This window comes from Bidens hawaiensis, unplaced genomic scaffold (assembly GCF_021521415.1).
Source record: "Bidens hawaiensis isolate Kalapana, Puna unplaced genomic scaffold, B.hawaiensis_p1.1 tig00006534_1, whole genome shotgun sequence".
NCBI classification, from domain to species: domain Eukaryota; kingdom Viridiplantae; phylum Streptophyta; class Magnoliopsida; order Asterales; family Asteraceae; genus Bidens; species Bidens hawaiensis.
The window spans coordinates 314,873-386,058 of NW_027491439.1; the positions used below are offsets into that span (position 1 = coordinate 314,873).

At 37.2% G+C, this 71,186-nt stretch overlaps 5 protein-coding genes and 2 non-coding genes across 11 annotated transcripts; 2 read left to right on the forward strand and 5 right to left on the reverse strand.

Annotated features, from left to right (window-relative positions):
• The first annotated feature begins 18,667 nt into the window (after window positions 1-18,667).
• On the forward strand, window positions 18,668-22,080 carry LOC143632835 (U-box domain-containing protein 14-like). Its single transcript, XM_077101254.1, has 4 exons — window positions 18,668-19,100; window positions 19,744-19,860; window positions 19,932-20,345; window positions 20,866-22,080. Exons 1-4 carry the CDS (start codon window positions 18,837-18,839, stop codon window positions 21,934-21,936), a joined length of 1,866 nt encoding a protein of 621 aa, XP_076957369.1. The 5' UTR covers window positions 18,668-18,836; the 3' UTR covers window positions 21,937-22,080.
• A 246-nt stretch (window positions 22,081-22,326) lies between these two features.
• Window positions 22,327-22,399, reverse strand: TRNAK-UUU (transfer RNA lysine (anticodon UUU)). The gene has a single exon. It is a non-coding gene; the product is annotated as a tRNA-Lys (tRNA).
• A 1,567-nt stretch (window positions 22,400-23,966) lies between these two features.
• TRNAK-UUU (transfer RNA lysine (anticodon UUU)) lies at window positions 23,967-24,039 on the reverse strand. Its single transcript has one exon. It is a non-coding gene; the product is annotated as a tRNA-Lys (tRNA).
• Window positions 24,040-27,220: 3,181 nt separating this feature from the next.
• LOC143632749 (putative ribosomal large subunit pseudouridine synthase SVR1, chloroplastic) lies at window positions 27,221-30,101 on the forward strand. The gene is made up of 10 exons (XM_077101177.1): window positions 27,221-27,584; window positions 28,295-28,374; window positions 28,462-28,562; window positions 28,647-28,719; window positions 28,796-28,889; window positions 28,953-29,001; window positions 29,117-29,267; window positions 29,388-29,444; window positions 29,634-29,689; window positions 29,840-30,101. Exons 1-10 carry the CDS (start codon window positions 27,251-27,253, stop codon window positions 29,901-29,903), a joined length of 1,059 nt encoding a protein of 352 aa, XP_076957292.1. The 5' UTR covers window positions 27,221-27,250; the 3' UTR covers window positions 29,904-30,101.
• Window positions 30,102-30,242: 141 nt separating this feature from the next.
• Window positions 30,243-37,181, reverse strand: LOC143632836 (exocyst complex component SEC8-like). Of its 3 annotated transcripts, none has more exons than XM_077101255.1 (25): window positions 37,096-37,181; window positions 36,928-37,006; window positions 35,530-35,916; window positions 35,307-35,411; window positions 34,906-35,015; window positions 34,530-34,679; window positions 34,281-34,383; window positions 34,076-34,182; window positions 33,704-33,996; window positions 33,456-33,619; window positions 33,267-33,382; window positions 33,119-33,183; window positions 32,900-33,021; window positions 32,758-32,807; window positions 32,563-32,663; window positions 32,353-32,465; window positions 32,172-32,283; window positions 31,878-32,071; window positions 31,658-31,743; window positions 31,348-31,543; window positions 31,181-31,258; window positions 30,997-31,098; window positions 30,836-30,910; window positions 30,652-30,747; window positions 30,244-30,562 (listed from the first exon to the last, which is right to left on the reverse strand). In XM_077101255.1, exons 2-25 carry the CDS (start codon window positions 36,967-36,969, stop codon window positions 30,425-30,427), a joined length of 3,105 nt encoding a protein of 1,034 aa, XP_076957370.1. In that variant the 5' UTR covers window positions 36,970-37,006; window positions 37,096-37,181; the 3' UTR covers window positions 30,244-30,424. The 3 variants fall into 3 exon arrangements, with proteins under 3 accessions (XP_076957372.1, XP_076957370.1, XP_076957371.1); XM_077101256.1 differs by having other exon boundaries at window positions 36,928-37,000; window positions 37,096-37,142; XM_077101257.1 differs by lacking the exons at window positions 36,928-37,006; window positions 37,096-37,181 and having other exon boundaries at window positions 30,243-30,562; window positions 34,530-34,674; window positions 35,307-35,671.
• A 5,356-nt stretch (window positions 37,182-42,537) lies between these two features.
• LOC143632837 (serine carboxypeptidase-like) lies at window positions 42,538-45,791 on the reverse strand. Its single transcript, XM_077101258.1, has 9 exons — window positions 45,463-45,791; window positions 44,548-44,716; window positions 44,333-44,452; window positions 44,088-44,231; window positions 43,852-44,002; window positions 43,671-43,759; window positions 43,320-43,578; window positions 43,118-43,251; window positions 42,538-42,876 (listed from the first exon to the last, which is right to left on the reverse strand). Exons 1-9 carry the CDS (start codon window positions 45,786-45,788, stop codon window positions 42,748-42,750), a joined length of 1,521 nt encoding a protein of 506 aa, XP_076957373.1. The 5' UTR covers window positions 45,789-45,791; the 3' UTR covers window positions 42,538-42,747.
• A 12,531-nt stretch (window positions 45,792-58,322) lies between these two features.
• LOC143632751 (uncharacterized) lies at window positions 58,323-60,624 on the reverse strand. 3 transcript variants are annotated; one of them, XM_077101179.1, is made up of 5 exons: window positions 60,456-60,624; window positions 59,365-59,541; window positions 59,193-59,280; window positions 58,925-58,991; window positions 58,323-58,822 (listed from the first exon to the last, which is right to left on the reverse strand). In XM_077101179.1, exons 2-5 carry the CDS (start codon window positions 59,534-59,536, stop codon window positions 58,769-58,771), a joined length of 381 nt encoding a protein of 126 aa, XP_076957294.1. In that variant the 5' UTR covers window positions 59,537-59,541; window positions 60,456-60,624; the 3' UTR covers window positions 58,323-58,768. The 3 variants fall into 3 exon arrangements, 2 of the variants coding, with proteins under 2 accessions (XP_076957294.1, XP_076957293.1); XR_013153571.1 differs by lacking the exon at window positions 60,456-60,624 and having other exon boundaries at window positions 58,324-58,822; window positions 58,925-59,068; window positions 59,365-59,616; XM_077101178.1 differs by lacking the exon at window positions 60,456-60,624 and having other exon boundaries at window positions 58,325-58,822; window positions 59,365-59,613.
• Between the last annotated feature and the right edge of the window lie 10,562 nt (window positions 60,625-71,186).

Sequence of the window (71,186 nt, forward strand, 5' to 3'; positions counted from 1 at the left end):
AATTGTTTTTTGACTCAATATTTAACTACCTAATTTGAGTTCTCTTTCAGTTTTGGCCACACTACGAATATATATTTTGAGTTTTCTTTTTCATTTGCTATATTAATTATCAGGCACGTCAAAGCTGAAAAATCTCTCACCCTCTGTAGCGTGCGAGTTTTATCTTATTAAATTGTTTTATGCTAATTAAAGTATTAATTTTATTTTGGAAAGATGAGTGCTTGTTTTATATAGGGTTTATGGTAAACATACGATGATTCCCAGATCGTGATATAAGCGTACCATGTGTAGGGCCATGTGAGTTGAGCCATGAAAACTAAACAACCTTATTAAGTCATATGGGAATGTTACTTTTTCTTTACAATTGAGATCAAAACTAGATTTTAAATTTGGTCAAAATTTGTTAGTTATTAAGAAGTCCAAATCAAAATAATTAAATCTAAGGTGGAGTTTGCAAGATTGAACTCAAAGAAAGAAAAAGATTGTAGCCTTAGTTGAGCATATTATAAGAACATAGAAAGAGGAACTAGAAGAGGATAATTGTGCTTTTATGATTTGAGAGAGAACTTGCATAAATAACATAGAAAAAAAATTATTATTTTTTCATTTAGTACCTACCGCGACGCATGGGTTTGGTTGCGTGATTTTTTACGTTACATGATAAAAGATCGAAACAAACATGTTATGATGCCCATTTACTTACACTACAGCTATAATTTTAGGTTTTCTTTTTTTAGTTGCTATATTGAGTACTTAGAAAACCATATAACTTTACATCTGTCAAATTATTTAAATAAAATTTAACTAGACACCTTTTAAAAAAAATTCAGTTGTTTTGTTCCTTTTTGTTTTTATCACATTGTAACGAACTAAAACAATACTGATCGAATTCACGTAGCATCCGTGCCACATCGCACAAAGTTCAACCACACTACCTCTAGTTTCATACATGCTCAAGTAACGTAAAGCCACCACAAAGCACACACCAAAATTACTAGTTTAGTAACATTTTAATGATCATGGAATCTCAAAAATCATGTTACACCTTATAGCACATATTAAAATAATGTTAGTTTTAGTGTATAATATACATAAACATGATGATGAGAAAAGCATATATTTAAGAATCTATAATATTTTTATTATCATGAAAGACATGCATATACGTATTCATTGTTACAAAAGTAATGAAAGAGATTTCGCTATATACAACAAAAGTAATGAAAGTATTATGTATTTTATTTTTGTGATTTTCTTGACTATTTAGCTATATATAATAATTAAACAACTATAAATTATACGAGAAGAATCGTAAATATAAACAAAATACAATACGGAATTAAATTGTGTTATATTTTTAATAGAACCACGTTTAACATTAGGCATACAAAAGTTATTTTTTTACATTTAAAATTTTATAAATGGGTGTAAGAATTTGAAAATAAAAATGTACAACCTGATGAACCATGCGATACATCCGTTCTAAACATTATGGTGGAAGTCTTTGAAATCAATTGTATAGATTGCAAACATTCATTCGACATCAATGGTGAACCATACGACACCCATCTAAAAATTACATAAAGAAGTAATAGAAGACTAAAACTATGCATATGTAAATGTATTTTAGTAAGGGCTAAGCCAAATAGTTTGAAATATCTAATATTTGCAAATAAAGAAAATAAATATTAATTAACACATTAAAAAACATAAATTTTAAGAATGATAAGTATGTATGATCCAATATTTTTCTTTATTATCTTCCTTTGTAAATAACTAGAAATAAATATTAAATTCATTTTTTTCAAAATGTGAGATTAAAGTGAATGAAAAATAGAAAAAAAAATATATATTTTATTAGAGAGTATAGAATGATAAGACGGTATTATTAGTTAATTAAGACGGTATTATTAGTTAATTAACATATTTATGAATTTATTGAAAAACATAGTTTAAGCTCACGAATCAATTTCAACTCTTTGTTTAATCCAAAGATCTTAATGCAAATCTTAACATGTGAAGGGGTTTGTGGATTCTAAATCTGAGTTGCTTCAAGTTTTGGGAATACCTTAGGAAATACGAAGTATAAATGGATGCATTTGTGATGTTTGTGATAGTTACATGTACCTTATGCATTAATATGTGTGCATTGCTCTAGGTTTGTCTATTTTGGCTGTGGAAAGGAGCTTAATCAAAACCATGGGCGGGTTAGACATTGTTTAATCACACCTAATCTCATGGGATTGAACATCCTTAAAAGATAATCATTTATTTTGTCTTCTTTTGTTAACTTTTTTCTTTATTATTCTGATTAATTAAGGTTTCAGTGTTTTTTTATTTATGTTTTGAAATAGAGAATCGTTACATATTTAATGTTTTTAATCAAAAATCAAGAAAATAATTTATCAATATTCTATACTAGGTTAGATCTCGTATGATACACGGGCTAGTAAACAATATATAATTAAAAAAACAAAATAAAAACACTTGTATACGTGGTAATAATAAAACAAAAACGATAAAAAATGATAATATAAACAATTACAAACATTTTTGTTAATATCATAAAGTTACCAATAGCATACACGTAATAAACATTAGTGTTTTATAGTAATTAACAAATGTTATAAAACTTTAAAATTGTCTATTGGTAAACTTTCATGGAGACTAAATATATTTAGGCCATGTTATACAAAGTTATATAAAAATCTGAATAGAACTCTTTAATTTCAAACCAAAGTTATAAAATTTGAGAAGTCTCATTTCATAATTGGATTTAATAAAAGAACCAAAAGGATATAATTAATTTATCATGACCCATGTTTTTACCAACGAATCTCCTATGAATGTTTTAATTTTTTGTTGCATTCGATAAATCGATACCCATGTTGATGAATATTGATTTAAACAATGTAAAAAAGAAGAAATCAAACAAACCTTATAATTCTAATGTAGAAGACGAAAGCAAAAGCAGATGACAATCGTTAATTGAATATGTATAGTCTAATCGCATTTATACTTTAAATTATGATCATAATTATTACAGAATTAGGGTTGAGGATTAAATAGAATTGTTAGGTTTAAGCCTGAATGATGGAAATAGAATTGTCTTTGACATAGTCTGGCTGTTTACAGAACCTGTTATATGTGAATTCAATTTTAATTTTAATGAAAAGAAAAAAAAAATGCCAAAATTTCATGTGACAATTTAAAGAGATTTGATAAAAGGAAAAAATAAAAAAAATGCCAAAATGTCATGTGACAATTTAAAGAGATTTGATGTAAAGTATTTTAATTAAAAGAAAAAAATGCAAAAATATCATGTGACAATTTAAAATGATTTGATAAAAAATGTTTTAATGAAAAAGAAAAAGTAAAAAAAATGTCAAAATGCCGTATGACAATTTAAAAAGATTTGATAAAAAATATTTTAATAAAAAAGAAAAAATGTCAAAATGCCATGTGAAAATTTAAAAAGATTTGATGAAAAATAGGAGAAGATGCTTACTTAAAATCTCACTCTTTTATTATATAGGTAGATACTAATATACTTGTCCAGTAGTGAAGATTTATCAGCAAGAAACCTATTTGTTTATGTGAGTTAAAAGATGTTGGAGCCTGGAGGCAGCAGTTATGAGGATGCCAAGACGTTGAAGTGATTTAGACTTGATTAAAAATAAGGTATTTTGAGAAAAGTTATGGACGTCTAATGTCTATATATTGGATAAGATAAGAGATGGAATATCGAGACAATTTGAGCATATAAGGAGGAAATAGATGATGTTGCCAGTTAGAGTTGTGGAAACCCTTATTATGGAATAGATTAGGTAAAACTTGCTAGACTTGCACCTCTATGAAGATATGAACCCGACCCACCAAACTCGTGAAACCCAACCAAGTACATCTCAAGGGTCGTTTCACTGTCCATTATATCATGTTCACACGTGTCATGTAAACCCGTGTAACGTGTGTATGTAAAAAAAAATTTAAAACAAAAAAGAAAAGAAAAATCTTTACTAAGGCCCATATCGTAGCAAATGAAAAGCCCAGTTATACTTATTAACAACCTATATTAAATCTGGCCCACTTTCAATACATGTATAATTAATCATTTATATGTATAATGTATTTGTTTGTTATGAAAAGCCCAGTTTCACACAGCCCATTTAAAACGGATCTGACCCAGATCTGTCTAAAAACCGACCCATCAGACCCTTTACTGACCCGACCCGCATACAGCTACAAGGTTCGGTTCTCGGTTCCATCGTGACAAATAAGATTACTTGTATCTAGTTTTCGTTCCGCACTTCTGCCAAAGCAGTTTGTGACAATTGTATTCGTGAATCTCTTTCAGGTTTCGGTTTTGGACCGAGAGAATCTATTTCAGATTGAAAAATAATCGTATTGTGACCAAAGAATAAAGCGCGCTCTAGAAGGTGTGTAGAATTGACTTGAAATCGTGTGAAAGATGTAAACAAAAGACGTATGCAAATTTTTCGTGTGTGCATGCAATACGTAATCAAACATAAAATCATAAATTCCAAGTATCAATTTTCCATTACTCTAACTTGTTTGATCGACACATATATACTATATGAAATGGTGCTTCCCGCCTATGCACATCTTAAGCTTGGAGGGCTAGAAACCGCTATCGCTGTCCTAAAATACAATAGAAACCCGAAACCATCGACCCATTTACCACATAATCTTGACCCATGACCCACTACTTTAACTTAATCACATAGTCACATATTACATAAGTTTTATAATCTTGTGTTTTACATCAAGTATTGCTTAATTCAATATTCTGTTACTCATATGAAGAATAACTTCAAGATGAAACCAACAAGTATTTGCTATGCTCACTAAAACTATAGAAATGAAGCAACAAATTGTGATGCATGAACGGAACAAGGCGTCGGAGAAAAGAAGAAAGTCATACACTCATACCCTCATCAATCTGCTCCAAAACAGTTACAAATCACTGAATCGGCCACAAACCTACTGAAGAAACACTAATCGGCCCCGGGCAGATTACGGATAATCTGGGGGTTAAATAGATGTTTCCCACGAGGGGTTAGACCCGGCAAAGATGGTTCTTCTGATAACCTGCAAAACAGACACCGTGAGCTCGTCACTGAGAAGGGGGGGTACCTCCTTGTGACCACCCTCCGGCGTGAGAATCAGACTAGATTGCTCTTGAATATAAATGTATATTAAGAGATTGCTAGAGCAGATATCAGGTATAATATGTAAGATACGAGATAGTATATGATAAGATGAGATGATCATACCATTTGTGGTATTTATAGCCGAAGGTAGGTTTCCAAGAGGGTATAGCCGGCTGAATAGTATTCCTGTTCTACCAACTGTGACCTACGCACGTGTCATGCTGGTAGTTGGTGGGTAGGCAGCGGCTGACAGTGACCAGGCCTGCTGTGTACTATTCCTTTTCCACCAACTACCGGCTATGCACGTGGTATGACAGGAGTTGGTGAGTAGGCAGCGGCTAATAGTGACATACAGTACAAGAGCATGCTGCTCGCCATACTGTCGTCAATGAGCTGTCGTATCTTTGGTCAGATCTTTTGCCCATACCTCGTCAGGTACAGTACAAAAGATCTTCCCGTATCGTACGGACTGGCTTATTTGGGCGGGAGTATTCCCCCTCCCGCCTTTGTGCGGGATTGTTCCCGGCTTTGCTCATTCCTTCTTCAGGTGACTACTGAATTATTATGAGTGTTAAGCCTTGTGCGTGTAGCCTTGCTGCGCGGGTAGCCTTCCCTGATGGCTGGTATCCGTAACTGCGGGAACAGGCGGAGTACTTGGAAACCATTGGGAGGCGTTTCCTGCGGGAACAGCTTGCGTACTGCGCGCAAGGACGTCACGTCTCTGTGCATGGTGGGTCCTGCCGATCCAGTTGGTTTCTGCGCAGACGTCTCTCTGAGGTGAGTTGCGAGTTTGGTCTTTGCGCAGACGTCCCTCTTTGAGGTGAGTCTTGCGGGTCCAACTGCGCAGACGTCTCTTTGAGGTGAGTCTTACGGGTCCAACTGGGCTCTGCTGGGACCTACCTCTTCAAGTCCCCCCAGTCCAATGTTCTTCTCATGAATGTTTAATAAAGTGAGGTGAACTTTTGGACTTAAGCAAAGGGTTTTTGAAAAGGTTTTAGTTTTAAGGTTTTCCATGGGGATTTTTCCCGCGGAAGTCCTAATGTCACTTGCAGAAATTCCCGACTTTCCTGCTTGATCTTTGGGTATGATGCGGGTAGGTCTGTAACCTCCTCGTAAGTCAGGAGCGTTGAGTCCCACTTGTGTGGATTCTCCATGAGGTTTTGGTAGTTTTGAACATAGTGATCAATTATGTTAAAACCACCAATTCCATCCTGGAGCTTCAAACAATGTAGTTCTCGACGTTCCCGCTATGCGGGGATGTTATTCCCGTTTCCTCAAGCATTGCGCAGAAGATCCTTCTTGGTTTCAATTCCCTGCGGAGCGCTAGGTATGTGAAGGGTTTTGCCTTGACACTGTACCCGCACTCGCCTTACAGTTACTTTACTTCTAAGGTATTCATGGCGTCAATTCCCTGCGGGTGCTAAGTATGTGAAGGGTTTTGCCTTGACACTGTACCCGCACCCGTCTTATAGTTACTTGGTTGCCAAGGTATTCCTGGCGTCAATTCCCTGCGGGTGCTAAGTATGTGAAGAGTTTTGCCTTAACACTGTACCCGCACCCGTCTTATAGTTACTTGGTTGCCGAGGTATTCTTGGCTTCAATTCCCTGCAGGTGCTAAGTATGTGAAGGGTTTTGCCTTAACACTGTACCCGCACCTGTCTTACAGTTACTTGGTTGCCAAGGTAAGGGGTATTTTCCCGCTTACTTTTGAATCTTTTTGAAATTTTTTTGAAATTCGAAGAGTTGGTGAAAGGATAAGAACAGTCCAAACTGCTGAAACGTCGTCCGACGGTTTCTTCTGACTGTGTCAGGACGTGCAGGAAGTTATGGCGACGTGACAGTACATGGTCATTCCAGACGCTTTTTCAGGCGCGTGGGCGCGATTTTTCGGGCGCGTGGCCGCGAAATTAATGGCACGCGTCCTTTCAACAGCTGTTGCCAGCTTGCTTTTTGTCACGTGTCATAGTTTCATTGCACCTGCGATTTCTCTCTCTTCCGCATTAATTTCATCGCATTAATTGCGATTAGTATATAAAGGGGAAGAGGGTCCTTTGTAATCCACACTTTCACTTTTCTCTTCATCTTCAAAACGATTTCCGGCGAATACTCACCTTTTCAGTCGAGCATTCTCTTGAAATCGTTTTCTTCTTTCATATCTGCAAGATGTCTTCTCACGATCTTGAGGCTACAGCCCAGGAGGCTGGGGTGTACGCCGATGACAAGAGTACTGCTGGCGAGTGCCAGTGTGCTCTGCCTGTCGATCTATATCAGTACATCGTCAGGAAGATCATGCTCGAGTCTTTCGAGCCTGAGTTTCCTGAACCTCATCAGACGGTGTATGATGCCCCCAGAGGCAAGATCGGGGTATATGCCGCATTCTTTGTCTATGGGAATCTTAGGTTCCCCTTGACGAAGTTTGTGTACCGTGTTCTGGAGAGGCACGGTGTACACCTGACCGAGGTACACCCGATGGCGATCGCAAAGATTCGCCACTTCGAGTGGGTGTGCCGGATTCTGGGCGTTGAGCCCTTCGTCGACCGCCTGATGACCTTCTACTCTTTGAGGTGCATCCAGGGGTGGTATACTCTGATAACCCGGATCAAGGGTTTGAAGATTTGCGCAACCGAGCGCAGTCTTCGTTCCTGGAAGCGGGAGTTCTTTTATATCTCCGCTCGCGCCATCCCCCTTGCCATGAAATTTAAGAATGGGCAAGCTCTCCCCAGCCTTCACGCCTCCAACTACCAGGAGGCGGAATGGTTTTCAAAGATTTCCCGAGCCCAATCTCCGGTTTACCGGTTTGCGGAGTCCGGGATGGTGATGCTCGGGATGAGCCGGGTGTGGAAGGGTGCGGAGGCGCAAAAGATCCCGATCCTCCTTGAATACGGTTTGAACTCTGTCCCTTACGGTATGCTTCATTTCATTATATCTTCACGCTTTTCTTTGTAAATAGAAAAGGTTTTGATACTTGTATATTTTTTTCGTAGGTTGTGCATCGAGTCTTCACGGACACATCATACGACGATGCCATGAGCGCAGCCCTCAACGCTTCTCATGAGGATGGGGAAAAGGCCGGCTTCCTGCTTGGTCTAGGGTTCGTTGAGAAGGGCATCCCGCCTTCCAACTTCCCTTTGTATGATGCGGACACTGAAGCTGTTTATGACCAAGCAGTGAATCAGTATGCCGCCTTCCCGCATCCGGTGGTGGAGAAGGTGAACAAAGCTGCTGCTGCTGATGATGGGCTAGCTATCCTTAAAGCTTTCCTTGAACCGCCACGCTCTACTGATGGTGCTGGTCCAAGTGGAAGTGGCCCTGAAGCTTGATCCTGAAGATCCCTTCCCACTGTTAGGATAGGTTTAGCTTGTATAGATTTATATTCTTGTAGGCGGGTAGTTACCCGGCCCTTGTAATGAATATTATGAAATATAAATCTTTGTGCGGGTAAGACCGCTACTTTCACTGGATTACTTGCTTTATAAACGTTATATGGCTTGCTCATGCATACTTTAGTTTAAATTAGCAATTTTCCAAGTGTTTAGAATAAGTTAACCTTTGAACGTGGTAGATAATAGGTTGAAGTTTTGCTTCCACTTTCGTGATTGTGCGGGTAGGACCGTCACTTGCACTTAGTAGGATGGCTAAACTTTACCTACATCTAACCTGCGTGGAGGTTTTCCTCATCCTTTTGTTAGAAATTTTCTAAAGTATTTTGAATAAGTTAACCGTTCGACGCGCGGTTGTCAATAGGTTCGGTTTCCTCTCATGATTTGTGCGGTTAGGACCGGCACTTTCATTTAGTTGGATGACCAAAGTTTACCTATGACTGACCTGCGTGAAGGTTTGCCATTTTTTGGGTTTATGCGGGTTTTGCCGCCTTCCCCACGCAACGACTTTCCACGTAATTATGCGGTGAAAACCGGCATATCAGTGTTGAATAAATTAACCGTTCGACGCGCGGTTGTTAATAGGTTAGTGTTCAGTTTCCTCTATCATGATTCGTGCGGATAGACCGGCACTTTTATTTAGTGGGATGACTGAACTTTACCTTTAACTGACCTGCGTGAAGGTTTGCCGTTTTTTGGGTTTATGCGGGTTTTGCCGCCTTCCCCACGCAACGACTTTCCACGTAATTATGCGGTGAAAACCGGCATATCCGTGTTAAATAAATTAACCGTTCGACGCGCGGTTGTTAATAGGTTAGTGTTCAGTTTCCTCTATCATGATTCATGCGGATAGACCGGCACTTTCATTTAGTGGGATGACTGAACTTTACCTTTAACTGACCTGCGTGAAGGTTTGCCGTTTTTTGGGTTTATGCGGGTTTTGCCGCCTTCCCCACGCAACGACTTTCACACTTATGTATGCGGTGAAAACCGGCATCAGTGTTGAAAGTTCATAAAGTATAAATGTAAAATCATCAGCGTCGATGTTCTAAGGAGAATCATTTCCATTAGAAGTGGCTCTAGGCCTTTTCTTTACAAATTTGGAATTGATCTACATGCAAACTGTGTAATTTAGCTCCCTTCCATGTTGTTGGAATGGGAGTGCCTTCGAGCCGATATGCACCTGGTTCGGGATCTCGTTGTTTACGCAGTATGTAGTCTCCAACATTGAAGCTGCAATTTTATTCGTGTTTTCCCCAACTGGGGTTCTACACGCATCAGCCTGCTCAGCGTTCATTGCGCCACGAGGTGGGCGAGCGTCCCATCTCTGACAAATGCTTCGACCATGTCCTTTACGTCTGTGCATTCTTCAGTGTTGTGGTCTTTTGTCCTGTGAAAGTCACAGTATTTGCTCCGATCAGCATTGTGACGATGTCGGATTATTGGAGCCTTTGGCCATGGGAGCTCCTCAGTGGCGAATATCTCGGTGACGCTTTTGGTGAGTGGCGTCCATCTGGAGTTCTGGTTCGACTGTACGTTATCCCTTCCGCCTAACCGATGTTGCAAGCCGGATGAGGTGTCAAAGTTTACCCGTGACTGCCAAATGCCTAGCTTCCGCTTTTTGTTTAGTCGGGCGGTAAGGACGTTGTCTTCTCTTGTTTTCTGGGTGTAGAGGTTTGTGCTCTGGGGGAGATCTCTACCCAGTTGCTTCTCCGTTTCCGCAAAGCGTTTTGCTGCTGTCATGATGGCATCCCATGTGGATGGCATGCCATCTTTACCCGTTAAGGTGCGGATGAGCTCTGGGTCGTTCGCGCCTTGGATGAAAGCAGCGCGAACAAGATCTTCGCTGATATTACCCAGACTTAGCTTCTTTGAGTTGAAGCGAGTGATGAAGTCTGGCAAAGATTCATCTTCCTCTCGAATGCATTTGAGGATTGTCCATTGCTCTTCGGTAAACTTTCTTTGTTGGCTGAAGTGTTGGCTAAACTTCTGTTGGAAGTCTGCCCAGTCGTAGATGTGGTTGACCGGTAGACGATCGAACCACGCTCTAGCTGGCCCAACAAGCGTCATTTGGAACATGTAACACCACGTAGGTTCCGTCCAATTACTGACGGTTGCCCCCGCTATGAATCTGTTTAAATGATCGTCTGGATCAGATATACCATCGTAAGTGCCGATGTTGGACATCTGTTTGGCACTTTTCGGGGCGATTGCTTCCGCAATGTCCCTTGCAAATTTGGACGTTCCCGCATTTGCCACAGTTGGTCTGAATGTTTTGGAGAAGTCACGTGGGTTTCCACCCGCGTTTTTTGGTTTGAAGGTTTCTCCATAATTCCTTCTCGTTTGGAAGTCCGTTTCTTTACGCTTCCCTTTCGCCCTATGGCGAGGGTTTGCGTCGGTGTCGGATTCCTCCCGATCATCGTCCGAGGACTCGCACTCACTGCTCACGTTGAGCTGTTGAGTGCTTCCAAATTCGTCAGCCTGTTGGACGGAACGCAAGCTTTCGTCCAACTCAGCTTGAAATTCCTTCTGACGTGCCTCCGCCCACGCTTTAACTTGTTCAAGTGTTTGGCGGGGGAGTCTCGTCTGTTGTCTTTCCGCCTGGGTATTATTGAATCCCAGGGGATGGTTGTTTACTGCACTTGCCCCAGCTTGGGTAACTGGGGTAGTGTTCGTAAAATTTACTGCACTTGCCCCGGCTTGGGTAACCGGGGTAGTGTTCGTAAAAACTGTGTAGTCGCCGGTATTCCCCCCAGTAGCTGGGGTTGTGGTTACCGGAGTTTCTTTAACCATCTTTCCAAAAGTTTGAAAAAACTGAAAAGAAATGAAGTTCTAGCTTTTATGCACGGATGACGCCAATGAAGAAACACTAATCGGCCCCGGGCAGATTACGGATAATCTGGGGGTTAAATAGATGTTTCCCACGAGGGGTTAGACCCGGCAAAGATGGTTCTTCTGATAACCTGCAAAACAGACACCGTGAGCTCGTCACTGAGAAGGGGGGGGGGGGGGTTCCTCCTTGTGACCACCCTCCGGCGTGAGAATCAGACTAGATTGCTCTTGAATATAAGTATTTATTAAGAGATTGCTAGAGCAGATATCAGGTATATTATGTAAGATACAAGATAGTATATGATAAGATGAGATGATCATACCATTTGGGGTATTTATAGCCGAAGGTAGGTTTCCAAGAAGGTATAGCCGGCTGAATAGTATTCCTGTTCTACCAACTGTGGCCTACGCACGTGTCATGCTGGTAGTTGGTGGGTAGGCAGCGGCTGACAGTGACCAGGCCAGCTGTGTACTATTCCTTTTCCACCAACTGCCGGCTATGCACATGGTATGACAGGAGTTGGTGAGTAAGTAGCGGCTAATAGTGACATACAGTACAAGAGCATGCTGCTCACCATACTGTTGTCAATGAGCTGTCGTATCTTTGGTCAGATCTTTTACCCATACCTCGTCAGGTACAGTACAAAAGATCTTTCAGTATCGTACGGACTGGCTCATTTGGGCGGGAGTATTCCCCCTTACATACACAGTTTCTTTAACATATGTGCATAAAACATATAGCACCGCCATTCAACAACGAAACAACCCATTAAGGCCTAAACACAGAGTTTGTTTAACATATCTGTATAATTCATATACATACATATTATACTGATGGATTGATTGATTTAGGTTTCTACTTTTTACAAACCATATTAATTATCATCATCATCGTACTCAGTATATCCCACCAATAGCAAAGCTATGGTAGGGTCTGAGGAGGGTAAGATATAGACAGCCTTACCTCTACCCCATGGGGATAGAGAGGCTGCTTCCGGTAAGACCCCCGGCTCTATAGTAGTTTTGCATCAAGCCTTGGACATAAGACACATAGCACTCAACCATAAGATATAAAAATAATATATATTGCTAACTTGGGTTGTTCAAATCAAATCAGTTCACGATACCTAGATTCGAATTAGAAATTCAGGTTGAGTAATGAGTAAGGGCTTCAATTCAACATAACCCGAAATTCAAATTCGAATTAAAATCTAAAACTTTTTGTTAACTTAGAAAGTTGCTATAGCAACCGTGTCATTAACCAAATTCACCTTTTACTATACCATAAAAATCAGCATTTTAATGGAAAAAAAACAGGTGTACCATAGGAATAAAACAATATAGTTCTTGGTCCTTGCTGCATGCTATTGTACGTATCGAAACCAAACAGAAATCACCTAGAGATTTATTTTTTTGTCTTCTTATGCTGGTTTCATAATATATATAATCAAGCCTTACCAACTCAGTGAACTTACCCTCTCAACCTTAGTTTACTTCTTGCTTCACATTTTTCATGGCCACCCTGAGCCTCAGGGTGGCTCGAGACCAACCCTCACTGCTGCGGGACCACCATAAGCAACGACGCTCCAAAAATCCATATTTGCACATCTCGTCGCGGTAAGGTACCCATCGAATGAGCCATTCTTCTATATTTCATAAAAATAAATCAGTTATTTCTGTTAATTAGTAAATCATATTATATTTTTGAGAAAATTACCGTTTGCGTCCCTGAGGTTTTCGGGCGGAGTCACGTTGAATCCCCGAAAAAAATGAACTCCTTGAATCCCTGTCGTTTAAAAAATTGGACACGTTGAGTCCCTCCGTTACTTTGTCGTCATATTTTCCGTCCAAAAAGTATGAAATTACTACCATGCCCCTGATTCATTATAACATGTATTATAACAGGTAAATAAACCACGATCATTCAAGCCCTATCTTCACCATCTGAATGTTCTTCTTCTCCACGATTCAAGCCCTAACTTCACTATCTGAATGTTCTTCTTCACTATCGACCAAAGCCCTAATTCAATTGGATCCATAAGTTACTCATGTCTTTAATTGGAGCCATAATGTCACAGCTTTCTTCTTCTTCTTATGGGAGATCGAGGTCACATGATGTTGGTGCATCAGATTTGCTTTGCTCTTGTGGTGCGGGCACGTGCTATCGTATATCCTGGACACATGCTAACCCTGGTCGACTATGTTAAATATAACATAAGTGAGCCGATGACAATCAAGAACTAATCTTGAATGTGCAGATGACAAAAGAACAATTATTGTTTTATTTTGGTTTGTATCCCGTGACGTACAACAAGGAACATAAATAACAAACTCCAATTTGGGTTGTACACAATTAAAGGAAATAACAAACAATTGAGGTTTTCCTTTGACGAACAAAAAACAACTCCAATCTTTATTAAGAAAACGACACACGTAAAAAACTTAATAATCCTATGTGAACCAATGGTTTATATAACACCCTTAATCCGAGTCTTACTCGTATTCAAATACACAAATTGAACCCAACTCAAATAGGGTTTAGGATAAGACTAACTTAATTAAATAAGACAAACTTATTAATAAATAATAAACTAATTATTATTTAAATCTCCTCCAAGCCACCACATGAGATTTACCAAACCACTCTTAAATATCGTCTCGTTTAACACCTCCTCTCAATATTTGCTTCCTTCATTCCCAAGTGAGTACAAAACTTCACAAGCTTCTCTTTTGTCAAACTCTTTGTGAACATATCAGCAGCTTGCTCCAACTTGTTAACGTATTTAAAATCAATTTCTCCATTAAATACTTTCTCACGAATAAAGTGATAATGGACTTCTATATGTTTCGTACGCGCATGAAACAAGGGATTCTTAGCTAACAATATTGAAAACACGTTGTCCCCATACAAGGTTACCTTCTCGTTCTTACCTTGATTTAACTCGTTTAGATAAACGAACCAGCCACACGCACTCTTGCGCAGCCATAGTCGCATCCCGATACTCCGCCTTTGTAGTCGAAAGTGAAACACTAAGCTGCCTTTTACTGCACCAAGTAACATCACTTGAACCAATCAATAATATATACCCGGTAGTACACCGTCTCGTGTCCGGATCTTTAGCATAATCGGCATCGCAAAAACCGATTAATTCCAGACTCGAATCCCAGTTAAACTTAACACCATAGCTCAGAGTCGACCTCACGTACCGCAACACTAACCGAGCAGCTTCAAGGTGCGGTTTTCTTGGAGCTTGAACGAATCAGCTAAGCACACTGACGACATACGCAATGTCGGGTAGAGTCAAGGTCAAATAAATAAGACTTCCAATTATTTGCCTATACATGGTTACTTCTTCCAACTCTTTTCCTTCTTCGGCTCGAAGAGACCTATTTGGTTCCATGGGTACTGTAACATTTGTCAATTTCAGATTATCTTGTATTTGTATTTGTATCAAAAACCCGACCCGTTTTGATCTCTCGGATCCATCGTCATTATTGAAATATTGGATTTTATGTTCGTTTATGTTACTCAAATGCCGGGTCAAGAAAATATCTCTTTCGGTACGTTAAAACACCTATTTATGGCTAAAATGACTTAAAACAAACTTTGGGGGCCTAAATCGTCAATTATCAAAAGCTGGAACTAACCCCCCCCCCCCTAAAAGCGCCGCGCCGTGTGATCACCCCTTCTATGGTGGCCGCGCAGCGCCTAGCCGTACCTGCAGATCCAACTCGTTTTGTTTGTTTGTTTATGCATTGTTTGACCATTTAAACATACTCATTTACACGCAAACCTTAAAAGAACCTTTATAACCAACCCTTCACTCTTTCCCTATATAACAAGCTCATCTCTTTCATTTCAACTTTGTTCGTTCACTTCTTTCTCTCTCAAACAAGAACACAACTTCACCTCTTTAAGGTTCTTACTAATCAAACAAGAATCATTCTTTAATTTTAATTTGTTGCATAGTAATGAAGCTTGTGGTACAACATATATATAATATTCACCCCTTTGGTTCCTTCGGCTTTCACCTTCTCCGGCCATAGTCGGGTGAGGTGATACGCTACAAGGCAAGGCTACATGGATGACTCATTATAGTCCTTGATTATACTATATTTCCTTTAATGGTTACAAGTCTTGTTTAAAGTATAAGTAGTTTAGTTTCTAATTCATGTTAAATGAGTTCCATGGTATTGGGTATGTGGCCACTAGCCTCGGTTTTATCCCGAGTTGAGAACCGAACCGAAACCGAACTCTTGTTTATAAGTTTTGTTTAAATAGTTAAATAAACATGTTATATGTAAGATTTGAATATTATAACTTCAAAAATCGTTTTTATAGTTCTATGTCTATGGTGTTTGGGTATGTGGCAACCATCCTCGGTATTATTCCGAGTCAAGGACCGAACCAAAACCGAACTAAACCGAGTTCACTCGCTTAAGACACACAAGTGTGTTTTAGGTCACCTAAACTCATCTTTTTCTTCAAGAATATATTTTAAACTAATTTTAAATTATTTTCTCAACATACTTTTTAGGTGCCCAGTATCTCTTGAGTTGATGAAAGATCCCGTGATTGTGTCGACAGGACATGCATGGTAAATATTAAATAGTTATATAATGCTTTTATGCAATGTTTAACAAAATTTTACCAATGTCGTTTCTCGTTTGTTCAAGGGACAATTTACTAAATCTTGGGCCTCATAGTCACTATATGGTTTTTTATCTTCTATATTGTTTTCCGACTTCATTTATTTATATATATATATATATATATATATATATATAAAAGGGAGTGAATTAAGAATTAATGGAGTTACACCTTCACTTCTCGCACTTCTCGCTGTAAAAAAACTTCTAAAATACTCCAATATATATATATATATATATATATATATTCTTGTGATATGATTGAACACTTCATTTTCACAAATGGTTCTTTTCTGACTCTTTCTAGTTCATATAAATATATAATACTATTAGAAGACGTCTTTAGGCTCATTTTGTTGAACAATAACATGATCTATATAATAGAACTTGGCTATAATCCATTTAATGTTTGCATTCCCACATGATCATGTTGAACAATTACATGATCGAATGTCAACAAGATCATGTCTTAGTTTATGAACTAGCAATACCAAATACTTTCCTTTAGTCCAATGACCCCAGTCGGGTCTGCTTTGCATGCTTCTTCCTTCAACTTCTCTAAACATTTCATTTAACAACACAAATTTTCCTTGCTCTTACTAGTCAACCCTTGGCTTATGGTTCACTTTCTTTTATAAAGAAAGTTTCGTTATTTAAGAAACCCTTTCGCATTCATGACCTTATCATCCCATAGGAAGCTAGATTTAAGCAAGGGGTTTAATTTCAAAGCCTTGATTAGCTTAAAGTTTGTGACTTTATTGGTTCATATTACTAGATCTATTAACCTGCCAGTTTTCATGGCTAAACAACATCAAACGAACAACATTATTAGCTTGAAACATACCTTTTATGATTCGCTTTGAGCTCGGGTCTTAACGCAAGTCTACACTGGGATGATTCTTGTTTCTTGATGTTAAAGAACACAAAACCTTGGATCTCAAAATACAGAGAGGGTGTGTGTTTTGAGGTGTTGGTGAAACATGGATGAAATGAGATCTAAGGTTTTAGGGTATTTATAACCATGGACCCTTAAGCACATCATCCCTCTCAAGTTCATTAACCCTGATCACTCCATATGGATTCCTTAAGCCCATTTTATATTCTATTATGTTCGTAAGTCCATAACCACAAATTTATTATTTAATTTAAGATAATAAATCCGTCTAACAAAAATAAATCATGTATTATTATGTTACGAAAAGTTCGGATGTTACAAGTCTACTCACTTTATAAGAGGCTTCGTCCTCGAAACCTGTCTAATACTTATAAAAGGAATACTTTATGTATCTACTTATCCTTTTGCACACATCATTTTTTGAACCATCTTAGCTTTCTAGGTTATCGTAATTACTCCCGACATTGTAGTCACCGAGTGATGTTCATGAAGCCCTCGATGACATGCTTCTTGTCCCGACTTAACAAGTCTCGTCTCGTCTTTTAAGAGGCATTGTATCATACTATTCTAACACTGATGTTTGCTATAACTTATCAAGTCATGCATCACATGATCATCATCCACACACAAGTCATTCATAACATAACTTTCCATAACATCACATTCAATCATAAGATAAATTTTAAATTGAAATAAACAGTACGCACGAAATCTTTAATAGTCATACATGACATAAAACAAAAAACGAAACATCTTATTCTTCTCTAGTGCTCCTTTCTGCCGTTTTTAAGTAAACTAGCGAGCTCTATGCATCCCTCTTACCTCTATCTTCTGCCCTCGGCTTCTTGCATTCCTTTGCCTCGTGACCACCAGCTCCACAATTGAAACATTTATGGCTGTCTTGCACTCCCAAGAGAAATGTCCTACTTTTCTGCATCGGTAACATGCGCTTGACCCCAACCTACATTCTCTCAAGTGTTTCTTCCCACAAATACTACAAATAGTAACCTCATCTGTCTTTGTCCTTTTCTTGAGTGGTTCATCACTTTCACCATCTGTCTTCTTGGAGATTGACTTCTTTCCTTTCTTCTCAATCTTGTCCTCATCCTCTTTCCCAATATCATCATACACAATCTCAGCTAGATCCACAACAGAGTCAAAGGTGGTAGACTTGCTTGCCCTCACATAGGTTCTGACTCGATAGGGGTAGCCCCCTCACATAACATTTGATCTTCTTAGCTTCGGTGATAACCATATCTGGAACTAGTCTCGTCATACGGTTAAACTCAGTAGTGTACTCACGATGAGTGTTCTTCCCCACTTTCAAGTTCAGGAACTTTAACTCTACCCTTTCAACTTTGGTCCCAACACAAAATCGTTTCATCACTAACTCTTTCAAGTCTTCCTGTCTCATAGCTTCAAGTTTCTTCTTAGTCTTTCTTTGTTCTATGGTTCCCACCAGAAGAGAGCTTCATCATCAAATGACTGAGTGACAAAGCCTACTGCTTGATTAGGACGACATTCACTAATCCTGATAACTTTGTCCATAACGGTCACCCATTATAGTATGGCTACAGCATTTCCTAAGACAGAGTGCATACAAACACAATACACTGTGTACAACTTTTTAAGCGGTAATGATAATGAATAGTAAGTCCACCTCAACTCATCAAATTGAATGAATACACTTCTAAAAAAAACTACAACATACCAATCTTAAGAAACATTGTTAAAGATACATTCATAGTAAAGACATTTTATATCTTTCCATAAAACAATAGTTTGACTTTCTCTCGCCTACCTTAAAAAACACCCAATAAATATGTTCGGCAACCCACAAATCATCCGCGACTTCAAAAACCCAAATTCACATTCAAACCCCACCTCGTCTTTCTCCTTCAATCAATAATGGCCGATCAAGATTTGGCGTGTCAACTCGTTGACTCAGTCAGAGAAATTTCAGGGCTACCCGAGTGCAGAAACGCTATACGGAAGATGTATGGTAATTTGATGAGAAGAGTAAAGCTTTTAAGCCCTTTGTTTGAGGAGCTTAAAGACACCCAACAACAGCTTGATGATGCTGATATTAAAGGCTTACAGGATTTGATTAGTGCTCTCAATTTGGCTTTGGAGCTTCTTAAATCAGTCAATGATGGCAGCAAGATTTTTCAGGTAAACTTTTTTTTTTTTTTAATTTGTGGGTTTTGTAATTCACATGATCCAATTGCTGGGTGTCTTTCAAAATCTGTTTTTTTTTATTTAATTTATGGGTTTTGTAATTTATCATGATCCAAATGTTGGGTGTCTTTCAAAATTTGATTTTTCCTCAATTTTTGTTGTTAATTTGAAATTTATTTGTATTTTATGTTGTTACATGTGAATTAGGATAACTTGTGTTAGGTTAATGTTCTTGGGACCAATATAAGTATATGTTTGCCTGCTCGGGCATCATCGGGTAAGGGATTCTGGTTGGTCGGGTTGATTGGCAACACTGCTGCCGATCCTTCGGTTTTGTGAATTGGGTTGCAGCTTCGATTTAGTGAATTTGATTAAATGTTGAGGGATGATGGAGATTGGCTTGCTCGGGTTGCCCCTTTACTACATTTGGGTAGAAGATTCGGTTTGTGAAATTGGTTAGGTGACACGCGAAGTTGTTTCGTGTTTAAGCGCTAAGCGCCAAAATGCTTAGCTTCTACGTAGATAGCATGAAATATGTAGAAATAATCAGCCTAGATTCATGCTTTATTCCACATTTTCGATATATCTAAAGTCTAAACACATATAAGTATATAAACTGTGTTACTCTTTATTACAGGCACTTCGAATTGAGAAAACCGCAGGAAAGTTTCATACAGTAACAACAAAAATTGAAGAGGCACTGAGTCAAATTCATTACGAGAGTCTCAATTTATCCGAGGAAGTTCGCGAGCAGGTCTCTTTCTTTCTTTCTTGTTTTTTATATTTTTTCTAAACTCTATATGGCTAACAATTATTTGTTTTTAGACTGAACTCGTGCATGTACAATTTAAAAGAGCGAAAAAGAGAATGGATTCGTTTGATATGCAGCTTCAGAGAGATTTGGCTTTGATAAATAGGGAAACCGAGCCGGATCTTGAAACAATCAAAAGATTGTCTGAAAAGTTGCACCTGACAACGGTTAATGATTTAAAGTTGGAATCGGTTGCATATCATGATATGGTGGAATCGAGTGTTGGATATCCTGAAGATTGCATTGAGATGATTTCGTTTCTACTTAAGGAAATTAAAGGTTGTGTGATGTTGGGGAATCCGGAAATCGATATGGAGGAGGGGGAAAAGAGCGTAATGAGGCATCGGTCTCCTGTGATTCCGGATGATTTTAGGTGCCCGATATCTCTTGAGTTGATGAAAGATCCCGTGATTGTGTCGACTGGACAGGTATGGTAAATAATTAAAATATTAAATAGCAATATAACGTTTTTGTGCAATAATTAAATGTTTTTGTGTAACATAAAAATTTACCAATGTCGTTTCTCGTTTGTTTGACTGAGACGGTTTACTAGATCATGTGCCTCATGGTTACTACATATGGTTTTTATCTTCTATGTTATTTTTCAACTTCAGTTTTTTTTATATATTTTTTTGTGATATGATTGAATACTTCATTTTCATAAATGGTTCTTTTTTGACTCTTTCTAGTTCATATAAATATATAATACTATTTAGAAGACGTCTTTAGGCTCATTTTGTTGATTATATAAAATGTAGTTTTCTTATGTTGTAGAAGATTTCCACATTGTTAGGTAATATTTAATATTAGTATATAATTATATATTTATGTAGTTAGCAGATATAACATAACTTCCTGGTCAATACAGGCTTGCTGATCTAAGACATTGTTTTTGTGTATATATACGTATCTAACGACATTTTTGGTCGCTTTCTTGCTATTTTGCAGACGTATGAAAGATCATCTATTCAAAAATGGCTCGATGCAGGACACAAAACATGTCCAAAAACACAACAAACATTACTACACACAGCATTAACTCCCAACTATGTTTTAAAAAGTCTAATCGCGTTATGGTGTGATAGCAACGGTGTCGAGCTGCCTAAAGCCAACAGCAAACCTGGACGAAGCGGTTCCGAGTGTGACCGAACCGTGATCGGCTCGTTACTCCAAAAACTCGTGATCGGTGACTCAGACGAACAAAGATCAGCTGCCGGTGAGCTTCGGTTACTAGCTAAACGAAACGCTGATAACCGCATATGCATAGCCGACGCCGGTGCGATTCCGCTTTTGGTAGAATTGTTATCATCTCGAGACAGTAGAACTCAAGAACACGCGGTCACCGCCCTTCTGAATTTATCAATAAACGAGGCGAATAAAGGGATAATCGTGAGCGTTGGAGCCATACCAGAAATCGTCGACGTGTTAAAAAACGGAAGTACTGAAGCTCGTGAAAACGCGGCCGCCACGCTTTTTAGTTTGTCGGTGGTGGACGAGAATAAAGTCGCTATCGGTGCAGCCGGTGCGATACCACCGCTAATCGATTTGCTTCAAGACGGGACGCCTCGAGGGAAAAAAGACGCAGCTACCGCCATTTTCAACCTCTGTATATATCAAGGAAACAAGGTTCGGGCAGTTCGGGCAGGGATTGTAACCCCGTTAATGAGATTGTTAAAAGATGCTAGTGGCGGGATGATGGATGAGGTGTTGGCGATTCTTGCTATATTGGTGAGCCACCATGAAGGGAAGATGGCTATTGCGGAAGCCGAGCCGATGGAGGTTTTGGTGGAGGTGATACGGTCCGGGTCGGCCCGGAACCGGGAGAACGGGTCAGCGGTTTTGTGGTCGTTGTGTGCGGGTGATGTTCGGTTGTTGAGGATAGTGAAGGAGCTTGGGGCAGAAGAGGTGTTGAAGGAACTTTCGGAGAATGGGACCGAGAGGGCGAAGAGGAAAGCCGGGGGTGTGTTGGAGCTTCTTCAACGAGTCGAGTTAGTTGATATGGTGGCTAATAACGGTTAATAGTTGTGGTTTTTTTTTTTTTTTTGTTAAAATGGTGATTTGTTTTTATGTATAAAAACTGAAGAGTAAGAGTAATAATTTATGTATGATTCTTAAAAGGTTTTGTATTTGTATCATGTACTGTTGGGTGTTGAAGATGTATAATATTGAAAGAATTTATATCTAAGGTTGCGCTTAGTGAATGAGAATCGTATTATGTATCACATTTAAAGCGGGTCGGGTGACGTATTAGGTTAATCACAAGCGTTGAGATTATTATGTCATTAGAAATATGAGAGTTCCTTATTTATTCAGAATTTCAGATCATATGAACATGAAATAAAAAGGTTAATGAAAGCTATTTCGATTTTAACTTAAAACAAAAAATGAACATATAAAAAGTAAGAAAAACGCCATCCGTGGGACTCGAACCCACGACCACGTGGTTAAAAGCCACGCGCTCTATCAACTGAGCTAAAGCGGCTGCATGTGAACTGTTAAGTTGAAATAACTTACATCACTAAAACGTTTAGGATGTAAAGACAAGGATGATTATTAATATAGATAAATGTTCAGATGTCGGTGCCACAAAAAGGTGCTATCTTTTGTTGTTCTTTATATAAAAGTCGTTTGTTGGGTTTAGATACAATAGATGTTGTTCACCTGGTCTTTAGTGTTCCTCTTAAGCACCAGTGGTTTCACATGCGACAGTTCAAAACATGTTTGGTTGTTTTTTTTGTTTTTTTTTGTTATGTTTTGTTAGTGGGACACTTGTTGTAGATTGCTTTGTTACACGTGTTTTTGCAACCTGGCTTATTGGTCTTATTTCATCTACTTTTACTTTCATTTTCACTTGTCTATATATTGCTATCAGTCGCTTCGTTTTGTTATCATGTATGGATTTCTCTGGCTTTATGGTTCCTATTTAATAGCTTAATGTTGTTTCACTTTTATTGATTTTGGACGTTGTGTTTACTTTTTATGATTGTGGATACTTTGTTTCTGTTAGTAAGTTAGGTCCAATATGAGGTTCCAAGTCTAATTTGAGGTTGCTATGTTTGGTTTTCAGTTCCGGAATCGTGCTTTCCGGGCTTTCTGATCTTATGATTGACGTTTAGGATGTAAAGACAAGGATGATTAGATATGAAAAACGAACGAGCATTTTATTATCTAATCAGTTAACTGTAGTTTGGTTTAATTTACATTAGATACAGTGTCATCATCACCATTATATCAATTCATTTCAATACAAAGTTTGGTTTTTCAATTCTTTTCTTACACGTTTTCTCCTCTATATTGAATTAGGCCACATGTTCTGCACCATTATATTGCGCATAAGCTTCACCTTCACATATCATCTTCAAGCCTCCTTTCAACTGTAGTTAAGTTGCCAAAAGTTCAATGTATATGAAAAAAGTAGCAATTGATGCTTTTTTTTTCCCTTGTGTATTATAAATTCGAGATGGATATAACAAAGCGGTTCTTGATGATATCAAAGTCTCAAAGATATATTTAAGGATGAATCTGTTAAATACTTCAACATACATCACGAGTCATTAGAACTAGCATATGTTATTTAAGGACATGAAATTTTAACAATGCCTATCATTAAAAATGCAGATTTAAACATATGTATAGAGAGGTTCTGATGTATGAGAGGTACGTGGATATATAGTGATGATGCAATTATGGAAGTTCCAGAAACATCGGACATATTTCAAGTTACACATGGCTAGTGATGGTTAATTAGTTTATGCGCATGGATCAACTATTCACACGAGTGGTGAACTGGTGATATGTCTGATTTTATGAACTATTATCTCGTTGAGTTGTATTTGTATGATCTACTACCACCGAGTGTTGAAGTTCTATTATTATTTTTTATCGTCGTAATCCCTTTTGAATGACAAATCTGATGCTACTGAAAAAAAACATTATGGTTCTTTAGTATAAAGAATTTATAATGTATCTAAAGTTGTGTGTATTGAATGGAGTCTCCTATGTAAATCTTAAATCACTATGGCTCTTAGTGAAAAACACATAATAAAAGACGCCATCCATGGGACTCAAACCCACGACCACGTGGTTAAAAGCCACGCGCTCTACCAACTGTGCTAGAACGGCTTTTTGCGATACACTGTTTTGATCGAAAGAAACAAATTAATGTTATACATTTAGGGAAGGTACGTAATTAAGGATTGTTTAGAACTTTAGATGATTATCTTTACTATATATAATGTAGCAAACAAGGGTAAATTAAGACGCATTTTTTAAGTAATTACAAGTTTTAATGCATGTTGTGCAACCAATATCAAGGGTAAAAGGGTCATTAACACATTAAATATCACGTGTTATTCAATATTTCTTAATATATTTATAATTTTTACCCTTTAACTTTAACTATCATATGAAAATTTTAAAAATTTATACAAAGCTACCCCCTCAACTTTAACCCTTAACTAGACAATTCTATTTAATGTTTTAACTTTAAAATATTTTTAATATAATGTGCTTAAAAAAAAAGAAAAAAACATACCGTTGCAACGAGCTCATTTTTGTCTACGTACTAATATAAAAAAAATTTCAAATCCGATGTGTTTTCTAAAACTTACAAGTCAATGAAGCATCAAGTTACAACACCACTATGCAACTATAAATAAACCTATAAATACTTAAACATATATGAAAACACAAAACAAGTCCTCCCAATTCATTTATACATCATGTGTTATTCAATTTAAATACATTTATAATTTTTACCTTTTATCTTTAACTACCTTATGAAAATTTTAAAAAGTTATACAACATTGCCCCCTCATCTTTAACCCTCAACTTGACAATTCTATTTAATGTTTTAACTTTCTAATATTTTTAATATATTATGCTTAAAAAAAAGAAAAAAACATACCGTTGCAATGAGCTCATTTTTGTCTACGTATTGATATAAAAAATTTTCAAAATTGATATATATTTTAAAACTTACAAGTCAATGAAGCATCAAGGTAAAATACCACTATGCAACTATAAATAAACATAAAAATTACCCACCCACGTTCTATTATAGTTTATTAATTCTGAATTTATAAAACCAGTCCTCCCATTTATACAAGTCACATTATAGAACCAATAAAATAAAATCACTCCAATTATTGTTGTACATATTGTTAACCACTTCACAAAAATTTGGAAAGCTAAACTAAAATATAGCAGACTCTACATGTGTATATGGTTTGGTCAACTAAAAATAAGTGGTGTTAATATAAAGCCTAACATTTGTCGATAAATGCAAAAAAACTTATCCACCAAACAGTAATCTTAAAAAAAATATCAATATCAATAATAATAATAATAAAGGTTAAAAAATGGTCTGCTATTTAATAATTTAACTATCGGTGGCTAGGCTACGAGTTAACCAATTATTGGGATAAAGTTATATTACGACCCTCCGATTGAAATGCTCTGGTTCCGCCACTGACTATGAATCTACCTATGCCAATAAATAATTTCACAGTTACAAACGAAACGACGAGCACCCAAAATCTATAATGTAATTACCAAGGTCCGTATATCTCGCTGCATCGCGCGGGTACCCGTCTAGTAATTAGGGTAAAAGACAAGGATGATCAAACATGTTAAAGAAAACTTCTTTTTAAGTGTATGATATTTGATTGACTAATGAGTCTATCATTACACATACTCGAGTTGATAGTTCTTAGTTCTTACTCTTTTCGTCATTCCAATGTGTGCCACTTCCATCCCGTTGTGCGAGTTACAACCACATACGATAATAATAGTGTTTTACCCTTCCTTCCCATTAACTTACTGTTTTAGATAAAATCATGAGAATAATTATTTTTCTTGGTGTGTTATACTTCTACAACTATTTCATAACCAAATTAGTTCTATAGGTCATGACATGTACAACTACACAATTTTTTAACTACTTATCTACATATCGAATATTTTTCTCATCAATAAAATCTCAAGTCACGTGTTACATGACATTATATTGGGTATAAGCTTTACATTCGCATAGCCTCCTTTTAAAACAGTTTTCAAAAGATCAATGCATATGAATAAGTATCATATCATGCATTTTTCGTGTGTTAGAGATTTAGAGACAAAAATAACAAGTTACTTTGTGATATCAAACCTAAAACATAAGTTGCGTATCACTAAAATCAAAATTTACTATTTAAGGCCATGAAATTTTATTGAGTATCTATAAAAACACTCATTTATAAACCTAGATATAGATCATAATGCATGTGATTTACAAAATGATCATATTGGTGGTCTCATGCTTAGATCATCACCCTCGTTAACCACGTCCCAAGATCAAGAGAAGTTGTATGTTAAGTTCTTTAAATACGAGTTACGCCTTAATGAGGTACAATGTCTAGGTAATGTTATCATGCTAATGCTAAATGGGAGATTCCAGGTTCGCCAACCTAAGTTAAAAGTTTCTTAGATTTGGCTAAATATTATAGAAAATTCATCGAGAATTTCTCTTGAATAACAGTCCCTTTAACTTCATTAACTCGTGAGAATGTTAAATATGAATGGGACCAAAACAACAAGTAGCATTCGATATGTTTAAGCGAAAACTTACTCATGCATCATTCGAGTTAGGGTTGTGTTATAATGCAAAGAAACAAAGTTAACTTATGCTTCACCTTAGTTTAAAGTACAAGAAAAGAACTACATAACTCATAATCTAGAGTTTAGTGCCATAATGGTCACATTGGAATTATGGATGCACTATCTCTATCGTGTATAATGATCATAAGAGTTTAAAACATATATTTGATAAGAAATAACTCAATACGCATTAAAGAAGATGGATGGAAACCCTGAATGACTATGACTGCGAAACACTTTATCATGAGTGGAAGACTAACGTTGTAGAAGACGTATTAAGTCGGAAATAACATCATCATCATCGTACTCGGTAAATCCCACCAATAGCAAAGCTATGGTAGGGTTTTAGGAGGGTAAGATGTAGACAGTCTTACCTCTACCCCGTAGGAATAGAGAAATTTCTTCCGGTGAGACTCCCGACTCGATAGTAGTTTTGCATCAAATCTGACATAAGACATAACACTTAACCATCGGGACATCGGCCGATTGGTGATTGTACTATTGTCTTTTGGCTATTTAACGCCACCACATGACACATTATTAACCTTCCGCCACTTTTAACGTTATTTTCACAAAATTAGTAAAACAACCTCAAAATTAGCGCAACTTGTTTACGGGTTAAAAGGCAAAGACAAATGTTTTGACACATATGAAACATTTAAACCCCTTATCCCCACCGTCCACCACCACTTCCATGGCAGTAGTCACCATATCCACCTTCCACATCTCCAAACCCTACACCATCACCCGCACCCACCTCCAATTCCGTACATTACTATCCCACTCACTCTCCTCTCGTTCCTCCGAATTCACACCATCATTTACCGACAACAACAGACTCGTTGTTCCATGGATAGATTACTCATTTTCACCACGGCCACTCCATGTCACGGCGGAGAAGAAAGTGAGATCAACCAAAGAATTAACCTCCGAACCCAGGTATTCGAAAGCTGCCAGGAGGTTTTATAACGAGAATTTTAGGGAGTCTGAGTCGCAGAGGCTCAGTAAAGTCCTTGCTGCTGCTGGAGGTGTGTCATTAATTTTTATCATGTGTTGATCAATTTTTAGTTTTTAATACAAGGGTTTGATTGTTATGTATAATTGTGAAATGGGTTTTTGATATTTTTTAAAAAGATTGGATTTTGATGGGGTGTTGGACTATATTGTTCGGTTTTGACGGTTTTTAGGTGAAACTGTGAGCTGAACTGTTATTAATGGTTTTTTAATATGGAAAACCGTAACTGAACCTTTGGAAATTGAAGTCGAACCAAACTGAGCCGTTACTAACAATGTGGTTTCACGGTTTGGGTTAAAAGCAGTTAAAATGAGTATCTAGCGAAACTAAGAAACATGTTATAAAATCATGGTCCAGTAGGCTCATTTGGGGATTTTTTTGAGGATAGTTCGCCTAGCTCAATCGCTCTGATGTAGCAGAACCCAAATCTATTTCGTTAAGCTCAGTAAATTAGTTAAATAGTCCTGATATAAAGTATCAAAAAATGTTATAATATCATTGTTCAGTCCAGTTTTATACGGTCGGTTTTCAGTATAAACCGTAAACCAAATCGTTTGCTACGGTTTGAAACTTTTGAAACCGACCGACTGATAGTTGAAAGATAAAACCGATCGCTAAACCAAACCGATAACATGGTTGGATGGTTTCATGGTTTTAAACTGAACCATGAACACCCCTAGATGTTGATGCTTAGTAATAAGTTTTGTGAAATTGTTGTTTTAGTGGCATCTAGAAGGAGCTGTGAGGAGTTAATATTTGATGGTCGTGTGACTGTGAATGGCTCTGTATGCAATACTCCTCAGGTCTTGTCTTATTAATATTACCGCCTTATTCACATTCTTACAATGTGTTTGTTATTTCTGATATCATGAATTCAATAATAAGTGCAGACTAGAGTGGATCCTAAGAAGGATATGATTTACGTGAACGGTAACCGTCTTCCCAAGAAACTGCCCCCGAAGGTCTATCTTGCTCTGAACAAGCCTAAAGGGTTTGTTTTGTGTTTATTTTATTAGTTACAGCGCTTTTTATTTTTCATGTGTCGTTTTAGCTAACTGAACTGATACTATTGCAGGTACATTTGTTCAGCAGCAGAAAGTCAAACTAAATCGGCCCTCTCTCTTTTTAATGATTATATGAAGAGTTGGGTAAGCCGTAAGCTCTACTTGTTCATTCATTATTCATATTATGTTATGTTACTTACATGAGGTTATTGTCTTTTAGGATAAACGAAATCCCGGACAACCAAAGCCTCGGTTGTTTACTGTAGGACGGCTTGATGTTGCCACAACCGGGCTGATTATTGTTACAAATGACGGTACGCTTACAGTTATAGTTCTGTTTGGATGCACGGGTTTTAACTAGTTAATTATGCTTTCAGGGGAGTTTGCACAGAAAATTTCTCACCCGTCATCTGGTTTATCCAAGGAGTAAGATTCCATCTGGTTTATCTTATAATTGTTTTTTTTCTAATTGTTAAATTAATAATAAATGTGCATGCATACGTGACTTAACAGATGTTATGCATCTTGTTTTGTGGTTAAGGTACATTGCAACAATAGATGGAACAGTACACAAACGACACTTGATAGCAATCAGCGAGGGAACAGTAATAGATGGTGTTCATTGTACCCCGGATGCTGTGGAGTTACTGCCTCAACAGCCTGATAAAACAAGACCTCGCCTTCGCATTGTGGTAATTTATTGCTGCTTGGAAATTAAATGCTCTGCGTATATAGCGTTTTGTTCTACCCAACAAATATTATGATTATGAAGTTAGGTAATCTGTTTATTTTTTTGAACCGACTGCTTGTAGGTTCATGAGGGGAGAAATCATGAAGTTAGAGAACTTGTCAAAAGTGCTGGACTTCAGGTATAGTTTTATTCTTGATATGTGTGGCACAAATATTGTGTTCTCTAAATTAAACAAGACACTTCTTAAAAGTTAAGTTCACAGAGAAAGTGCCATTATTATGTTATTGATTGTTTTTCGCCGATTGATGAAGAGAGGTACCGTACCGCTGGTGTTTTAATGAACCATTCTTGTTTTCTATAATTCCAGATTTATTCACTGAAACGGATACGAATTGGTGCATTCAGGCTTCCACCAGATCTTCTGTAAGTATGATACATTTTAATGAAAGTTAAATCGATGTATATTCTGGTTTAAAGTTTTTAAGACTAGTGATCTGATATCATAAAAGAGATGGATTTTTGTAAATAGACTTCGTAGATAAACTTACCTCAAATTTTTTTGTTAATTGATAGGTTAGGCAAGTACATTGAATTAAAGCCGCCTCAGTTAAAGGCGTTGGGGTGGGGCGAGCAGTAATTTCAACAACTGGAGCTTATACACGCAGACAAAAGCTTAGAGACGAGACTTTCAATTATTCCAGGTGCAGGAATTCGATCCCCCGTTAATGTACAAAGAGGGATTGCAGCTGGATTTTTAATTTTGTTGTTTTAGATAGTGTTTGGTTTGGTAAACAAAAGAAACCGATGACACTAGTAGACTGATAGCTTAATGTTGAGGAAGTACGAAACGACCTTAAATGTGTTTCTGTATTTAAAAATGTATGATAGAAATGACCACCGCAGCACACCGCATATGTGGCTAATGCCCATAATTCACACTACTCACGCACAAAATCAATTGTGCGCAAACTCATGAGTATTTCATTAAAATGACAAGCGACAATTATTTAGAAAGAAAATTACATGCTACTTGTGATTTCTTGACAGCCGGTCCAAAAGACGATGCCATAATACTGAAAGTATACGAAAGAGTCCAAAATTGATACAGCTTGACAATGATTAAAAACCAAAACACAAACAACAATAACATCCAATATCTTATATAGGCAGTATTTCAGCCATTCTAGCTCTTGCATCATCTGGAACTTCCCTACCAGGAACTTGGACCTTTAGAAGATTGACGTACTCTATTGGATTGAATAAACGGTCATGCTCGGTAATGAAGGCAAGCAAGGCCTGGAAACAAAATATAAAAAATTTTCATGTTTAATCAACCTTTTTTTTTAATAAAAAAAAACGAATATGGATGAGAAAATAAATGTTACCTCCACCGGCATATTTAGCAGCTCATAATAAGTTCGAACATGATCTAACTTCGTTCGCACAGAATCACTATCAATCGAGGGAATGGAAGACAATGCCTATTGTTTCATATAATTATATAAATTATTAAATAATATTACACAAGACCATATACAAATTAACACAATTCAGGAAGAATGGTTAAACCTGTTCTAATGCAATTGTATTCCTGCATATCTGCTGCACTCCAAAGAGGTTGATGTTTTTCATCTCTCCCAAAGCCTGAAATATAGTTTAGATTATTTCTAAAAACAAAACCAAAAAAGAAAAAATATATAAAGTTAATATCTTGGCATGATATTAGGTACCTTGATGGATGCATGTGACGCAACAGCACAGATACCACCAAATACATAGTTCCTTTTGTTTGGAGCAATGAAAGGAGCAATTACTTCGTCTCTACGAGTTATCTATGGGATTAAGTACATAATTAGAATATCCAATTACAAAAATGTAAAAAGGAGACGAAACCAACCTAGAAACAAGACTCACCTGGGTAATTAAAGATATGATATAAGCATCAGGTTCCTCAGCATCTTGGTCTTCCAAGTATTCTCTTGTTGCCATTACCTGTTAACATGCAATGTTGAAAGGTTAAAAGTTAAAACACATTCATCATTTATTGGTCTCACATTTTGTCAATTTTAGAAGTGACAAACCTGCATATTGAAAACTGTTTCTAATTGCATTTCTACACGCAAAACTTTTAAGCAATCAATTGCCAGCTTTCGGTACTCCTCGGAAAATGCTTTCAGATCCTTAGGAGGTAGACTGGCACTTCGTTTGTGATGGATAGGTGTCGGCTTAACATCAGTTTCTATTTGTTCAGATGCTTTTGCTGACGCATTCGCAAACCTTTATGGACCGAACAAAATCAATGTCACAAGTATCTTGTAATAACTGATTAATACGTACATTTTGATAGTAATCATTACAAAAGAAGAAAATGATGGATAAATAAGAACTTGCCTTTCTATAGAGTCAGCAATGTACTCCAATGAATCACTAAGCGATGCCAACAGTATAAGTTTGTTGTTATCACGAATCAGAGACTCCTGCAAAAACAAATTATTGCAAGTGCCTGCTTATACACAATTAGACCTCTAGACTAACAGGGAGCTAAAACTTGGAGTGTTATTGTTAACACTGTAATACAATAATCTGAAAGCGTTTAAAAGATTAATTTGACCTGTTTGATTGGTCTTAGTTTCATCAATAATCCACTGATCTCCATCTCAACACCATCAGCTTCAGCATCAGCAATATGGCTATCTGAATATGCATGAGCAAGTGAAGTTGGCAAAAAAGCATTCGCTGGGTCACGTTTCATAAGTTTATCAACATCATGTCTTCCAATTAACATATAACTTCGCTTCTCAAGAACTGCCTGATATATAACCAACCACACAAAACTTAAGACGGCTAGGTATGCTACTGTTTTTAACCATAATAATATTTTTAACCAATTTTCAAAGAATTAGACATGCCTCGGTGTATGATGCCCGGCATCTTTCATATGTTCGTTCCAGGAACGTTTGCACGGACAGCACAAGATCACCAGCAAATTTAGGCATTGCTTGGGCCCACCCAAGAACCTACAAAAATAATATGCAAGTTATAAAAAATAGTAAATTCAACATCATTAAAAGGTAAAAGAAGTATACCTCTTTAGCTAGATAATCAATGGTCAGAAGTCCTTGTAAGACAGGCCGTCCCTTGGAAACAGATGGGGTGTAAGCAGCAACATGATTAGCGCGTGGTCGAAACGCAGCTGGACCTACAAAAAAAACAAACCCATGATTTATAACGTGAAACCTTGAATTGTCTATTAATTCTATATGAACAACTTAAGATACTCATTTAAAAGAACTTACTTGATATTGCTTGTTGCACGCCTTTTCTGTAATCCACAAACATAGTTGGCAAGAAGTGATCTTTTATAAAGTTTTCAAGAAAGGCCAGCAATCCATCATTACTGAAACGTAAGAAGTCTTGTTAATTCTTAACAGAAAAAAGAATTAGGTTAAGACACTGCACGTTGATGGTTAATCATATCTTAACAAACTTACCCTAGTTGAGAATACTTTTCAGGCAGCATTAACGCGATTTTATCGGTAAACTGCATATGCAAGAATGTAAGTCAAAACTATAGTATGCTGCACAGCTAACAATTTTTTTTAAACGATTCAGAAATTGGTCAAAGGGTCAAACCTGTAAAACAGGCCGGTATACAGATGCTGCTAGATATATGCCCTGCTCTGGTAGGACGGAAGCCGAACCATAACCTTCTTGGATATTTTGACCTTTTCTATTCCGTCCTTGACGAATCAAATCTGTACAGGAAATTAGTTAAATTAAACAAACCAGAGATAAAACTTCAGGAAAATTTAGTAAATAGAAAGTATCAAGGTAAAGAGAAGTCTCACTTACCTTGACTAGAAACGGCAGCATCAGTGAAGCGAAAGGCAAATGTAAGGCCATCTTCTGATTTGTCCCTGCAACCACAATAAATAGTATATATATTATTTAATATTCTCTTGGTGTATTTAAAAAAGAAGATTAAAATCTAGTTGCTTGCTTCTTGTCTTTTGAAGGAGCTTTATTTGCAAGTCTAGCAGTTTGAACAGCAGCATCGGCAGAAGCAGCTTCAGGAGTTGCTCTCAGAATCTCACATATGAGTTGTTGGCATTCACTCTATGATATTTATAAACATAAGGTACTATTCATAAGATGGAAAAGAAATTAGCACAACGTTCAAATTAACTACCTGCAAAACCGTCATGGAGAACCCGATAGTGTAGCCTCCTGTGGCCTGAGATGCTTCAGAATCAGAGTTCCCAGATTTATCACACACCACAGGCTTTGTTGTGTTCATGTATGTTTGTTGAGAAGATTTTGATTCAATAAGCTCCCCAACAACTACATGGTTATCTGAACATAACATTCACGCATCATTATTACACAGAAACTAAAGTGAGTGTTCATACACACACAGAACACTGAAGGTTTACGAACCGAATATTCGAACAATAGTATCAAGAACAGAATCTAGAAGCTCCTTTGCTGCTGACTGGGCGGCACCCATGGGGGCCATGACAGGTGTTACAGGGCTGACTGCCATTAGTGATACAGCTAACGATGGCCCATTTTTATGTTTTTCGTTTTGTAGCTGTCCTCTTACATACTGAAGACCAGTGGTAGATGTTCGAGCACCATGGCCCCCACCAGACCTAGAAGAATTTACATATTCTGCCTGATCTTTAATCTTTGATGTGATGATTTCATGAATTGTTGGTCTCAATCTTTGGCTGCACATTAAATATACAACAAACTTCAACATTGCTTCTTTCATTGGAGGCAATGAAAACACATGGATGGAGAAAATACCAGATTATAGCACCAGCAGCCGCAACTTTGTCAAGCATGCAAAGGCACTCAACCATAGTCTGTAAATACTTCACATGAAGAGGAGATTCACTTTTTCTCATTGTTTCCTAAAATTAATTAGGATCCCAATATTATATCAATTAGAGAAAAACAAACTTTCTAAAATTTAAACAGGTGTGAGATCATAAAGCATGATAGTTCATACAACAAATTCATCAGGAGTGGATTCCAGTAACCATGGTGGAAGATGAGGTATATTCTTTGCATCATCGTTAATGTCGTCATCATCATGGCCATCATATGATGAACTGAAATACATTAAAAACAGAAACAAAATGTTGTCTTATCCATGTGTTCTAAAGTGGTTCATTGTTGAATAAGGATCGACAACAAAACCATCAAAATATAAAGATCATTTCATAAAATAATATCAAGAACTGAAATTTTATCTTACCCATCAACAGAGCTAGCAACTCCAACATGACTGTCACCTTTCTGCAATCTGGTTCTCCGGGAGAGAGATTGGGAATTATTCATTGAAAATGCAGCAACGGTTGTGGTTGGAATGGCATCATCTTTCTCATTCATACTAGGCGTAGCTGAGCTGCACTAAAACAATATCAATTCTCCAAAACCATCCTGGTAGCTGGATTCTTTTTTAATACATAATCATTGCTAAAATCCCTCGTTTCATGATAAAATATAATAATAAAGAACAGTAATGAGATGAAACAATGGTTGGCACAAATTCAATCCTTCTGTCCATGATTAAAATCAACAGAAAGCAAGTAATTCTTTGCCGAAAGTGAGAAACCAGAAAAAAGAATTACCTATATTCACCAGTATTATAAAGATGGGCGTGTAAAGCTTCCAATACTTTGTGAAAGAGAACTCCTCGCAATTTTGCCAACTCAGATCGGACATCTTGAAGAGCACCAACCTGGCCAAACCAACTAGGATGTAAATTTCTCGTTTAACTTAAACATGTCTAAATAAGAACCGAGAATTAGATGCTTATAGATACGTCTCCTTTAGTATGCACCATATAAGAACCCAAAAAAAAGTCTAATTTACGCAATCTCCTATTCTATATACTTGATATACACTATGTAAAATAGCATATTAATCGTACTAGGTTTCCACCTTTAAACTACAGTGAGGCACCATATTTAGGATCTCTGTACAAAGTCGCGCAACCAGAAACAATTTGAATAAGATAAAATTGACTTACTGTCTGAAGTCCCTCTCTTTCAAGCATTCTAGCTGATTGAACATGTACTTGAACTGCTGCGTATAACTCATTATCATCAATAAGCTTGTTAATACGGGCTGGTACCTGAAAAATACATGCAATTCAAGATCTTCAGTCTCCATAACTTGCATTGCAGCAGAAAATATCTTTATATGAACAACTATATAGAAGTACACTGCAGCCTTAACAGGTGCACACAAACCTGAGCTATGTTCTCAATTTGATCCAACAATGAAATAATGTGCCTCAATGTCATGGACCGATACCAAAGCTGATGCAATTGTTTGTTACGAGCACTAATCACTTTTTTTGCATTACCCAAATCAACTTTAAGCTTTCCTACGCTCTGAGTAGACTCGCTAAATAACCGCAATATCTGTGAATAATTTTGAATTGCTCTGTTGAATCCACCATGATAAGTTTGAACAACTTCATCTACAACTTCCTCAACAATATCACTTTGGTCTTTCAATGCTTGGATTTCACCTTCTCGATCTTTTGAAGTCAAGATACGGACAACATGAGGTAATGAATCAAACCGTGCCACAGTCCAGCTCTCATCTACATTCTCTAGATCCTCTCTCAAATACTGGTATGGAAAGTGGAAACAAACAATATAATAAATATCCAACCACATACTTCTACCTACAAGCTTACCCAATTAGTCCTCAAATATATAGATACAGGCACTAGGGCTGTAAACGAACCGAACATTCGGCAAATTGTTCATAACTTATTCGGCGAGAAGTTTATCTGTGTTTGTTCGCTTAATAAATGAACGAACAATAACAAGAAATTTCATTCAGAACTAAATGAACGAACACAAACAGAGGCAATGTCCGTTCACCTTTGTTCGTGAACGTTCGATAATGTGAACATTTACGTCTGTTATGTTCGTTAACATTTGTTTGTTCATTAAAGGTTTTAAATATTTTTAATGACTTTTCTAATCTTATCATATATACAAGTATTATGTGATAATTTTATGTAAAATTAACATATGAATATGAATGTTAAAAAAACACCAATACAAACTTGACAGCAGGACTGAACCGTTGATACTGATCATTCTTAATTAACCAAATCAATTAAAACCTTGTGTTCATTTGCATTCGTGAACCATTCTTGAACAAGTTCATTTCCTTAATGAACGAACACTAACAAGAAATTTCATTCAGCTAGTTATCCGTTAACCGTTCATTTTCCAATAAAAGCTTAACAGACTAACATGAACACATAACGCCACCTTGTTCGGTTCGGTCCGGTTTGTTTGCATCCCTGGATACAGCTATCAGCTATCTGTAACAACTAACAACCTTATAACCAACTTTTCTAAAAATGCACATAGCCACGGTGTATCGGTAGAGAATAGTCAGAGAATGCATTTTCCCCAATTTACTTACACTAGTATTCTAGGTCTAAATGTCCTAAAAGTAGCTAACACGTATCAATTTGATCTCAAATGTGCTAAGTGTATCATACATTCATAGCTAATAGGCCTTCAAATCAAACTCATGACAAATAAACACAGAAGATAATAATAATTGATGCAAATGTTTAATTAGAAGTCAGTGAGTCAGCCAGTCAGTCAATCACTGACCTCTTTATCTTTAGGAACAGGCAATCCATCGAAGAGTCCCATAGACGGAAGAATCGAATTTGGATTCGGAATTCTGCAGCTAAATAAAATGATTGATGCAATGCTTAATTCGAATTTGAATTAATAATATAATAGGAGAAATTAATTAATTAATTATGGATTGCTTACCGGAAAACGATACGAAGAAGACGGTGGTGGTGATCGGAAGATCTGAACGGAAGAAGAAAAGAAAAGGAACACTGACTTGACAATAATATTATATTGTAAACTATATACGTTTAACCATGGTTAGGTTGAGTTTTCCAACTGCTGACCGTCACGATCCATTCCATTCTTTCTACGTAACTAAATTATACCAGTGGGAGTGCCCGCGGGTTACGGCGGGGCCTTACGGGGTCGTATAAGGGTGTTAGCGATGACATATTTGTTGTTGGGTCAATTCAAGAACCGGATAAGTTATAAGTACGTGGTTATTATTTAGTTTACAATACCATAAAGCCTATTTATTAGCAAAACTAATTAAAAGTGTTATATTAGCCACGCGTTGGAACGGAGCCTGTCAAATGCATTACATGTTCGGATAATTTTGAATGTGTTAATTTAAAGATTTAACTAAAATAAAAGCGCATTAAACTAAGTTTAAAGGCATCCATGACCCATATGAAAAAAAAACATATGAGAAACTTATGCATATTTTTTTAAATAAATGCATGTATATAAGCAAATTTTACATATGTGTTCAAGTAATATATTTAAAAAGAAGGCACATAACGGCAGAGACTCGACGGGGATTCGGTCATTAGGGTTCAGTTTGTTATAGCCAAATTTATAGTTATTATAGATAAATTTGCGTCAAAGAAGATACATGACGCAAATAAGAAGTGTATTGAGGCATCTACTATTTTATAATGGTATGATCAAATTCAGTCAAAACAATTATTTTTTAACATTGTATCAAAAATAATAATGAAAAATGAACTTTCTTGACTATTTACAAGATATGTCATGTCTTAATTTTAACATATTTTATTTAAAATTACTAAGTGCCATAATATTGAAGACCAGGTGATGAGAGAGTTTACATTTGATATGTAACTTCTTCCATCTCATTTAAGTTTCAGTGATATTGTATCATAGGGATCTAAATCAATGTAGACAATAATCTCAATATTAATATACAATTCGTATTCATATAAATATTGCCATAAGGGTCTTCGTTGTGGGCATCAACAGGGGTGGTATGGGATGAGTTGGCGGGGGTTTACTGCCCTAAACACCGTGCCGGGGCGGCAAGTAGTGGGCTGCAAGGGGGTGTAATATTTGTTTGGTCGCTATATGGGATGGAGGTGGAACCATGTGCTTCAATGGCAATACGATCGTTTCATTTAAAAATAAAAAATAAAAGTTCTTGTGATGTAAATTTCCCGTAACTAACCTGGAATATAATATATAAAGGCCAAAACCATAAACACAAAATTTGCAGTAGTTTCCTCCTAAAAGATATAAAAATAATCATCCTCTTAATAAAACAAAAAATTCTAGCATCAATTTTGGCTCCGGTTATCTATCAAGTCAAGGCCTAATGCTTACAAACTTGCTCGATACCGCTCGAAGAATACTGGAAAATGGTTCTTTATTTTGGGTTTGTTCGATTTTGAGCCGATCGGCTCTGTTCGAATTGTAAACGAGCAAGCCGTCACTCAGTAACGCAACATATTTAGCTTGCAGTCAGAGTGTCTCCGGCTCGCTTTTTATACGCGTGTTTCATGCAACTTCTACCCTTCTTCGGACTTTAAAGCACCATAGTGACCAGTCTCATGATCTTGTTATGCTATCTTTTCTTGTGTAATACAGGGCTAACGGGTTGGATTCTGTATGAATTCCAAATTAGTTGCTTCGGTTTCTGTCACTTAATGTGATTAGGCCTGTAAAAAAACCGTGAGTTATGTAAATCTTTCGGTATGAAATTTGTTCATGTTCTTTTATTTAATAAACGAATGAACATGAACAAAACTTCTTGTTCATTTACTTAAACGATCCTAGAAAATTTAAACAAGTACATAAAAGGGATTCAACGAACATAACTAAATAAACAAATTAACATAAACGAACTTAAATGAACAAACGTTCACGAACACATATGAGCAAGTGGACTTGAAACGTACTTAATGACCACCACTCACGGTCATCAGGTCAACCGTATTTATACATGCCAACTCGAAGTTGACCTGTTTTTAAAATATGTCCACCCAAAGCTGACATGTTTTGACGTTTTGTAAACTGGCTATGTTAGCCGAACCAAAACCTGTCTTTTTTCACTCAGTAATTAGTTTTTGTTCCACAGGTACCGAAAGTGTTGGAAAACGTGTTACAGGCTGAACACCACCAAATATACGAGATTCGAACAAGGGGCAAAAATTTGGTAGCATGAGAAAAATTCTACTGTTAGTTTTGGTCATTTGAGAAAGCATGTTTCTTTAGCGGCATTGACCTTTAAAGTATGATTGACATTTTGATCAACTTTGACTTTGTGACCAACATTGACCTTTTTTTGGTAAAAGTCGACATTTGTGACCTTTTAGCCAAATTCAACAATATAATGGATGTATGTAAATATAGGTATATATACATTACTATAATAATAAAATAATCCTAATTTGATTTCCATATATTAAAACACTAATTAGTTTTAAACATATTACATTAATAAATATTAGTTTTTTATCAACTACTATGATATAAATTCAAACAATGCATTCGTTTCATTCGTCATGAATCGCCATTTTTGCCAGTTAACTTTTTAAATGTAATGTAGCTATATGGAAGTTTAGTTAGATGGTTTAAAACTGTTACATTCGTAGTTTTCAAAGCTATTGAATTTAACTCATTCGCCCCATATGACGTTGGCCCATATAGTTAGACGAAACTTGGGCCCGTTTACAAAAATGATAATTTTAGCCGTTTTACAAAATGGTAACCCGTTCACTGAAAATGATAATATTGGCCCGTTTATTGAAGGATATATTTCTGACTCGTTTACTAAAAAGGGTATTATCGACTTTTTTACTAAAAACAGTAAATGTGAAATCAAAAATTTGCAACTTAATCATCGACTTGTTTACTAAAAACAGTAAATGGGAAATCAAAAATTTGCAACTTAGTTCTTTTACAGTATGAGTGAAACGTCTTCCAAAAGTCAAACAGGTTAAAATCATTAAGCCAACAAGTGAGGGTAGTTTTGGTATTATTAAAGAAATTTGCTGCAATTGGTAATGAAGTTAAATAAAATTCCCATTAATTAGCAACATGATTATTTTAAAATTTTGATCTTGTAAGTCACGAAGCAGTAGTTTTGACGTGTTTGCTAAAATCGGGAGTTTTGACTCCTTTTCCAAAATGACAGTTTTGTCCCATTAATTAAAATCGACAATTTCTGCGCGTTTGCTAGAATGATAGCTGTGACCCATTTATCTAGAATTTTAAATTTTGAGGTGCTTACCAGAAATGCAATGTTAGTCCCACCAATGACACACCCAAAAACGTTGTTGTTTAGAAACGCCACTCACATCAATGGTTTGACGAGCCATAATTTCATTTAATTCAGACATTAGCTGCTGCAGCTGCAAAGCGATTAAAAAAAAGGTTTAACAATTTTAAAGTAAAGGAATTGGCTTAAATAAAGTGAAAAAGAAAATAACAAAAATCTGGTCCGAACGGAATTGGCTTAAATCTGGTCCAAACGGAATTGGCTTAAATAAAGTGAAAAAAAAAGTAACAAAAATCTGGTGCAAACAGTTATTAAACAAGATTCAGAATCGCCATTGCCACCATCTTGAGCCTAACATTGTTAAAACTAAACGTAGATCAAAATCTAAAACTCAAATTACATCCAGATTCAGGTATCGTACCATAATTCCTACCGGTAAACTACATATATATTGAGAGTATATTAAACAACAGGGGAATAAATGTACAACCAATTGGCGTTTAAGACATGACCACCAATTCCAGCAAACCCCATGGCTCGAAGCTCCCAAATTCTACCAAACTGTATAATTTAGTGATAAACGTCATAACAATGGTAATATACAGTAGACTGAAATAAGAACGACAACCAACACTCAAAACCTAAGCCAACAACAATTTCAAAATACACAATACAAATAGAATGATCGAAACCCTACTTGGAATCAAATCAATTCCAAATTAAAAATAAAAAGTTAAACAGAAAAGGAATTAAGTGATTATGAGTCATAACCTTCAATTATTATCATCACCACCATTGCTCGATTTTGGTTTGCAATGATTATGTTCTTTTCATAGCATCTATATATAAGAATTGAATTGGCGTTAATTAATCAGTTGGGATGCTCAGGAGAATTGAAAGGCCTTCAATTGATCAAACCTCTATAATACTAAATACATAAAATAAATTGAAGGCCGATGATTAAGAGAAAATTGATGATAATTTATTGCAATTGAAGGTGGGCAAGCATCACTTGTAGCGTCAGACCTAAATTGAGGAAACTGATAATTGATTGCACATAATGATTATTGAATGTCCGAACAATGAATGGTTATCCGACCAAAAATGAATGGTCATCCCGGCGTCTGATGTAAAGGTTGCCTATCTCCATTATATTATAATGTAACAAAGATGATCAAATCTAATCATTGTAATGTAAAAGAATAATTAAAAAAAAATTATAATCATTATAAGTTTTAAAATATTGTTTTTTAATTTTTTTTATCCAAAAGATTGTTAAGTAATTATTTGTATCTCATTTGAACGAATAAATTATAATATACTGAATAACAGTTTAACGTTCTCTCATAATTAATTATGTAACACAAGTATATGATAAAATTATTTTTTATCATAATTATATGTGTATATAATATATTAATTTGCGGTATTCCGTTAAAGTTGGTCGATCTGGACAGCTTTAAATATATCTAAGGTCTGGTTTATGGTTTTGTTTTTTGGGTTTGAAACTTGGAATCGGCAGTTTAATATTATTTAATTTTATTCTATTTTAGTATTCTAAAGTTGGTATATGTATTATAATCATGAACTAACACTTTATTAGTTTTTTTAGTTAATACAAAATTAATGCTTAATTGTTTTTCCTAACACCGCCAAACCAGCCGGTCAGCCAACCGACCCCTTCGGTTTGTCTTTTTGCAAAACTTTAGTGAGTGGTTTGTCCGAAAATTTTCGTCAAAACTGGTCAAACCGTACTGTGAACATCCCTAATCTCTAATATATATAATTTGTTATCTCCAAGGTGGACTCAAGTTTGCTTCAACTAGATTCAAGCTCTTATCAAAGTCAATCTCAAGTAACTAACGAACGACTCGTTTACACCTTCAAATACTGTAGTTTCCTTAATGATTTCAGACAAATTTTATATATATTTTGTGAAAACAAAAGTTTAAAATGTGTTTATATTATTTTGCAACATCTAAAAGCCATGGTTATCATAATATATGAAATACATTTTTAAGTTATGATACAACACACATCTCATTTGATATTTCTTTTTAGTTTGGTGATATACATAAAACATTTTGCCAGTTAAAGAAAATGAAGCAACCAACATACCACAATTCCACAAAAGGTCAGATTTTGCATTTTACGACCATAGACAATCATTGTACAATTTACATGAAACGAAAAAATGGTTCAACTGAACATAAAAAATACCCAACAATGCTAGCCATTAGCCACTGATGCTCTTATTGTTCAACTTGTCAAGACCACATAAAAAATTTACAAGCAGGTAGAACCTAGACGCATCATCGGTTTGGCTGCTGACATCACATGGAAGAAACAATGGGTTCAGGTTCAGCCGCACTTTCAGAAAGTGACCCCTTTGTCCACCTCTTTAGCATGCTTAGAGCCGCCTTCGGTTGATCCATAGGAACCATGTGCCCAGCATCATGAACCTATTACATATGTTAATGTCAACATTGACTTACATAAGTCAAAAGCCAGTATTTCCAAATCCATATTTCTCACAATTTACTTTGCATTTTTTAACAAATTTTTAAAAATTCATACCGCCTTTTAACAATGTAGCCAGCGTACCATAATTTGTAACGAAACTTAAACGATTTCTTACAAATTTGGTAATCGAAAGTAAAATATTTTGACTTTAGACTTATCAAAATTAAACTTTTAACCTACCTTTAGAAAACTGAGTGGGCCATGGGTTTTGAACAAACCAGCTTCAGAACCATCAACTTCGAAAGGAACGTCAGGAGACGCACCAAACTGTTTCTGACCGCTCCATTCCATCGCATGAACCCATCTCGAATTACCTAAAATCATAAATTTACACAAATTATATAAAAATTCAATGAAGTTATCTTGGGTCAATGAAACTAACCAAGCCAGTTGCAGATAAGATCATATTCTCCAGCGTAAACAAGCAACTTAATCCCATCTTCTAGAAGGTGAGGAATACCGGCTTCATAATTTCTCATCCAATCCATAATCATGGCCTGATACACAACCGGGCTGCACGAAACAAAATCTATATCTCCAACGCCAAGTGCATCTTTAACGGATTTCTTGCTAAGGAGATTCTCCATGTTTGAGAAGTCATAGCATAGGCTGCCCTCACACTGCTTTCTAATATCGTAGTGCTGCAAAACATCACAATCCAATCATTTTAAAATATGTCCAAATACTGTTTGGTACTTTGTTCAAAATATGATATAATTTCAGATATCTTTACATTGATATTGCCAGCAATAGATTTGATCGAGCTAAAAATGGTGTTGCAAGCCAAGTATGCAGCCATACAAGCTGTCGTCCCATCGGTGCCTGACAAAAAGAACACAACATAATAATATTAAAGGTAGAAACAACAATTAAAGACATAGTTCATAAGATGTATTTGGAACAATATACATTACCACAAAGTTTAATAGCGGTCTCGCACACTGGAAGTCTCCTGTTAATGTTTTTATAATCAGACTCCTGAATTAACCCCATATCTAGTGCATAATCAGTGTATGCCTTGTATTGAACTAGTGGATCTGTGAGCCCATTTCCAATGGCAAATCCCTGTATATCAACTCCTCATAAAGTATTAAAAAAATTATATTTGTAATAAACCATTATGCAAAAAAAAGAAAAAGAAAAAAGCAACCTTGAGGTTTATGTGGATTCCTTCCTTAGCTTTGTTTCCTTCATGGACTCTAGCAGCAAAAGCAGGAATATAGTGACCGGCATATGATTCTCCGGTTATATAAAAGTCATTTTTCACATACTCGGGATGCTCTTTGAAGAAGGCCTGAATTATAAGACAATCAAATTAACCAAACAATTATTATGTATAGTTGCATAGTTAACTATAATTAATGTGGTATTGAATTGATCGAGTAGGAAACTAACCTGTAAGAAATCATATAAGTCGTCACTCACGCCCTGTTCATTGTGTCGAATGTCTCGTTTATCAGAGCTGTAACTAAATCCGGTTCCAATAGGTTGGTCAACAAACAATAGGTTGGATGCCTGAATACCAACAAACATATAATGTTGTACACTTATATCACATGTTATTGAAAACATACAGATTAAATAAATAAATAAATAAATAATAGTGTTACCTGATCCCATCCATATTCATTCCAGACAAGAGAACCGTTGTTTTGAATTTTGAAAGGTCCATTTTCATAAAAGAGTGCAAGCTCACTGCTGCATCCCGGTCCTCCGGTCAACCAGATCACAACAGGATCTGTTTTACGGCCCCTCGATTCGAAGAAAAAGTAAAACATCCTACAAAATTCAAATACGCTTCTTAAATTACATGAGAAACTTGGAATATTTTTTAAATGAGAGAATTTCACATGCTTAAGTGGATTATAGGAGAGATGAAAATGTTATGGTTGCTAGGCGGTCGGGGCTATGTCACTGTTATGGAGGAACCACTATGTAGGGGGTGTGCAAAGTCGGTTCAGTTATAGGGGCTTAACCATAACTTAACTTTGGTTATGAAAGCAAGCTTAATCATAGCCATAACCAAATGGTCAATTAACCATATGCTGGTTAACCGTCAATTATGTGTTTTCGATTAAGTTTGGTAAATTGTCAAAGTCATATTTAATTTTTACTTTTTTTTGTTCTCATTGAAAATGGTTTGGTTATAATGTTTCAACCTCAATCATGATGTTTCAAAGCTGAAATAGGTTGTGGTTATGGTGTTCCAAGCTATGATATCACAATCGAAAACACAAACATATAAGGCTCATTTATTCGGTTAACAAAGACACACATTAACCGTAACCATAACCGAAACGATCGATTGATCATATTCACTTAACCATAAACGCTGGTTTTGTTCGTTTCGATTAACTTTTTTTGGTTAATGGTTCGGTTCGACGGTTTACCGAGAAACCAAAACAATTTCATCTCTCTCCTATAAACCATTAACCATTTCATTTTCTCCTATTTCAAAAAAAAATAACAATAAAAATAAAAATAAAAAAATCAAAAGTAAATTAAGGTTTAGAGATCATATATACCTAGCATCATGAGAGTGTTCAATCTGATAATAACCAGCATGATGACCCAAATCATCAACCGACACTCCATTCACATCAACAAAACCCGGAAACTTAAGCCGCTTCTCAACCAACTTCTTCTCTCCAACAACGTCACCTGCATCCTCCACAACATTAACCGATCGTTGAGGAAACAAGTTAAAGCCTCTGATCATCTCTTTGGCTAAAGTTGACGGAGAACTAAGGTTATCCAGACCCATATCAGTTGTTGAACCACCAAACGGTGCATTAATAATAATAATAAGAATAAGAAAAGAAAGACATAAGATGAAGTTTTTATTTTCCATTGTTGGATTAATGGATTTAAAGCGTTTGAATATTTAAGGTGGTGGTGGTGGTGGTTATATATATTATTATGACTATGATGGAGTTATGAGAGGAGTGGAGATTAAGGGATGTTGCTTATGGGAGTGGGAATGAAACGTTGACGTTTGCTTTTGTTTTTGTTTTTAAGAAACTCAAACTCAAACTACTTTTGCTTTACTGAGCGGGAACCTTATTGCTTGGAGCTTTGTCACCCCCAACTAACTTTTTTTCCTTCTTTATAATAAAGTATCTAAATAATATACTTAATATTATACTATACTAAGTTATATTATACAATATTATGTAATTGTAGAGGTAGGTTCCAGCAAAGCCCAGTTGGACCCAACATCACCTCCCGCACTCTTGCTGATAACGGCGTTTCGTCACCGGTAATGTATAGGCAGTTCTTCGACAAGCTAGACGACGAAGACAAAGAACGCCTAGAAACGGTTTACGCCTCGATGGAAGGGTTTGACAGCAGCACAAACACCCCCTTGGGTATCCTATCTTTCCCCGTCACTCTCACGGACAGGAAGTACTCCCGCACAGAAGACGTGGACTTCGTCGTAATGAGGAAGCCACACCACACATACGACATTCTCTTCGGGAGAGATGGGATGGCGAGATTTAATGCCGTGGTGTCTTCGGTCCATGGCATGATGGGATGGCCAACAGCTGAGAGTGTCGCGATGATCACGGGTATTCCCCAGGTATGCATCGCATCTGTCTCATCTAAACCCAAACCAAAGATGGCTAACCCGACCATTACCGAGCCAGAATAATGGGCCTTCAATGGCAAATACCCTGACCAGGCCGTTACCATTGGCCCAACAATCACTAATCCCACACGCACCTTACTCAAACGCTTATTGCAAAAAAATGCTGACATCTTCGCGTGGACACCAGCTGACATGACTGGTGTACCCCGAAGTTAGGCGGAGCATAAGCTCAAGTGTGACCCGGCTTTTACGCCGGTCATACAAAAGCATCGCGTAATGGGTGCGGAACAGGCTAACGCGTGTAGAACCCAAGTCAAGGAACTCCTTGACGCAGGCATCGTACGCGTTAGTAAATATCAAACATGGGTTGCAAATCCCGTCATGGTACCGAAATCCAACAAACAATGGCGCATGTGCATAGATTTTAAAGACCTAAACAAAGCATGCCCCAAGGATTGTTACCCGTTACCCGAAATTGACCTTAAGGTAGATTCGTTAGCACCGTTTCGCCTTAAATGCTTCCTTGATGCGTATAAAGGGTACCATCAAATCCACATGGCCGTTGACGATCAGGACAAAACCGCGTTTCGGACGCCCGATGGCACATTTTGTTACCAAATGATGCCATTCGGACTTAAGAATGCTGGGTCCACGTACCAACGCCTGATGGACAAAGAGTTCCACGCCCAAATCGGGAGGAACTTAGAAGTTTACATGGATGACTTGGTCATCAAAAGCCTTGAGCCAGGAGAGATGTTGAAAGACATCGAAGAAACTTTCAACACGCTCAGAAAGATAAACATGAAGCTCAACCCGAGCAAGTGTTCTTTTGGGATGGAAGAAGAGAAGTTCTTAGGAGTCATCGTTACCAAAGATGGCTTCAAAGCGAACCCTGAAAAGGTCGAAGCCATTATGAAAATGGAATCACCTACTACCATCAAACAAGCCCAGACACTGAATGGACGACTAGTCGCACTTAACCGCTTTTTGGCAAACCATGCGGATAGGTCGTTCCCATTCGTGTCAACATTGAGAAATTGCTTAAAGAAAACGCACTTCCGCTGGACACCAGAAGCGGAAGCAGCTTTTCAAGAGATTCGGTCACGCTTGATCGAACTCCCAACACTCACAGCACTAGAAGTGGGGGAGGAATTAATTCTCTACCTCTCCGCCACAGACAGAGCAACCGGGGCAGTCCTACTAGTAGAACGAAAAGGCATCCAGATGCCTATCTACTATGTTAGCCGCGTCTTAACAGACGTAGAAACTCGGTACTCTACCCTGGAAAAATTAGTCTTAGCGCTTGTACAGGCTTCACGCAGGCTAAGACGATATTTCCAAGGCCACCCAATCACCATTCTCACCAACTTCAAACTTGCAAACGTCCTAGGCAAACCCGAGTTGTCAGGGCACCTAGCCAAATGGGCAATTGAATTGGGGGAATACGCGATAAAGTACAAGCCAAGACCAGCCATAAAAGGCCAGATCTTGGCCGACTTTATTGCAGAAGTCCCCGCTTCGCGGGAAAAAGAGTGCCAGGAAGAGGCTCAACCCTCTCCAGCACAAGACATTGATGATGTCTGGCGACTCTATACTGATAGAGCAGCCAACGAGGGTTCAGGCGCAGGGTTAAAACTAACTAACCCAGCAGGCCAAGAGTACACTTACACTATTCGGCTGGATTTCCCAAGTACGAATAACTAAGCGGAGTACGAAGCATTCTTGGCCGGGTTAAGAATTGCGCGTAAAATGGGGGTGAAAAACTTGGAAGCCCACGTGGATTCCATGTTAGTAGCCAACCAGATAAACGGGACGTACACGGCCGTGAACGACACAATGGCCCTGTACCTCGCACAAGCAAAAACCCTTATGCGCAATTTCAACGATTGCAAAGTTATGCACATCAAGCGAAGCGAAAACAAATCTGCGGATGCGTTAAGCAAGCTTGCATCGTTAGCATTCACCCACTTGGGAAAGGACATCCGCGTCGAACTCCTTGGAGCACCATCAGTCCCGCACAAGGAAATTTGTGTCATCCAAACCGGCACGAAAACGTGGATGACACCAATCATAAATTACCTTGCGGCGGGTATACTACCAGAGTCAAAGACACAGGCAAGAAAGATACGTTGTAAATCACTGAACTATCAACTTGTTGATGACATACTTTACAGGCGTAATTTTCTGGGCCCACTCCTCAGATGCGTTGACGACCAAGATGCCGATTACCTCCTAAGGGAAGTACACGAAGGCATCTGTGGAGTACACGCGGGTTCACGCGCAGTTGTAGCTAAGCTAAACAACGCGGGATACTTTTGGCCGGGGATGCATACGGATGCGCTGGCCTACATCAGAAAATGTTGGTCCTGCCAGCTCTACGCACCCAACACGCATCGCCCGAAGAACGAACTTGTTCCAGTCACTTCTTCATGGCCATTCCAGAAGTGGGCCATCGATGTGACAGGCCCATTTCCTAGTGGTAGTCATCGACTACTTCACCAAGTGGATAGAAGCAAAACCCTTAGCCCAAACAACCGCAAAACATATCAAAAAATTTATTTGGGAATTTATTATTTGTCGTTTTGGACTTCCACAGAATTTGGTGAACGATAACGGCACCACCTTTGCTGACCAGAAGCTACAAAAGTGGCTGAAAGAACTTCAAATCACCCACACCTTTACCTCAGTGGCACACCCGCAGGGTAATGGTGAGGTGGAAAGAGCAAACAAGAGCATCGTCGACGGCATAAAGAAAAGACTCTTGGAGCATAGATCCTGCTTGGTGGACGAAGTTCCACACGTCCTTTGGGCGAACAAAACGCTAAAAAAGGCAAGCACGGGCGAAACCCCGTTCAGCCTCACCTATGGCACTAAAGCCATGGTTCCAGTCGAGATCGGTCTACCCTCACCAAGAGTCATAACTCAACCAGAAGACAATAATGCGGAAAGACGGTTAGACCTTATGCTAACCGAAGAACGCAGACTTAGCCGCAGCGCGTGAAGAGAACTACAAGCGACAAATGCGAAAGTACTACAACACGCGGGTAAAACTCTGCAACTTCAATGTCGGAGACTACATACTGCGTAACAACGAGGCTTCGAACCAAGAGCGCCCAGGAAAGCTGGCCCCGGTCTGGGAGGGGCCATACATTATTAAAGAAGTTTTGGGAAAGGGCGCATACCAGCTCGAAAGGCTCGATGGCACCCCCATCCCAAGAACATGGAATGGAGCTCAATTACGCAAATGTTACATGTAGATCAATTCCAAACTTGTAAAGAAAAGGCCTAGAGCCACTTCTAATGGAAATGATTCTCCTTGTCACATTGTGTTGATAGCCTTACCTTTATACTTATGAACTGACCACACTGATATGCCGGTATTCACCGCATAAATAAGTGAGGGAGGAAGTAAGTCGTTGCGTGTAGAAAGCGGCACAACCCGCATAAACACAAAAACAGTAAATATTTCTAAGGGGAAGATGAGGAAAACCTTCACGCAGGTCAGATATAGGTAAAGTTTGGTCATCCTACTAAGTGAAAGTGACGGTCCTACCCGCACAATCATGATAGAGGAAATAGAACATTAACCTATCATCTGACACGCGTCGAAAGGTTAACTTATTCAAAACACTTAGAAAATTGCAAAGTTAAACTAAAATATGCATGAGCAAATCATATAATGTTTACAAGGCAAGGCGTTAACAAAACATTTATATTCACAACAAAAATTCAAACATTACAAAATGGCTAGGTATTTACCCGCCTACAAAAATACAAATCTACCCTAACGGTTGGAAGGGATCTCAAGGTTCAAGCTTCGGGACCACTCCCTCCAAACCCACTTGAACCCGCACCATCAGTTGGCTGCGGCGGTTCAAGGAAAGCTTTGAGAACAGCTAGCCCATCATCAGCAGCAGCAATTTCATTCACCTTCTCCACAACCGGATGCGGGAAGGCAGCATAATGGTTCACAGCTTGGTTGTAGGCAGCTTCAGTGTCAACATCGTGTAAAGGAAAGTTGGAAGGCGGGATGCCCTTCTCTGCAAATCCTAGACCAAGCAAGAAACCGGCCTTCTCTCCATCCTCATGAGAAGCGTTGAGGGCTGCGCTCATAGCATCATCATAGGATGTGTTCGCGAATATCCGATGCACAACCTACAAAATATATATATATATATATATATATATATATATATATATATATATATATATATATATATATATATAACTTTTCTAAGTATAAAGAAAAGCGCAAAGCAAAGAAATTATGGAGCTACGCATACCTGCGGCAACGCTTCTCGTAGAAGCTAATCCCTATTAGATAGAGCTTTTTGAAGGGTAGCTTGAGCTTGATCGCGGGCGCATTCGGCTTCATTCTTGTTGAGGTTGGCAAGCAACACGTCCTTGGCAGCAGCCTCTTCAACGCCTTTAAGCTTGCGCTCAGTGCGATCAAGCACAACCCTCTGATCCAAGAGCTCCTGAAGCTTCTTGGCATCTTCTAAAGCCAAAGCCTCATGAGCCTGCTGACGCTTCTCAAATTTGGCTTTAAGCTCTTCATTCTCAGCGCGCAGAGGCTCAGCAACGGCTTCGGCTTTGGTGGCCCTTTCGGTGGCATTACGCGCAGTTTCCTTAGCCAACCTAAGCTGTTCGTTAACAGCTTGGGTAGCCTTGGAACGGGCCTTATGCCGGGCTTGGATCTCGGCCTCAAGGTCCTTGAAGGCCTTCTCTTTCTCCGCAGCACTGGCGGCGAGCCTCTTGTTTTCCTCCCGCAGCGAACGCGCCTGAGCCACCTCCAGGCTACACGCAGTCTTTAACTTGTCGTTTTCACGACGAAGCAACTCGACGCGCGGCTGCATCCGGGCGAGAAGGATTCGTAGCTCATTGGACAGCCTACCCTCATGGTAGCTAGCCATTGCCTCCCCCAACGCACCGCTTGGAGCGGCATGGCGCGCCCAGTCGACACAGTCCGCAGCCGTCCTTAGGGTTGTTCCTCGGCGGATATTCCACCTTGGAGCATACACCTCATTGGAATCCGAAACTGCAAAAACAAAAAACAGTTAGGAAAAAATGATAAGAATGGATAAAAGGCCAAAGTAACCCCACGCACTTGTAGGGTCGACAACAGGCTGATAGCCGCTAAACCCATCACCTGAACCTAAAGGATATCCATCCAAGAGGTCAAGGAGATGGGAAGGAGGCAAAGGTTGGACTCCCTCATCAACAGAGGTAAGTCTAGAGGTCCCAACTCTAAACATACCTGAAGCACCGGCCGAGGACGAGGTAGTCGCTGGCGCCGAACGCGGCAATGCAGAAGCCATGGAGGCGGAGACCATCAGAGATGAACTCATTTGAGATGAACTCACAACCGTGGTAGCCGCCGCAGCTGTGCTCGCGGAAAATGTCACCGCCGGTCCGGTGAAGGATGTAGTGAAGATGGCACTGACGGCCGGCGGAGATGACATCATAACTGGAACAGTTGCTTCAACAGTATGAGCAACTGAACCAGCACCAGAAACAGGCGCAGCCGCCTGGGTCATCGCCTCGGATAGGTTGACCAAACCTATCGTCGTGGGTCCTGAACTGCTTCCTCCCGCACCGCTCTGGAAAGCGGATACGTCCACTCCTGCATAAAGAACAATATTAAAAACAATGGCGGAAAGAAATGCGGAAAAGGTACACAAAAAATATACTTACGGGTTTTCTTAATCTTGAAAGACCTGATAGGCGGAGACGAACCCGATGGAACTGGCCTCTTCACGCCAGTCACCGTCACAACGCTTGGTTGCTCGGAGGTGACAGCCGTCTCAACCTCCGAGACAATGGTCTCGCCACCACCAAGGTTCCCCGCCGCCTCCTCACTTTCAGTCTCGGAATCAGACTGATTTCCCAGGTCGACGACGGAAGTAACCTTCGCCTTACCCTTCACGCCAGCAGCCTTCTTCTTCCTCACAAAGAAAGGCCCATCTGCTGATCCCTCATCAGAAGATGACAAAATCAGAGGAATTCCAGCAGAAGTTTGAGCATGAAGAGGACGAGGATTAAAAAACTCCTTACCTGGTCGAGTGGCACTCAAAATTTCGTGGCCCGGCGGGTAGACCTCTATGAATCTATCCGCCGTTTGCTCCAGAATGGGCAACTCGTTCTCATTGAGATCACGAGTACCCAACCGTGCGGGACCACCAGTCTCCCGCGGATGCAAGAGCGACTGTAAGTTGTTCCTCTCTGAAATAAAAAAGATAATGTTAGAAGAAAAACCCTAAACCAACACAAAAGACAGAGCATACCGTAAGGGAAATAGTTCAAACCGTATTCAAGGACGATGGGTATTTGCGGTGTCCCAGACCCAGCATCCTTCCACACGCGGCTCATACCGAGCATCACCATCCCAGACTCCGCGAAGCGATAAACCGGAGTCTGGATCTGGGAGATCTTGGCGAACCATTCCGTCTCCTGGTAATTGGAGGCGTGAAGGTTGGGGAGCGCCCGCCCATTCTTGAACGTCATCGCGATGGGGATGACGCGAGCGGAGATGAAGAAAAACTCCCGCTTCCAAGAACGAAGACTACGCTCGGTAGCGCAGATCTTCAACCCCTTGATCCGGGTAACAAGGGTATACCAACCCTGGATGCACCTCCAGGTGTAGAAGGTCATCAGACGGTCGACGCGGGGCTCGATGCCCAAAATACGGCACACCCATTCGAAATGGCGAACTTTAGCGATCGCCATTGGGTGCACCTCCGTCAAATGCACACCGTGTTTCTCCAAAACACGGTATACGAACTTCGTTAATGGGAATCTTAGATTCCCATATATGAAGAACGAGGCGTACACCCCTATCTTGGCCTTTGGGGCATCGTACACCGTCTGGTTGGGCTCCGGAAACTCTGGCTCGTACGGCTCCAGCATGAACTTCTTGACGATGTAATGATACACATCGACAGAAAGAGTACACTGGCACTCGCCAGCAGTACTCTTATCGTCCTTATCGGACGTAGACGTCGGGTTCTCGAGGTAAACGTCAGACTCCTCGACGTTAACCTCAGGATCGTGAGTGGAAGAAGACATTTTTAAGAAAAAAGAAAGCGGTTTCAGAAGAATGCTCGCCGGAAAAGATGAGTATTCGCCGGAAATCGCTTAAAAGAGGAAAAGAGTGAAGTGAAGGTATGGAATGAGATGCACCATCTCCCCCTTATATACTCATCGCAATGAATGCGATGAATTTAATGCGGAGGAGAGAGAGAGCGCAGGTGCAATGAAAGGGCGACACGTGGATAAAGCAAGCTGGCAACAGGTGTCAGAATGGCGCGTGACATGAAACTCACGCCCACGCGCCTGTAAAAGCGTCCTGATTGACCACATGCTGTCACGTCGTCATAACTCCCTGCACGTCCTGAAACCGTCAGAAGACGCCAACGTCCCTTCAGCCGTTTGGATTGTCTTTATCCTTTCACCAACTCTTTGACTTTCAGAAAGATTCAAAAAGATTCAAAAATAAGAGGGATATACCCCCTTACCTTGGAAATCAAGAAACCATAAAACAAGTGCGGGTACAGTGTCAAGGCGAAACCCTTCACATACTTAGCACTTGCAGTGAATTGAAGCCAAGAAAATACCTTGGAAAACAAGGAACCGTAAGACAAGTGCGGGTACAGTGTCAAGGCGAAACCCTTCACATACTCAGCACTTGCAGGGAATTGAACCCAAGATGGATCTTACGGGTCATGCTTGCGGAAAGGGAAATAACACCCCCGCATGGCGGGAACGTTGAGAACTAGATTGTTTGAAGCTTCAAGGTGGAATTGGTTGTTTAACATAACTGATCACTGTGTCTAAAACTACCAATACCCCGCGGAGAATCTACACAAGTGAAACTCGACGCTTTCGACTTGCGGAGAAGTTACACACCTACCCGCATCATACCCAAAGATCGGGCATAAAAAGTCGGGAATTTTCTGCAAGTGACATTAGGAAAACTGCGGGAAGAATCCCCACGGAGAACCTTAAAAAACGAAAACCCCCTTTTCAAAACCCCTTGCTTAAAGTCCAAAAGTTCACCTCACTTATTAAAAATTCATGAGAAGAACAATGGACTGGGGGGACTTGAAGAGGTAGGTCCCAGCAAAGCCCAGTTGGACCCGCAAGACTTACCTTAAAGAGGTACGTCTGCGCAAAGACCAACTGGATCCGCAGGATCCACCATGCTCAGAGAGATGAAGACCTTACACGCAGTAAGCCAGCTGTTCCCGCAGAAAAGCCTCCCTTGGTACAGTACCCTGCCTGTTCCCGCAGCTGTAGGTACAAACCAAGAAGGAAGGCTACCCGCACTAACAGTAAAGCTACACGCATAAGGCACTAACTCATACTTCAGCAATGTCACCTGAAGAATGAATGAGCAGGGCGGGAATATTCCCGCCCAAAAGAGCCAGTCCGTACGCTTCCAGAAGATCTTTTGTACTATACCTACCAAGGTATGGACAAATAGACAAGATCTGGTAAAAGCGACCCATGAACCAATCACAGGGTGACAGCTTACCGATAATAGTACGAGGAGGAGCACGCTCCAGTACAAAACGTCGCCATCAGCCGCTGCCTACCCACCAACTCCCATCGTGGCACGAACATAGCCCGTAGTTGGTGGAAAAGGAATATTATACAGCTGGCCGTACCTGCTTGGAAACCTACCTTCGGCTATAAATACTCCAACACCTTGGAACGGTATTATGATCTCATATCATCTTATCTTCTCTCTAGCTATTTCTCTCAATATACATTTATATTCAGAGCAATCTAATCTGATTCTCACTCCGGAGGGTGGTCACAAGGAGGAACCCCCCCCCCTTCTCAGTGACGAGCTCCCGGTGTCTGTTTTGCAGGTCGAGAAGAATAACCATCTTTGCCGGACCTAACCCTCGTGTGAAACATCTACTTAACCCTAAGATTATCCGTAATCTGCCGGGGTCATTTAGTGTTTCTTCAGTAATATAACAAGGCATGGCTGGCTAAACCATTTTAAGAACCGAAGATGAAGTAAAACATTCGATTTCGAATGCAAACGTCAGAATAAACTAAAAGGTTTATAGTTTTTGGGGATAAAAGTTAGTCTGACACACGTCTAATAAATGAGTCTAAAATAAGTTTAAAAGCAGCTAAAAAATCATATTGAAATCGTCAGAATCAACCCAAATTCAGTATAAAATTGTATTAAAATAGTATGAGCTTAATGAATTGTATTTAAAATCAGCCTAAATTAAGAATAAAATTAGCCTAAAAAGAATGTGTGATGCTTCACAAATTAGAATGGTATAAAATTAATATAAAAGATACTTAAAATCAAACTCATGATTTCTGTTTTAGTATGGTAAAAAGTAGAAATAAAATCAATAGTTGAGACATGGGTCTTATAAAAGAATTTAATTTTCTTCTTGTTATAAATTTTAAACATTTGATAGTTGAAAACTTTAATTATTTCCTTCTTATTAAAGAATTTAATAGTTGAGACATGGGTTTTATGATAAAAGTGTTTAAAAAATTGTTTAGATATATATACTTTTACAACAAAATAACACACATGCAATTTGCAATTATCTTGTATAGTCATGAACTTGTCACGGCATCAATTGTAATAGAGGACATCGTGTTAACAAAATATCTCTACGGACACTGAAGATAGAATTATGAGACAATTCACAATAGGTGATCCGTATCACCAAATATCTCTAGTCTCTACGGACCTTGAAGATAGAATTTGTGGGGAGAAACAAAGTTGATGGACATTGAAGAGAGTCCATATGACTAAAAAATATTCCCAACATCGAAACACCTTTAGGTTATCTTTATTTTATATCATTTATATTTTGTAAATGCAACAAGCATAGAAGATGTGATAACAAGTCAAATTATTATAACCAAGTCCAAAGTGAAGATAAATTCAAATTTTCAGTCTTCTAACTTTGTAATAAAAATAAGGAATAAAATTACAAAATAATAATTAAATTTCATATTACTTTAATAAAATTCTATTGTTGTAAATTATTTTATAAATTTTAAATCTTAAAAAAATGTAAGTAATATACATGGTATATATACAAAATTTGGTTACTATAGTGAATCTTTTTACAAATAAACTTAATTGAAACAATCATAAAACTTATTGACAGAATTACAAATTTTGTCCTTTAAAATAAGACGAATTACGGTTCGTGTCCTTTTCTAAGTTTCCTTGCAGGCGGTGTACTTTAAACTTTTTTTCCTACAAGTTTTGTCCTTTACGCTAACTGGGTTAGAAAAAGTCAGTTAAATGCCCTCACGTGAGACGCATGTGAGGGCATTTTTGTCTTTTCGTCTACCTGCAACTTCTTCTTCCTCTTTTCTTCTTCCCCCTATCTCTCCTCTCATGTGCATCCACCATCACCACCCACCTTCTTCTTTCAACATCCAAAACCCCACCACCACCTGTTGCCGACTGCCACCACTACCCACCACCTACCGCCGCCACCATCACCTTCAATCTCACCCACAAAATCAAACCATCATCATCCCAATCCAAATTCATTTCAATTCAATCGAAAACCCTAAAAATGATCGGTTCCGATCACCACAAAAAACAACCCTCAATCTACAACCGATCTTACACCATCAATTCAACCTCAGCCATCGATTACCCACTAAAACCCTCACCTAATTCCACCCTTAATCGCTCCGAATCCGTCAAGAAACCCTCCGATTCAATTTCAACCTGAAACCTGTTTTGACCTGGAAAAAAGAAAGAAAGAAGAAAACCCTTCCATTGGATTAGCCAGCCGTCTCTAGGTTTGTTCAGTCGGGCCGGGTTTCGTCAATATTTAGTAGGAGACTTGAGTCACGGTGTTCCTCCAGACAAGAAAAGAATGAACCAACAGGTGCAGAGGAACACCCTCTACGTCGGTAAGAAACACACCCTTTTCCCTAGTTCTATATTCATATTCATACTCATACCTGTAATTGAATATTTGATTAGGTGGGCTGGCGGAGGAAGTAAACGAAACCGTTAAGGATGTCAAGACACCGTTAAGGATGTCAAGACACCGTTAGATCAGGCCACACAGAAGCACCGCTCCTTTGGCTTTGTCACGTTTCTTGAGCGAGAAGATGCCGCCGCTGCCATGGATAACATGGACGGTGCCATCGATTACCAGTTGTGATGGTGGCGGCGGTAGGTGGTGGGTAGTGGTGGCAGTCGGCAACAGGTGGTGGTGGGGTTTTGGATGTTGAAAGAAGAAGGTGGGTGGTGATGGTGGATGCACATGAGAGGAGAGATAGGGGGAAGAAGAAAAGAGGAAGAAGAAGTTGCAGGTAGACGAAAAGACAAAAATGCCCTCACATGCGTCTCACGTGAGGGCATTTAACTGACTTTTTCTAACCCAGTTAGCGTAAAGGACAAAACTTGTAGGAAAAAAAGTTTAAAGTACACCGCCTGCAAGAAAACTTAGAAAAGGACATGAACCGTAATTCGTCTTATTTTAAAGGACAAAATTTGTAATTCTGTCAAACTTATTTGATACTTTGATGATTTTATTTTTTTTCTTTCACGAATGTTAAAGCTGAAAAAAAGTATTCACCTTTGTCACTTAATTTAAAAAAAAAAGTAACATTAAACATAATTTACAACGATAAAACAATATTAAAATTTGAGTAATTTTTGTAACAAGTGTGAGCAAACCTTAATTTCTATTAGGTGAGATACTCCTTACAAACTATAATTATTTTTATCCATAAAACATCAAGTATTATCCATAGGCAATTGACAAAAATCGGTTGTTAACCTTAGCCATTAGGCAACTGTCATCCAAATTAAGACCTATAATAACCCAAATAAAAGCAACTTTGGTCCAAAAATGCAATGAACATTGCGTACACTCCATTTGAACACCCAAATCATGCCCACAATCAAGGGAAGAGTTCAAAACGGCATCTTTACAATTAAAATCAAAATTAAGAAACGTGTCCTAACCACGGGTCAACAGCTAAGTAACGACACGTTGACCCTAACAGGTCCTCGGTTTGACCTGTTTCGGACACTTGTGCACAAAGTTGCATCAATCAGAGTACTATGATTAAATGGTTTCTTCACTTCTTGCTACATAACTAATAACTATTAAGTTTCCCTTCGGGAGAAAAAAAAACATAACTATAGTCTAATATCTCTTTGATTTTAACATCAAGAAACACCTAAATCGGTTAATCATTGATTTCTGATTAATCGGCTAATCAAACAAACCTTCGGTGTCCCAGATATCAACAAGGAAATCTACCATCTCCTGCAAGTTTATAAAAATATAAATTTAAAAAATGTCGAAAAATAAGCCAACATCAGAAAATACTAGGTTCATGGATTCAGTTTTATAAAGAAAGATTCTTACGGATAAAGGAATCGGCTCAGAGAATCTGTTGCTCGTTGAAAGCAAGTCTTCGTAAGTTGCTGACCAGCTGCATACATAGATGAAAAGGTTCAAGTTTGACTTTTAAGGTCAAACGGTCCAAATATGTACAAGCATTCTTTAGACCTTTGAAATTATGTATAAATATTATAAACAGCAATACCACATAAAATTATATAATTTTGTACGAAATTATTAAATTTCTGAATAACCGCAACTAAGTCATAGAAAACTATAATTTTGTAGCTACCTTATGATTGGATCTTTTGGCAAATGTTGTGGTTTTTGAGATTGGTCTCCGACCCATCTCTTTCTACCTTCGTTCCAAGCAATTGCACCTGTTTTTCAATCAATTCATACGTAAATAACCTTGTTTTTCAATCAATTCATACGTAAATAATCTTTATGAAGTAAAGATTTACCATGATTAATAAACACAGGGGTGCTACTTTCATCGGCTTCCGGGTTCTTTTTTGCTTCATTTCTAGGTGTCGGGTTCTCCAACGGTCGCTTCTCAATGGATCTTGTACTTCTGTTACTGACTTCCATTGTCATGATACCGTTAGCTTGTGAACTTGTGTCGACTTCCATCATTTTCACTGTGACATTAACATCTTTGTAGCTCAGTAACATTCACATAATAATTAGTAATTTGCTAACTATGATCTTTATTTGCAAAGATTATCAAGAATCATGTAGAAAGAACAAAAAAACTCAAAAAACAATTATATATTTTTTTGCTAAAATACTAATATCAATACCATGAATACCCACCATCTTGATTGAAGGTACCAACAGTGGCGAAGCTTGGATGAAGATCTCGAGGGGGGCGGACGAAAACAAACATGGGGGACCGGGATCAAATTTTCAGTTGAAAACGGGTAAATTTACACAAAGTATAAAAAATGTTGGACGGAAACAAGTAAATTTACGCTGCTGCGCAAAAAAACGGAGAGGCCGGGGCTTCGCCATTGGGCACCAACCAACTACTTATTAATAATAAACACTACATCTACCAAAATCCCATAAACAACCCCAAATTAAAACCCGAAACCGATATTTAGCAGTTAATTTCATATTTTTTATTCACATATTAGTGATATTACTTTGGTACTATTGTTTACTAATCAAACTAATTAAGAATTACATTCACATATATTTTAAATCAAGAAATCAGCTATATAGCACATTGCTCACCGAAACCCCCAAATATATAAAACCCATAAAATATCAAATTAATTAATTAAAAATAAAACCCAGCAAAACCCACATCATAAACGCAACAATACATCACATTATTCACTAAAACCCCAAGAATTAAACAAAACCCACATCAAGAACACAACTTTTATTAACCATTTCGATATAAACTCAAGAATTAAACATCAAGAACACCAAAACTCAAATAAAAGATAAAACCCACCAAAACCCATAAACCAATTTCGATAATTAACCAAGAATATGAGTCAATTGTAATTTAAAAAAATAAAATAATAATAGTTAGAAGGCGTACCAGTTGGAAATTAATTGGATCGGCAAAAGAAGAAGAGAAGAAGGTTGGTGAGGAAGTATGTATTATGTATTTATAGTCACGTCTGGAATGGAAGAATATTCGATTGGTGGGTCGGTGTCGTGTTTTAGTTCATGGTCTCTGTCTGTCTGACGTGGATATTATGTGGATAAGTGAAAAGTATATGACTTTAATGTTCTTTATTGTTGATTGCCTTTTAAACAACCTGTCGGCGATGGTATTTTCGGTAATTCAACTCCTCACAAACTCTTTGTAATTCGTAGATTATATCGGATGAAATCAGGCACCATTTTTTAACGCTTAATTTGGATGAATGACGGATCACCAGTCTACTCATTCATCTTCATTTCTCGAGCGACTGAGACCACACTCATATGGCCTAACATGAAACACCTTTTTCTTTTTTTTTGTCACGGGTGAAACTTGAACCTAAGACCTCTTCATTTTAAATTAAAGTTTTTGATTATCTCACCTTAACCGCTTAAGTTATAAATCATTGGCAAATTATGCCTCTTAAAAGTCAAAACTAACCCATTCAGTAAAATTAGGGTCATTTTTTGTTTTTGTTATAAACATAAAAAAAACGAGTATTACACATGGGTATATTGCGGCATGTTAAACCACAAAAAAAGAAAGTGTTCGAAACTTTTAGAAAACAAACTAAAACTTTTGGGTAAACTCACTATTGAAAAACATAAAGAAAAGTGGAAACATATTGTACGTTTGATGTGTACAACTATAACGACTTGTACATAAGGGGTTAGATAACTTATATAATATCACACGCAATTCCATTTTAACAAAATTTACACTAAAAATAGACAACAAAAAAAACAAAATAAAAAAAAAACTTCGTGACGGTATATTTAAAATTTTGTTATAAAAAACAAACTAATAAAATACAACATAAAATATTTGTGAATTGGGTGCGTGGAAGAGCATGAAACCAGAGCGGGGGAACAAGCTCGAACCCACGCTGCTTAGGTGAAGGATTAGAGTTTGTACTATGCACCACAAGGTCAATAACTCTCTTTTGTATAAACTCGTGTTCCCACATTGACACACGCATTCAACAAGCAGAAAACCAATGATTAACCAACCGAACATTAACACATAGTCAGTGGCAGTATTCATATCGAACTTCTTTTCCAAAAACATTTAGTGTTACTACTTTGATTAACTTTTCACTAATTTTTTAAAGCATCAATTCTGTTTTTATATTATGTCATGTAATAAGAAAAGATAGTAATCTGATATTAAAGTTTTTGTTATAATAATAAGTACGTTGAGCTTTTCTAATTCTACGACCAACGCTATACATTCCTATGTTGTCCCAATATAAATCAAATAAAGAAAAGAAAACATATATAAACGAACAAAAATAAACCAATGCATCCATAACAATATGTTGGTAAGCAAATAAAAAATAACCTTTGCTTTTATCTAAAAATAAAAACAAATATATTAAAGTACATGATAAATGGAGGCCCTAGCGTTTGCGAGCTAGGCTTCCATATATATAAATGGTGTGCTCGGTGTTCCTTACAGAGTGGTTTTATGACTAACATAAGGAAGGTAAATCACATGTCTCAGAGTAAGTATATATAGGAATAAATATTTTAAAAACTTACTTGGGCTATAAAAATCGTGAGAACTCTTAATATACAATAACTTTTTTATGTTTTCATATGTATTATATGTAAAACTTATACTACGAACATAAAACTATACGCAGGTTGACTATTTACGTATATGTAACGAACATTTGATTAAAAAATAATGTTGAAAACATGTATAACCAGTATAAATTACACTATTTACACATTTTTTTGCAAACGCTTTATTATCTAGCATGCGTTTCTTGCAAGGTGTTATGCATATTATGTACATATTGTTTAATACTCGTAGGGTCTCCAATCACCTAGCTTAGGTGTCGTCTTTCCCCTAAACTATTTTGTATGCTTAAGTTTCATTTCACAACTCGGTCTCTTTTCATCTCTTTTGTGTTAAGTTGTTAGTTGTGAAACATATATTGTCTCTGACACGATTGCATAGCATACGCTAACTACTCCAAGTAGTTTCAAATGTTTCCTTCGTTATCTTGTTTGGAATATGAGTCTAATGTATGTTGGAATATTTTTTACTTTGAAAATATATGTAGCTATCAATAATAAGAAGTGGAAATTAAATAAATCTGTAAAATAAGAAAATCATCTAACAACAAATAAATAAAATTATGACATATGAAGCTAAGTATATTGTTAACTGTAAACAAAATAATTTTAATTAAAAACACCTTATCAGGTTAGTGATTGTAACTTAATTTCTAATAAAAACAGAATCAATCCAATTAAGTAAAGGGATTAAATTTAAAACTGTAGAATTTAAGAGTAATAAATTTCTTTGGCATCAGTTTCCTACATCTACATCTCAAAGCTGACTATATAACCACACTGCTTGTCCGATATCTCTCCATATTCTGCTGATTGCCACAGAGAGCCATAGCAACGTACTCTCAACCCATCGTGGCCTACAGTCCGTCACGCCAACCCATCAAGGTATACAAATTCTGATTTCTTCTACCTTTATGTAATATTGGCAACATAAGGAACCGCCACACTCTTTTCTTATAATGCATTTAAAACTTTATTAATCGATAAAAATTTACTCTAAAAGTCAACACCATTTACCTAGCTAGTCGTTTCTTTGAAACCGAGCAACCACCATCAGTCGCCAAAAAACGATCTATCTCATCCAATTTGTCACGTTGTTGGTTCGATTTGTTCCAATAATTAAGTAGTTGATGCTAACCGTATCTCTACTATAGTTGTTTTGACATTCCTTGATAAATCTAGTGAATTGTTTTATCTTTCCTGGATTAAACAAGAGGTGAATAACTAAAAAACACCCTAATTTACATATTTTATAGCAATGTGTATTGATGCAAAGTAATTAATCCAAAGAACAATTTTTCTATAATGGTGGACAAATACAAGGACTTTTAGACCGCCTCCTTATGACATTTTTGGTGTCGTCTCGTAATCAACAAATATATCACGCTTAAATGAAATAAAAATATTGGTTCAATCATAATTAGGCGTGCGATTACAGACTAGAGCAAGAGGGTAGAGAGCACGTAGCGGCTTTTTTACTCTAGTCTAACTATGTCCCTCTTTGTAATTGAACCATCATTTTTATTTCATTTAAAGATGTTATATTTGTTGAAGATGAGCTGACACCAAAAACATCACAAGGTGGTGGTTCTACACCAAAAGTCCTCGTGTTGTGTCCATTAGGCCTCATTAAAGTAGTGAAAATTAGTTCTTTGGGTAAATCATTTTGAGCGAATTCACTTAGCACTAACATTGAACTTCTTACCCAATAAACGCATATTAAGTTAACCTCTTTTCGTTCGCCTGTTGTATTTCTAGGCTATCCATACTACCTTCTTTTACAATCAAAAGTCGTTCGGGATTTATGCCAAATTAGGATATTTGACGGAAACGAAACGTATCAAAGAGGGTTGTTCGGATAGCTATTGGCAGCTACTAATATTAGGAAGTCCAAGGCTGGGACTAGAATAAAAATTATTTAATTACTTCAACGGTGTAAATGATTCCTATGCTTTCTAATTCAATACGTTTTTGGAAGTAAAACTCAGAACTTTCTAAGCTAGACATGGACACATTTATTATAACAAATTAGCTGAGTGCCCGCGCAATGCAGCGGGGTGTGCACGTAACTCGACATTGAACGTATAGTATGTGTTAGTACATACGTCATCTGATGACAGTGTGCACGTAGCCCAAAATTTGACACGTAGCTCGTGCAAAGCCAGTTGTGTGTAATCGAAGATTGAACACGCGTAACCAGCTCGGAATGCACGATTCGGACATTAAAACATTATTAACCAACACACGCGTGTAATTCATAACGATTACCGGTGCAGGGCCCTATGTTGAGCGTTTTCCAATATTTGGTTATGTGCGTTACGTGGTGCTGAACACGCGCTTATCGGCCCCGGTACATGTAAACAACGACATCTGCATAACCGGTGACGAAAATCAAGAAGCAAACCCAAAATATACAGTTTTTTCAAATAAATCACTTTTGTAAACCAACCTGTTTTGGCCCTAAACCCGTTCCGACTCGACATCGAACCCGAACCAAATTAACCATTTTTCTTGTATCGACTTGTTCTGATCCTAATCCACTTTTACAAATGACCCAAGATCACCCGACTCGACCTGTTACCAGTTCTACACGGTAATCGCGTAACATGTTAACTTTTTAAAACTAACAAACTATAGCAATATCATACTCAAATTAAAGAGAATAAAATACTCGTTTTTATGATGTAGTTTTTAAGAAAAATATTAACGTGTGAAAAGTTATGGCCGTTAAAAAGTCGAGGGGTAGTTGGTTTTGAATTAGGGGGCATATGTGTAACTATTATCTAAGTTTATAAAAAAGTAGTGAAGTTGAGGGACCAAAATTATAAGTATATTTTAAAGGAACGAAAAGACTTAATTACCGTTAATTTTTATATTTTTGATGCATTATATGTTGTACATAAAGCATTGAGTTTGGTACCTCTTAAAATTTAAGAGGTCCCTCACTCATGCTTTATATATAGTATAGATATGACAATCAAATGTAAAATTCAATGTATTTGTAACATTATTTATATCTCATGACGGTGTCGTAATTGATATATCTTTTTTGTTCCAAAGCTTTAGGAACAAAATTGAATGCACTGATTATTTAAGTCATAAATAAATTTTTATCATGTTAAAAATTCTAACTTAATCGTTGCATTCGTTTCGGTTCCTAAAGATTTGGAACAAAAATGGTATCTCACTTACACCGAGATATTAGTAATGTTACAAATACATTGAATTTTACAGTTTTTATGTTGAATTAGTTCTAATATATGCATGTGTACATATCTGATTAGTATTTATTGAAAACCACCATCAACTACAATCTGGGACACAATTGCACTCCACAATCCCTCTATAATGATCTGCCCTTCTGTTGTCGTTGGTTGATCACCTAAGAAAGATATCTTCCTACAAAAATAAAACAGAATATTGGTCTTGATTTGGTTGCAGCAGCAAATAAATGTTTTATCGCATCCGCACCAAAGAATTTGTGAGGTAAACTTATTTTGAAGAAGCCTGAGATGTGATTTTAGGATGTGGTAACATAACAAGTGTCATTTTGTTAGTCTTTTGGGAACTTTTACAACTTCTTTCTGTAAGCAGCTTGTTGTATATTGGCTTCCACTTAATTAGCTCTCTAATTCTTTGGCTGCACACAGGGTTATTATGTTTTCATTTCTTCACATTTTTACTATTTTGGGGTAGGTCCACCTCGTTGTGATATTTTTTGGTGCTCGCCATGGCTCAACAAATAAAACATCGTTAAATGAAATAAAAATGGTTCAAACTCAAGTCAGGCAAATAGAGGCTAGAGCAGTCGCCCAAGTAGCAAAGAAGGTTTCTCGTTATGAGCAAACTCAAAAGGATATGGCCGAAAAGATGGAGAGCATGCAACATTTTTTAGTACTTGGAAAATGTTACCAACATCTCAACATCCTAACTCACATAGATCTTGTATGTACATTCATATGTAGTAATGATTGCATATTTGCATGCAATGCTTATGGACTCACAATTAGAATTATATGGCAGTCCAATGGATATTAAAATTTTGAATATTAATTTCAGGATATTGGTACGACAATGCCTAAAAGACAACTGGAATCTCACAGCACTAGGTCGTCTTGGTGGCATAACCGAGCCAACATGCATTTACAGATTTTTAAAAGGTATGAAGAAGCCCTTGCATAAGAAAAATGGAACATGAATAATAAACCACTATTGTCTTCTTGTAGTGAATGCTGGGGAACTAGAAGGGCATCACATGCTAACATTCGAGAAAAGGTTAACCCCATAGAGATAAATTTCTTTTTTCTTGAAATTATATTTCAAAATTCGTAGTGTAAAATCAAATATTTAGATGAAAGATACAAATGAAGATACTTCTCATGCTAAAAATTTCATTGTTATGAATGTGAACTTTTTTTCCTCGGGAAAGATTGAATGAGAATGTATCACAATCTAGGGAAATTCTAGACTTATCAAATGAACAAGTTTTCACTGGTTTAATGAGGTCTCATGGGCAAAAAAACGTAAGAACTTTTGGTGTAGCACTATCGCCTTCGGATGATTTTGGAGCAAGCTCTTCTTCAATAAATATAACTTCCTCAAATGAATCAACGGGAAAGAGAAAACGATGCCCCTCTGAATTGGATGAGGTGGAAAAAGAATACGAATTCAGCCTTTTTGAAATATATAAAATCAACAACATCAACGAGGTAAATATGATTTATTTTGTCTGCTATACATATACATATCTATATATATTTTGAGTTATTGTCACAATTTCTTAAAAAAAAAAACTTTGTACTTCACCAGGTAATTTCACGCATATAAAAAAATGAAGCTACTATAGATCCCGAAGAACTATTACAAAATTTAAAAGGGTGGACAGTTGAAAAAAGAAAGCGTAGCAAGGAAGATAAATTTGATAAGGTAAACTACTCATCATTTTAACTGTAACTTTATTTTTCCTTTTCTGTTATGATGGTAACCAAAAACAAAAACTTTATGTAGACTTATCGACATCCAAAGTCCAAAAGGATGATCAGGTCCCTAGTGAAAGCAAAGATGTTTATAGAGACAAATCGTGTATAAGAAAAGCTTCAAATTACACCGAAGGCGTCTCTCCACATGTTAGTGTGCATATATTTGAATATGCATTATTTATCCAGTTTCGTTTAATATATTTAGTTTCATTAAGTATACTTATAGGGTCTAAATATTGGATATAGGAAACTGGTACATACATTTGTATGTAGTGATGATTGCATATATGCATGCAATGCTTATGGACTCGCATTTAGAATAATGTGGCAGTCTAACGAATACTAAAATTTTGAATATTAATTTCAGGATATTGGCGCGGCAACACCTAAAAGACAATTTGAATCTCACGATAATTATAAGTCGCCAGTGCCTCTTGGAGTGAACATTGGGAAACTAGAAGGGCGTTGTATGCTAACTACAACCAAGAGAAGGTATAGGTTAATTAAACACATAGAGATCAATTTCTTTTTTCTTTAAGAAGATTGACTATTTTGGATAATATATATACACGTGTTTGTAAAAACAAAGACATAGATGAAAGATAAAAATGAAGATAGTTCTCATGCTTAAACGTTCACTTTAAAATTGTTAACTTATTTTCTCAGGAATTGACGAGTGAGAGGTTGAATGAGGTACCTCAATCTAGGCAAATTAGAGATTTATCTAATGAACAAGTTTTCAATGGTCTAATAAGATCTCATGAGCAAGAAGATGTCAGAACTTTTGGTGTAGCACCATCGCTTTTGGAAGATTTTGGTGCAAACTCTTTTTCAATAAATATAACTTCCTCAAATGAAATAAAGTAACCGGTTGAATCTCAAGTAGAGGCGCAATTGCATACTAGAGTAGCAAAGCCAGTAGAAGAGAAGGTTTCTCAATATGAAAAAACTCAGAGAGAGATGGCTGACAAGCTGAATGGCATGCATTGCTTATTAATACTTCAAGGAGTGTTACCACCGACTCAATTTCTTAATACATAATGATCTGTATCAACGGCTGGCAATTTATACCTTTAAAGCATAAAACCATTTTGAAATACATGTTCCCAAGTTGTAACTTGTCCATGCTGATCGATATCACTTTTTTTTGTTGTAGTTTCCTTGTTATCATATCAAAATGTATGTTTAGCTTTTTTATGATTAAAATGTATGCTCTTGACTTTTAAATGTATGATGGAGTCCAAACAAAGTAAAGACACTTGAAAATAATATTTAGCGCATACAAACATTTAAACATGTGAAATATCGATATGTAGTTATTCGAAATTCTATAATAAGGTTTGGCACATACAAATATTTAAACGTGTGACATGTCGATAATTAGGCAAATAATCTTAACAAAAATGAATATGAAATTTGAAATTTATAAATTTAACGATGATTGATAAATATTTATTTATATATTGGTATTTATGACTATGTAAGTCTTGACCACAAATATGTATTTATTTCATTTGCTTTTGACACTTTTAAGTTACTCGCGCCTGAAGATGTGGAGTTATGACTCAAAGATCAACGAATGTAGTTTCTAAAAGATTGAGTTTTGCAATTTTGAAAAGAGGTAGTGGTGCAGCTTGTTGCTCGCTTGCCTTTTGTTTCGATGTAATCACTACTTTGCTTATTTATTATATAAATATCGACAAACTTCTGGCTAAAAGAAGTTATTAAATAAGTTCTAATGTAAATATGAAAACGTTTAAAGCTATAAAATTCCCCTATCTCATAGCCGACGGGCCATTCCATAGACTTGCAACCGGCTGAGGGTTCACCACAAATTAATTATTCAAGAACCGAGCCGAACCAAATGTTGACTTGCTCATATTTGGTCTTGGTTTGAACAAGCGTTTTTAGACAATTTATGAGTAAGCTTCGAGCAAGCGGTGAGCAGTTTTGAGACCGCCCAACCGCAAACCACCCACTCACTAAGACACTAATTGATATTTGATAACATCTTTTTCTTTCATATTTAACGGGATGGGCCTGTTTAAGATCCATTGCTTTATTAACCCACCAACGAATTGTTTCAGCCCAGTTGTTATTTTGAGCACACCTTTTAGAAATGCATATTTAAAAATCTAATTAAAATTGTTTTCACTTTTTTAACGACTAAATTTGTGTGTTTTTGAGGTTTGAATCCCCAGCAATCCAACATCCTATTTCACGTCCTAATCACCTTAACCAAAATAAGAATGACAAAATTGATACCAATGAATTAAATAATTCTTACTTGTGCGTAATGAACGTAAATATATTTATACTCTTATAAATTTTTAAGTAGAATAGATGGTTTGTATGATGCTTTGAAGCTTTAAATGTTCATAACTATAAAAAGAAAACTTATTTATGTGGTTAGTTTAAATAAGCACACCTTTATAAAATACATTAAATTGGAATGTAATTTCATAAAGAATAACCTTGTATTAAAATTATTTGATAGTTCTATAAAATTATCAACTATCCAAATATAGTACAAGAAAGTCACCGTTCTAAAAAAACAACAAAAAAAAAAAACAAAAAACTATTGAAATTTAGGATAGAAAAATATTAAAATGCGTCACTATTCCCATAAACAAGTTGATATATTTTTAAAATTATAAATTATATTAGGAAGTCCAAGGTGGAATCAGAATATAAATTATATTCCCTCAACTAGCTTGCAAATTGATTTATTTTCTTTCTAATTCTGTTATATACGTTCAAAAGTATTTAGCAACTTTTTGGCGGGAAAACAAAAACATTTTCTACCATTATGGTAACTCATTTACAACACAATTAGGAGATATTGGTAATGTTACAAATGCATTGAATTTTACATTTTTTGTTGTATTGGATATAATAAATGTGTTCATAACCAATGAGTAGTATAAATTAAAACCATCATCAACCAAAATATGACTCACAATTGCATCCCAAAGCCCCTCGCAATACCGGCCAACCCTTCCGCTTTTGTTGTCATTGTTTAATCACCAGCACTGCTAGAAAAATGGCCAACAGCCCTGCGAACAAATCATTCATTTCCACATGCTTGGATATGGTTTTATATAATGATCAGGTATTAAGGTTAAACTATTTTTGAGTTTTTTGTTGAATGATGTTTTCATATATTTCCATAGCTTTGAGATACTTAAAATTTTTATTGAAAAAGATCTGTCTGTATTTGATTTTGGCAGCAAAATAAAATGTTTTTTCTCAAAAGTATTTGATATGATTATAAGAAGTGTCATTATATATTATATTGTTCCCGGTCACTGTAACCAACTTTTGGATGGGTGTCAGCCGTAGGATCAATCTGAAAATAAATCTGGACCGTAATAAGTCCCTAATTTCCTTCTAGAAGCGCAAGCTGCGATTTTCTTGCTCCCCGTTTTTTCCTCCCCGGTAACTTCTGTGCTTAAATATCTGTAAATTGAAAGAGAGATACGAATTCGCTGAATCTCCCTATGTGCTTACACTGTGACTGAATCTTAATCCAGTTTCGAGTTATTTTGCATAAGGAAGGAAGATGACTGTATCGTATTAGGGTTGGGAGTCCATCAACCGGCATCTTCCCCTAATCAATAGTCAACACCTATCATCTGCGCTAATCAAGGTTATTAGTAGATTTTAAGAGTCTTCTTTTTCAAAATCTTACAAGGTTGAATTGCGCGATAAAATGTGTTTGCTTTCTTAGGAGAGATAATACAAGTTAATCATATTGTTTTTAGATTTTTGTTTTAATTATCTTGCATTGCTAACCTTAATTTAGGTTTTGATCATATTGTAGGACAATAAGAGGGCCAGAAGGTAGATCAAAGGTCATAGTCTGCTATAAAATATACCATGAACACTGGTTTGTGGTAATTTTCTATTTTTTTTATTAGTTTTGCTGATATTTTGATCAAAGTCATATTCTATGTTGCTTTAGTATTAATATTGCATGCTTCGTTTATCTTGAATAATATGCTTTAGATTTAACAAATTTGGAATGAGTGTATTACTAAGTTATTTGAGCTCAATTTGCT

Bases quoted from the DNA above. Each gene is read 5' to 3' on its own strand.
- LOC143632836 (XM_077101255.1), bottom strand. From the start codon at position 36,969: ATGGGACTCTTCGATGGATTGCCTGTTCCTAAAGATAAAGAG. The intron at 33,997-34,075 runs GTATTTTCTCCA...TTTAATGTGCAG, and splicing joins GCTGCTGGTGCTATAATCTG to CCAAAGATTGAGACCAACAA. The intron at 31,744-31,877 runs GTCAAATTAATC...TTGTTTTTGCAG, and splicing joins AACTAAGACCAATCAAACAG to GAGTCTCTGATTCGTGATAA.
- LOC143632837 (XM_077101258.1), bottom strand. From the start codon at position 45,788: ATGGAAAATAAAAACTTCATCTTATGTCTTTCTTTTCTTATTCTTATT. The intron at 44,453-44,547 runs GTAACACTATTA...GTTGGTATTCAG, and splicing joins ATGAATATGGATGGGATCAG to GCATCCAACCTATTGTTTGT. The intron at 43,252-43,319 runs GTTAGTTTCATT...TTATGATTTTAG, and splicing joins TCTTATCTGCAACTGGCTTG to GTAATTCGAGATGGGTTCAT.
- LOC143632835 (XM_077101254.1), top strand. From the start codon at position 18,837: ATGGCCGATCAAGATTTGGCGTGTCAACTCGTTGACTCAGTCAGAGAA. The intron at 19,101-19,743 runs GTAAACTTTTTT...TCTTTATTACAG, and splicing joins ATGGCAGCAAGATTTTTCAG to GCACTTCGAATTGAGAAAAC. The intron at 19,861-19,931 runs GTCTCTTTCTTT...ATTTGTTTTTAG, and splicing joins CCGAGGAAGTTCGCGAGCAG to ACTGAACTCGTGCATGTACA.
- LOC143632749 (XM_077101177.1), top strand. From the start codon at position 27,251: ATGGCAGTAGTCACCATATCCACCTTCCACATCTCCAAACCCTACACC. The intron at 28,890-28,952 runs GTACGCTTACAG...TTATGCTTTCAG, and splicing joins GATTATTGTTACAAATGACG to GGGAGTTTGCACAGAAAATT. The intron at 29,002-29,116 runs GTAAGATTCCAT...TTTGTGGTTAAG, and splicing joins TCATCTGGTTTATCCAAGGA to GTACATTGCAACAATAGATG.
- LOC143632751 (XM_077101178.1), bottom strand. From the start codon at position 59,575: ATGTTACTGAGCTACAAAGATGTTAATGTCACAGTGAAAATGATGGAA. The intron at 59,281-59,364 runs GTAAATCTTTAC...ATTGAAAAACAG, and splicing joins CCCTGTGTTTATTAATCATG to GTGCAATTGCTTGGAACGAA. The intron at 58,992-59,192 runs GTAGCTACAAAA...CTATGTATGCAG, and splicing joins CCAAAAGATCCAATCATAAG to CTGGTCAGCAACTTACGAAG.